Genomic DNA, 72,089 nt, shown 5'->3' with positions numbered 1-72,089 from the left:
GATTAACTCTCTTTAACCCTCATACTGTTATTTCTCTTTCCTCAACTTTTACCAATATTCATAAGCCGGTCAACATGCAAGTCCGAAGCAAATAAATGCACAAGTAGTAAGTAGGATGCATCAGGATAGTCTTTTTGTTTCGGGTGCACCTGTCCTAGACAGACCAAACCCCTGTGTTGAGTCTCCAAAGCCAAAATGCACAAGATGCAAACAAATGTTCCTACTAGGGATCCAGCGTGAGGTCTTGTTATACTAGGTTCAAATCCTGGGTTTATTGTTCTAGACCTGACTTACCCGAGAGGACAGCTCGAGCCGGGGGGGGGGGGGAGGCAGCGTACCAGGAATACATAAGCTTCACCGGCTTTGCAACTTGTTCGAAACTCGTTCTAAATTTGGAATATGACTCTAACAGAAAAGAAGTCACACGAAGTGCACACTTCTTCATGATTTAGAAGACTCAGAGAAAAGAGGGATTTCGCAACTGTTTATATATAGTTCACGAAATATCAAAGCGGTAAAAGCAATCAATTAGCACATTAGGCCCAAGTCATGTAATAAAATCAGATGATGGATAAATCCAATTATAATAATTATTCTAAGCTCGAATTCTTGAACCCTGAACCAGAGATTCTGGGTTCTAAGTCCCCAGCAGAGTCGCCAGAGCTGTCACACCTCCTTTTTTCTACACCCTGTAAAGGGCATAAAATATAAGGGAGTTTTTCCAATTAAAGGACAATCGAAATAGGATTTATTTATTAAAGATTCAGAGTCACCACTTGGGAGATTTATGGTGTCCTAAGTCACCGGTTGAATCCCGAATCGAGAAATATATGACTCTGTTTAACTGTCCGCGAACCAGAAATCCGATAAGGAATTCTGTTAACCCGGGAGAAGGTATTAGGCATTCCCGAGTTCTGTGGTTCTAGCACGGTCGCTCAACTGTTATAATCGGCTTAATTATCTGATTTTAAACACTTTTAAACCTATGTGAATTTTTAACTTTAAAACCACTTTTATTTAATTTTTAAAGAGGATTGAACGTCATTTAAAACACGTCTTTTGGTCACGCCACATGAAATGCACCCACAATCCTAAACATATTTTACTCAACGTTTTAAGATTTTGTTTGGGTCACATGAAATGCACACCCGAGTTTTAGGAAGGTAGATTATTAAAATAGCGCGCCTAAAGCAACTACGCGCTTTAACTTTGCGAGGGCCATGGAAAATTCGCTAAATGGCACTCCTCGAACTCTAAGGATCAAAATAAAATTAATTACACGAGGTCCATGCAATTGGCATTTTTTTTGGCACGACGCACCTTGATTTATTCTAATCAAGAGGTCTCTAAATTAAACACAAGGGCCACACACTATCTTCTATTTAATAGCACCCCTTGAAACTACTTAAGAATACGACTAATTGAACAATAAGAGATGGTGGATTTGTTCAACTTAGATGAATGGGCCTTAGTTAATATGGACTAGTAATCAGAAAACGGGGCTGGAAAGGCGACAAAAGGATCCAGATCCTATTTCCACGCATTTGGGCCCAAGGTGAGCCCAATTTCAAATCACCTGAAGCTACAACGAACTGGACTCACTATTAAGCCCTTACAGCGTGCAAGCAGGGATCGAAATAACGGAAATTAATGCTGAACTAACATAGACGCAACAATTTGAAATCACCTTTTGACGGACCAATGGATAATTACAAGAAGCTTTAGCAACACCATGATTTGAAAACAATTGGAACCCAATTCTTGAGAGACTACGCGGCATATAACTCTTAATTTTCAAAACCCCGAATCAGCTTACAGTGCTAACATGGGAATTTAACCTTATTTAGACCTCACATTAACAAAACTTAAAGGATCAAATAACCAAGACTTTGAAACAATCAAATATGCTCAGTTAAATTCTTTCAATATTGATAGTACCCAGACCAGCAATTTAAAGTTTTGGTGCTACATCAGCTAATCAATCTCATTTCCAAACAACACTATTATGTTTCAACAACCCACAGAATCCTCTAACAGCATACCAAACATTAAGCATTTTCCTTTTAGTCTCGTTAGCACCAATTCAAGTATGAGAATACTACCGAAGGCTCAAACACATTTGACATATAATAACTTGATTGAGTCCTTTACGTAACATTCCAAAAGTCTCAAACCAAATACAGCTATAGGAACATTGCCTTTCAAACAGAAACCATCTAGAATACACAATGATTCATGTGATCTAAAGCATAAACAATAAAAAAAAGTAAACAAAACTCAGGTAGGTTTGCTGCCCTCCCTTAACCTCTCATTTCCATCTTCAAACTGAAACTTACATCAAGTAAAGTTCAGAAAAATGTACCTGGAATTCAAATCAAAACAGAAAAATGAGGGATTCAGCAAAAAACAGTAACAACCAGCCCAGCTTCAGCAATTGAAACAGTGATAATCCACTCAGAAGAATCAATTGAAACAGTGATATTAAACTGGCTCTTTCAATACCCAAGTTCAATCCATTTTTATCCCATATGAGTCAAAAAAAATTATTTCATAAATTGACGACTTCAAGAATCACAAAGGAAAACTGAATGAAACAGTGATTTTTTATGAGATTTTTCAACCGCTGTTGTTTTTCTTCTGATTTTTCTCTTAAATCTCTTGGGTCTGCCTTGAAAGGCAAGAAAAGCTGCCTTTATAGGCAAGTTATTATGACAGCTTTCAGATATTAGTTTTTGCACATTTTCCCCTTTTTTAATTTTTATTATAGCTCAGATACCCTTATTAAAAGAATAGAAAATCAGAACCAACCCCTTCCCGAGCTTCCTAGAAGCTTCCTAGTCTGTTATAGCAAGATTCCCTTAAGAGACTTACCCAATTTACCCCTATTACCCCTGTATTTTACCTTGAAGCCCAGCCAGACTTGAACATGGGCTTTGAATCCCCGAACGGGCTCAATGCTTAACTAGACATTGGCTCAGACTCATACCAAACAGAATGCCTTTAACATGAGATCTTAGACTGACCTCAGAGCCTAAAGACGAAACCCAAACAAATTCAGAAAACTTAAAAACCAAACAAATCAACTAATTAACAATCACAAACAGGCAGGGAACTAATTAAGCTCAGTGACAAAAACAAAGACAAAAATGAGAAATTTAAGCATGGCACTAATGAAAGCTAACCAGACCATAAGCTTAAAAAAAAGAAGGCTGAAAAGCCAATGAAATAGATACGAACGCAAAATCAATCGTAGAGGGAAACTAGGTTCAGAACCTTGTTCGAATTTCAATCAAAGTAAAAAACTTAAATAAAGGGAGAAGAAAACAAGATGAACAGAAGGTAAAACTCGGATAGAAAAGAAAAAGGGAAAGAAACTTACCCCAGTAAACCCGAAATGGCATCGGACATCTTGATTTAAACGGAACTGATGCTAATCACTTCTTCTTTGTCAAGAACAAATGAGCAGCATCAATTCACGTTGAATCAAACTTCAAACTCGAACAAATCGGAGGCTTAAGGTCATGCATGCTCACAGCTTCGACGGAATTTTTATGGTTCGAACTCAGATTTGAAATTCGGAGAGTTCTGGGGTGATTTGAGGGAATCTAAGTGGGGATTTAGAGTGAGGGAGAGACGGGGGTTCAGGGGTGTGATTTTGGGGTCGAACCGAGGCAGCGCCGCCACCCGAGAGCATAGGGGAGGCACTAGGATTTTTCTTTTAAACCAAGATTCGAGACATTCTGGGATTGTTTGATGGAAGGTGCTTGTAGATTTCAACTGAGGGAGTTGAGGAGGGTATTTGGTGTTACTTTGAGGTCGGTTCGTGGTGGCGCCGCCTACGGGGGGGGGGGGGGGGAAGGATTTAGAGGCGGAGTAGTTAGGGTTTGCAGGGGAGGGTTTTGAGGGAGATGAATGAGGGGTAGAGGGGCAGGTTTGGACATTAAATACTAAGTGACCCGGGCTTCAGGACCGTCCGATCAAGAAACCTCGACGGTCCTGATCTGTTGCCCATGAAACGACGTCGTTTGGTTTGGGGGGGAAACCAGACCGGGTTAAGGTGGTTTGGGCCGGGTATTGGGGCAATTTGGATGGGTTTCAGGGGTGTAGGGGTTTGGGCTTGGATATAAATCAATTAATTTTGGCCAAAATTCCCTTTCCTTTATTTTAATTCTTTCCAATTTTCTAATTTCTTCTAACTTAAAATTAAAATTAAAATAAACCTAAATTGATTTCTAATCAATTATCCTACCAAATTAAATTAACACACTCTAAATAATAATTAGCACAACTAATTAAATACCAAGTTAAAGAAAAACCATCAAAATTCGAAATTAAAATTAAAAAGTGCAAAATAAACTATTTTTGTGATTTTCCTATTTTTTATAAAACTGGGGAGCTGCACCTGCCTGTCTATTAGGGCATGCAGCACGACATGCAGCGTCCACAAACAAAAGGACGTCAGTACGAATAAAGTACTGACTATGTAAGGCAGTGAACCATAAATACGAACAGTAATGTAAGCAGGGATAGAGAATATACAACCTGGAACATCTGAGTACCTCTAAGGGCTACTGACATGAAATGCATGATACATATGTATGTATACATAAACTTTTAAAACATACGCCTTTGTGGGCATCATCATCATCATATCGTACCCAGCCATAATAGGCTCGGTAAAAATGTACCCGGTCGTCATAAGGCTCGGTAGAATCATACCCGGCCATGTGGAGCTCGGTAAAACCCTACTGATCAGTGGTTGCACAATATGTGACGTACCCGACCGACTATAGCATGGCTCGGTAGAGTAAAATAGATACATATATATAATGCATGCTCGACTCATGGAATCACATTCTAAACCTTTCGGAGTGACGTAAGGTCGATATCCTCTGTACACGTTATTAGGACCAACTCTTCATTATGAACCTTATAAGAATCAGGAAGTACCAACAACATTGATAACATAAGAACAAGAGAAGCAACATTAACATCAATCGTTCCATAAGAGGGAAAGCAATGTAAGTACTGCTAGCTTCTAAAAGTATAGTATCTTTGGAAGATCGTTCATTACATTATGTACAATCAGAGTTGTGCAAAAGAAGAAAAGGGATAGCCTCACATACCTTGTATATACTTTCCTAATCACAAGCTATGCAATTGTAACAACTCCTTAGTCTACAATAAGAGAAACGATACTATCGTTATCATTTAAGCGTCATAACTATTATGTATCGACCACAACCTATTTTACGTTAAAACGGACAGCACCTCCCCTATATATGACTTCACGCCATTTAAAACAATCACCAAACAGCCCAAACAACATCAATAATAAACATATTGAGCCTCCCAAAACAGTCCACGTACAACCTAACTACATCATACATACGACGACCACCGTAGTCGTGTCAAACGACCCGGAAATGTTACGAATAACTAACAGCCCACAACCCTACATATATATGGTGTTTCTCCACACCCTTCCACCTCCAAAACTCCACAATATAGTAGTAAAACACGCAGCCCAATAGCAACACAAAACAATCTGCTACAAGTGAATAACTCAAACTTACAGCTTCCGATCACCGTCCCGTGAGTTCTTACATGTATAGAACGAATTACCATGAATTCACAGAAAAAAATGTATGAAAGATGGCAGTAAATTACCTTACTTGTTGGATAACTCATCCCTTCCCTTGGTTCTTCAAACTCTAGGTTTTACCTTCAAATAGAACTTCAAAGAGAGGGAAAATCGATTAGGGTTTGTGCGGGATTTTTGGGGAGGAGCTGCAGGGGTTAACTTTGGTTTTGAGAGTCTGAAATATGGATCAAATAACTGAGATCATAACCCCTTAAAATTCCTCTCTTGGCCGACTTAGGTCTTTTAATTTTGTCCTATCATTTTGGCAAGTAGGTGATGCATCTACTTGTCATCTACCAATCTGCGCGGGCTTGCGAAAATAGGAATATTTCTATACTCAAAGATGATATTTACAAACGGTTTAATGATTTGGAAACTAGACTCATAGATCTTTAATATTGTGGGTATATCACCCCGTAATTCCTTGTAAATTAGGAGAAAAGCTTAGAAACATTTAACCTAATGTTTAAGTAAAATTATGAACCTAACTTGCGACAACGTTTGTCGACTTTTGTTTCATAACTCATTTGACTTCAAGACTTATGATACTGATATTATATGATTCAAATACCTTAATACATGGTCTCTTGAGTGTATTAAGAACCTCTAGGTTTACCTAAAAATACGAGTTACAACATCCTTGATTCGTTTAACTTCTAATACTTGTTAATCACCCTTATACACCCTTGTATCACTTAAGACCAATAGGATTAACTTCTTATCATATCAAAGGTAATTCCTTATTGGATTTATGTTAACTAATATATGGCATGAACTAACGCGTGTGGATATGGGTTGTAACACAAATGAAAACAATTGTCAGAAAATGCCACAAAATCCACAAAAATTGCAAATAATGAAAAGAAGTTATCTTGTTTTGAATTTTATGGGAGTAATTCATATAGGGCAAAAATCACGTGCTCACAGTACTTACGCCAAACAATGCTGGGAGGGGTTAAAGCTAGGGTCCTCTATTAATTCATTAACTACTCCTAACACTTCTAACACAGCTTGGCTAAACAAAACTTGTCCTCCAAAAGGGCATCCTCTCCAATTCCCACATTCCTCTAAAATTAATAATTCCTTTCGCATTGTGGCACCTTTGAAACGTTAGAAATAAATTCTATTTTGAGAATCCAAACCACTAACCTTCTATATCCACAATTCTACAACTCACTCAGGAATATCAACACCTTGCTAACCACTCTACCAAGGCATATACCCAAATACCTATGTACGTTAAATGGAATCCACCCCCAGAAATAGTTTTTCGTCTTAATACGGATGGAGCAGTTAAGCACGACAAATCATGAGTATGTTTTTTTTAGGGGGGGAGGGGGTATTCAGGGACAATAAGGGTATTTGTATTATGGGCTATGCGGGACATTATCCCTACACCAGTGTTATTAATATTGAACTTATGACATTATTACGTGGCTTGCAAATGGCAGTTACGCACAACTTAACCCCACTCCAAATCCAGTTGGATGCACAAGAGGTAATAACAATACTCCAAAGTAATACTTCAATACACTCACCGATTATACTTGACTGCAGGTTCCTGATCCAATAACTAAGTAGTCCACAACTCAGTCATACTTACAGGGAGCAAAATATAGTTGCAGACAAACTAGCTCATTTGGAATGGAACTGGAGGGCACTCTCATCATTTTTTTTGTAGATCCTCCTCACTTCATCTGGAAGGACCTTTTGAATGATAAGCGAGGTTGCGGAAAGATTAGAAGGGTCACAACAAGAAATACTTTTTGCACGGAATCCCCACAATCCTTTGGTACCCACTCTGAAACCCATGAGAGTTTTCACCAATAAGACTATCATTTTAAATTTTCTCCAGCTCTCCATCGCCTTACGGTGCTCATGAGGGTTTTCACAAATAAGAATCACTCCTTTTATTCATCTTTCCTTGTGACCATGAACAAAGTGTTACCCATGATGTGAATCATACCTCTATCTCACTAGACTTGGCATTCCTCAAAAATTAATCGAAAGATCTTTCTTTGGACTGTAGTGTAGGCTTTTAGACATGGTTAGAAAGAAAGGGTAGCATGCGGACTAAAAATATCTTAAAATGAAAGGGTTCAAAATTACAACTTTTGGAATCAGATATTTTGCAAAACCAAAACTTCTGCCCCAGGTTCTTTGGGTCTGGGGAGTTTTAGATTTTTATTTTGATGGGACTGAACCATGTAAGGGTGCCTACGTATCCTTAAAAGGAATCAGGTCGGACGTAGTTCAAGCTAGTAAAAGTTGTTTTATTTTTGTTACTTCTTCCTTTGATTTCTCTTTCTTCTTCTTCTTTCTTTCGCTTTTCTCTTTTTCTTCTTTTTTTTCTTCTTTTTTTATTCTCTTTTCTCTTTTTTTCTTCTCTTTTCTCTTTTTTTGTCTTTTCATTGCTTTTTTATGTCTAACTTTACTTCTGATTCCTAAAGAGGGGTATGAAAGAAAATAAATAAGGCTCAAAAGGGATAACAAAGGATAAAAGTGTTTGAGTAGCAGAATAAAATGCCTTCGTCATTCCAATCTTTGAAACATGCCAAATACAAATAACGTGATTGAGGACAAACAAGAAATCATACATAATATCTCTTGACTGCATCAGAATTGATGGCTATATATACACATTTGCCTTCTATATCAGTTAAATACAAAGCATCATTGGGAAACACTCTTATCACAATGAACGGTCCCTGCCAGTTTGGGGCAAACTTGCCTTTAGCTTCAGTCTGATGTGGAAGGATACGTTTTAATACCTGTTGGCCCACTTCAAATTTCCGGGAACGCACCTTCTTGTTGTATGCTCTTGCCATTCTCTTCTGATACAATTGACCATGACATACTGGTGCCAATCTTTTCTCATCAATTAAACTCAACTACTCTAGTCGGGTTTTGACTTATTCATCATCATCAATTTCAGCTTTAGCAATGATCCGAAGAGATGAAATCTCAACTTCCACAGGTATAACTACCTCAGTTCCATATACCAACAAATAAGGAGTTTCACCTACTAAAGTGCGGACAGTAGTGTAGTAACCCAGTAAAGCAAAAGGCAAATTTTCATGCCATTGCCTAGAACCTTGCACCATCTTACGAAGTATCTTCTTTATGTTCTTGTTAGCAGCCTCAAAAGTTCCGTTGAGCTTGGGAAGATACGGAGTGGAATTTCGATGCATAATCTTAAACTGTTGGCATACCTCTTTCATCAAATGACTGTTCAGAATAGCAGCATTGTCTGTGATGATTACCTTGGGAATTCCAAACCGACAAATGATATTTGACTGAACAAAATCTACCACTGCCTTCTTGGTCACGAACTTGAAAGTTACAGCTTCGACCCACTTGGTGAAGTAATCAATGGCCACAAGAATAAACTTATGCCCGTTCGATGTTGCCAGCTCAATTGGTCCAATGACATCCATACTCCAAGCAATAAAAAGCCAAGGTACAGACATTGTGTGCAACTCAGATGGCCGAGCATGAATCAAATCACCGTGCACCTAAAATTGATGACACTTGCGAATAAAGCTGATACAATCTCGTTCCATGGTGAGCCAATAATAACCTGCTTGAAGAATCTTCTTTTCCAAGACATAACCACTCATATGTGGTTCGTAAACTCCAGAATGCACTTTGGCCATGATAGTCGAAGCTTGTTTAACATCTATTCACCTCAGTAGTCCAAGATCTGGAGTCCTTTTGTACAAGATTCCCCCGCTCAAGAAAAATCCACTAGCCATACGTCGAATGGTTCTCTTTTGATCACCTGTGGCATGTACCGGATATACCCCCGACGTGATGTATTCCTTGATATCATGGAACCAAGGTTCACCATCCATTTCCTCTTCAACCACATTACAATAGGCATGCTGATCACGAATTTAAATATGTAGAGGGTCGACATAAGTCTTATCCGGATGGTGTAACATTAATGCCAGAGTAGCCAAAGCATCGGCAACCTCATTATGGATCCTGGGAATATGCCTGAATTCTATTGATCTGAATCGTTGACAAAGATCATGTAGACATTGTCGATATTGTATGAGCTTCAAATCTCGGGTCTCCCATTCTCCCTGAATCTGGTGAATCAACAAATCTGAATCTCCCAAAACTAATATTTCTTGAACTCCCATGTCTACAACTAGCCTTAAATTCAGAATGCATGCCTCGTACTCAGACATGTTGTTGGTGCAATAAAATCGAAGTTGAGTTGTTACAGGGTAGTGATGCCCTGTTTAAGAAATGAGTACAATCCCTATTCCTACACTTTTCATGTTAGCAGTTCCATCAAAGAAGAGTTTCCAACCTGGATTTTCATCATGATTAGCCTCGTCAATATGCATCACTTCTTCATTAGGAAAATAAGTCTTCAATGACTCATACTCTTTATCCACCGGATTCTCGGCCAAGTGATCGTCTAAGGTTGGGCTTTCATCGTAGTCTGAGTCACATAGATGATGTCAAACTTTGTGAGTAAAATCTACCACTTTGCAAGTCTTTCTGTGGGCATAGGTTTCTGAAAGATATATTTTAGAGGATCCATGCGAGAAATAAGGTAAGTAGTGTAGGACGACAGATAATGCTTCAATTTTTGTGCTACCCAAGTTAGGGAACAACATGTCCTTTCAAGAAAAGTATACTTAACCTCATACGGCGCGAACTTCTTGGTGAGGTAATAGATTGCTTTCTCTTTTTTTCCCGTAATGTCGTGTTGACCTAACATACAACCAAAAGAATTATCCAGGACTTTCAAATAGAGAATTAATGGTCTCCCAGGTTCCGGCTAGACCAGCACAGGTAGGTTTGATAGGTACCTCTTGATCTTATCAAATGCTTCCTGACACTGATCAGTCTACATAACCGTAGCATTCTTCTTCAACAACTTAAAGATGAGTTCACAAGTTATCGTGAGTTGAGCAATAAACCTACTGATGTAGTTTAAGCGTCCGAGCAGGCTCATCACCTCAGTTTTATTCTTTGGCGGAGGTAATTCTTGGATGGATTTGATCTTTGACGAATCCAGCTCAATACCTCGTCGACTTACTATGAATCCCAATCTCCTTGTGTATCATGTCGTGAAATATGGTAGTCATTTCTCTCATGTAAGTTGCCCTAGCATTCTTCAAACCAAATGGCATTACCTGGTAGCAATAGGTCCCCCATGGTGTAATGAACGCTGTCTTTTCTACATCTTCTTCATCCATCTAGATCTAGTGATAGCCCGCGTAACAATCCATAAAAGAACCAATCTCATGCTTGGCACAATTATCAATCAGAATGTGAATGTTTGGCAATGAAAAATTATCCTTTGGGCTTGCCTTGTTGAGATAACGATAATCAATACATACCCTGGTCTTACCATCCTTCTTTGGTACTGGCACAATATTAGCTAACCAAGTGGGATATTGAGTGACCCGAATGACTTTTTCCCCAAGTTGCTTTGTGATTTCCTATTTAATCTTTACACTCATGTCAGTCTTGAACTTTCTTAACTTTTTCTTGACAAAAGGGAATGCAGGATCACTTGGCAATTTATGAACTACTAAATCAGTGCCCAAACCTAGCATATCATCATACGACCATGCAAAGACATCTTTGTATTCAAACAGTGCTTTGATTATTTCTTCTTTGATTTGCGGTACCAAATGCACACTTATCTTGGTTTCCCTGACATTATCCTGATCTTCTAAATTGATGGCTTCAATTTCATTCAAATTAGCTTTGGGTTTTTCTTTAAAGTGTTTTAGTTCTTTACTGATTTCCTCAAATGTTGCTTCTTCATCGTATTCTGTTTCATCATCACTCTCTACTTCTTAGATTATTATTTCATAATTAGATTGACTTTTAATACTTGGCCAAAAATTCCTCATGCATGTCATGTCATTGAAACCAGCATAAAAAGAATTGTATAAAAGAAAAACAAAAATGAAACACTATCAGGAATGATGGAAAAAGGGAAATTGTATTTCATTGAAAATAAAGGATAGATGGGGTTGTCATCAAAATAAGCGAAAAATAAAAATTTGGATTACAACCCTGGAATAACCGAGATAACAGAAAGGAAAACAAAGCAAACTACCAAAATTCTTCTAGGTGGGGAGAGGAGTAGCTTTCCAATTGCTAAGCTTCACTTTTGGCCTAGCAAACTGCACATATGCTTTACTGGAACCTTCCCCAATTTCCACCATATTAACCTCATCAAACAGACTATAGAACCTCTTGATCAGATCTTCATCAAAGTTGACCATAGGTTTTGGGACTAATGACATTGGATGTTTGGAGGCCCTTGGCTTGACAAAAGATTTGGAGATGTGTGGAACAGGCTTAGGGAGTGACCATACATTCCATTTCAAATTTCTATCCCTTTTCACGTATTTTTCTATAGGCGTGAATCCCAAACCAAATGTACCAAAACTTTCACATAGACACACTGGATGCACAATACCTTACAAAGATGAACCTAGACCTTTGCCCGGCACGAAACCATTCTTCAATATTTCATTTGCTACTATGACGGACGCGGATGGTAGCTTCAGACCTGGAATGCATTCTCCCTTAGGAACCTTATCAACAAATACCATTTCAAAAGTTTGGTAGATCCAAGTCCCTTTATCGTCTTCAGCTTCAATGAATGGAACTGTTATGTCATTGTAAGCAGATAAGTTCTTATCACCGTGCACAACTATTCCTTGCTTGTCCCATTCAAACTTTATCATTTGATTCAGAGAAGACGGGACTGCCTTAGCAGTAAGTATCCATGGCCTGCCCAATAGCAAATTGTAAGAGACAGCCACATCTAATACTTGGAACTCCATGGTGAACTCAATTGACCCTATCAACAATTCGAGCATTATATCACCAACAAAATCTTTCCCTCCTCCATCAAAACCTCAAACACATACACTGTTCATATGTATTCTTTCAGTGCCAATCTTCAACTTTTGCAAAGTGGACAGGGGACATATATTTGCACTAGAGCGGTTATCAACCAAAACCCTTGAAACAATAGAATCCTCGCATTTCACCATGAGATAAAGTGCTCTGTTATGTTTTGTACCCTCCATAGGAAGTTCATCATTTGAGAAAGTGATCCTGTTTACTTCAAAGATCTTGTTGGCAATCTTTTCTAGGTGGTTCACTGTGATCTTATCAGGAACATGGGCGTCATTCAAAATATTCATTAAGGCTCTGTGATGTTCATCTGAATGTATCAGCAAAGACAAAATAGAAATATGAGCTGGTATTTTCCTTAACTACTCTACAATAGAATAGTCTTGCACTTTCATTCTTTTCAGGAACTCCTCAGCCTCTTGTTCGGTGACCGGCTTCTTAACTGGGATTTGGCTATCCTTGAATAGCTTGGCTTTCCTCAATTCCTCTGGGGTAAAGCACCGTCCAGAACGAGTCAATCCTCTGATTTCATTTACTTCTTCCTCCAATTCTTTTCCTTTATACGTCATTATCACCCGTTTGTAATTCCACAGGACAACCTTTGTGTAAACCATTGGCAATTGGGTCACTAGTTTAATAACAATAGGGGTAATACGATCCCCTTCCATGATTATGACAGGCTTGTTTAGGATCCCTGGCATGACCACTTTCGGCTTTTCCTAACTTGCTCCAACATCATTTGGAAGCCCTTTCACTACCAACACAGGTGGTTTCATGTTGAGCGTGCTTAGCTTCTCTATTACCCCTTCAACTGTTAAGGGCATTGCTTTTATAGAATCTGGAGCCTTAACTGGATTACTTTCATTGGCACGAATCATCATGATAGTCTTAGAAGAATTCTTGGGCTCCCCATCTTTACGAACTATTTCGATCATATGCATCTATACATGGGCTGGCAAAGGATTTTGGTTGATATTCGGCGCCTTTGGGCTATGGACCACAATTTTATTGGTGTCAATAAGCTCTTGGATTGCTCTCTTCAAATTCCAACACTTCTCTGTGTCGTGCCCTGGGGCATCAGAACAATATGCACATCTGAGGAAATAATCAAGGTTCTTTGGAGGGGGATTTGGTAACTTTGACTTAATCGGCCTCAGGACGTCCAATTGCCTCAGCCTTTGAAATAGACTAGCATAGAACTCTCCAAGCGGAGTGAAAGTTTGTTTCCTCTGCTGCCTTTCTCTTCTATAATCCGGCCTTGGTCGAAAACTTGGACCAGTGGGGTTTCAGTATGGCTATGGGGGTGGATAAGGGTTCTGTAGGGTTTGAGCATGCCATTGCGGGTAAGGGGGGTTGAGCATATGACTATGTGTGGTGAACATGATATTGGGGGGGGGGTCTGACTGAGTATTGATGGTCTTGTGGTGGGAAGTAATGTTGGGGTGGATTATATAAAGCTTGGGTGTAAGCTTGAAGTTGGGGTCGAGGTTGGGTGTATTGATGAGGTGAACCCCTTGGGCCATGCCATGATCCCGAGACAACCATAGTGACATCATCTTTCTTCTTTTTGCCTAATACGCCTCCGGCGCCACCTTGGATCGCCTGTGTGGTTTCTTTTATGATGGAGTAGCTCATGATCTTGCTTGACTTGAGTCCTTATTCCACTATTCCTCCCATCATTACCACCTCATTGAAGGACTTACCTATGGCCAAGATCAAATGGACAAAGTAAGTAGGCTCCAGGGCTTGAAGAAAGTATTCCACCATTTCATCTTCTTCCATTGGAGGGTTGACCTGTGCAGCCTGCTCTCTCTATCTGAAACCATATTTCCTAAAACTATCACTAGACTTTTTCTCTATCTTGGTCAAGGATAGGCGATCTGGCACAATGTCTACGTTGTACTAAAAATGCCGAGCAAAGGCCTAAGCTAAGTCAAACATGTACCACCTGCTAGTGTTCGGGCGGGTGTACCATTCCAGAGATGCCCCACTCAGATTCTGTCCGAAATATGCCATTAATAGTTCATCCTTCCCACTGGCACCTCTCATATTACTACAGAAGCCTCTCAAGTGGGCCAAGGGATCTCCATGCCCATCATACAAATCAAACTTGGGCATTTTGAACCCATCGGGCAACTGGATGCCAGGGAACAAACACAAGTCCTTGTAAACCAGACTTACTTGGCTTCCTATCCCTTGCATGTTTCTCAAAGATTGCTCTAAGCTTTTCACTTTTCTGAATATCTCATCCTGCTCCACATTCTTGGATGATTTCTCAGTTTCAACAGGAAGTTCAAAGTGAGGGGTGTAGGAATAAGGTACGTGACTTTGAAAGTTGGTTTTGTAGCAAAATATTGGGTATCTAGATCTTGGAACACCAGTTCACTAGAAGATCGATGGAGGGTAGCTTGCAGAGGTCTGGAGGTGCTACATAAGAGCAAATGTCGGAGCAGGGTATGTAGTTGTTTTGGCTGGTGGAGCATGAAAAGTTTGGGACGAGGTACCGGGGTAGTGGTGGTAAGGGGTAAAGCCTGGTGCGTACTGAGGGGAAAAATCAATGGTAGTGGGTTCTTGGGCTTGTTATAGTGGTGGGATGAAAACGAGATTTTCTGTGTAGTTGGCGGGGAATGAAGGTGAAAGATGCCCCCTGATCCAGGATTGATACATTTCTGCCATTTGATGCTTCAACCTGTGGACCACCTCTTTCAATTCGGACTCAGATTCAACCATCTCTCTCGGTGGGTCAACCACACCTGTGTCGAATTCTTTGCTACCCATGAGTGCCTTACGTTTTGACCTGGTGTTATATGGATGACTGGCAATAATGCCAAACAAACTAACCACCTTCCTGAACTTGACAACAACAAACTTGTTAGTTTCAAGAGTCTAACAGATACAAAATCGCATGTTTGGGATGCAATGCACTTAAACAATTAAATGCTTCTATCATGTGTTTGAACAGTTGCATGTTTCATCCCGGCCTTAACTAACCCTTTTCTCTCTGCACCCATTTTTCTTTCGTTTCTGCCTCTATTTAATCACTCTTGATTTTCTCACTTTATTCATGTCGTTCTTTTATTTTTTGCACTCTCTTTTATTCGTTTGTTTTGCAACTCTTTTTCTTTTCATTCAATTCTCTTTTCTTTTTTCTCTAATTTTATGGCTATGATAGAATCTTATAGGGATTGCCTACGTATCATGATTCCGCATGAATCAGATCATTACGTAGTTGAGGGAATAAATGCGAAATAAAAAAAAAATGGATTTTCAATATTTCATTAAAAAAATCTTTTTGGGTTTTTCTATTACAAGGACTCAGAAATACTGCCGATAAAAAGGAAGATACCGACTCAAAATAGAAAAACAAACAGACTTGGAAAAGACTAACAAACTCGAAAAGGTGAAATTCAGACTCAAAGCCAAAAGAAAATCAAGAATACATAAGAGCCTCCAATGTTACTCCGGTGGCCCGCGGGACATAAGTCAGTCTTGACATGGGCCTGCGTGCAATCTCTTCTTAAAGGTACTCTAAATCAGCCATCACCCAACGGACAAAGGTCATCACAGCAGCAAAGAAAATAGACCCGGTCATATCTTAGCATTCATGGCACTTCATTGCGACGTAATCACCAATTTCTTTAATCCTCATTATAATGACACCCTTTTATTGGAGTAGGAATCCAATTTGCTGAGACCGGGCCTCTAACACCTGTGTGGCCGTATGGTTTTGGTCTTGCAATTGCTGTATGTCTTCTTTCAATTGGGAAATCAATGTATAGCAATGTTGTCTCTCTGTTTTGAAATCCATTGATTGCTGGAACATTTCATTCTCAAGATTAGTCAGTTTTTTCCTTAAGATTGTGACCTTTTCATCATACCTTTGCTTTAACTGCTGAGCAAACCTTGCCCATTCTTTTGCATTTTTTGCCAGTTTTGCCCGAGCTTTTGCCAATTCTTCCTCAGCTTTGTCAGATCAGCCCCGTAATCACACACTTTTAGCTTGAGACTACTTATGAGTCTTTCATCTTTTTCGCTTCTTCCCGGGTTTTCAGCGGCTATTTTCTTCTTCTGGATCCGAGCTCGGAGGGCTTCATTTTTTCGGGCCAACCTTTTCTTTTCCCCTTCATCCTCAGCATCCTGCAAACTACTATCAAATTTGAGTTTTTTGATTTGATCCTCTTTCTTGCTTATGGTAGTCCGATATCCCTTCTCTTTAGCCAACCAAACCCTCTATTCTCATGCTCCATCAGTGAATTGTTGGACATGGGTTATTCTGGCGGGTTGTTATGACTCTTGATCGACTCGAACCCTTTTACAATACCAGGCCATGTAGTTAGATTCTACTTCATCGATGGACAAATCCCGTACTTGAGTTTGTGGCTCCAGAAATCTACATTGGTGCCAAATCTGACGAATCTTTTCTTCTGGGAATGCGGCTTTTGGGCATAGTTCAATAACCTCTGGACTCAAATCTTCATCATGAGGGGTGTCTAATTAGCGTAGGACCCGATGCAAAGTATACGACTGAATACTCCGAAGACCCATCAATAGAAGAAAGCACATTCCGTTATATATGTAAATAACCTCGTTGACCGGGAGCCAACCGAAAGTCCACTCAATTTGGTTTGCGGTCAAAGAACCCAAATATGCAAACCATGCCTCAGTACCTTCCGGAAACTCATGATCGTTTACCTGGTTTTCATATTCTTCAATGCAATTGAGTCCAGTCAAACCGTAATTCATGTACCCCGGGCGATGGCAAATATGCTCTACTAGCCACATTTGCAAAAGCAAGTTGCAACCCTAAAAAAACTTTGTCCCAGCGTGGCAAGCGGTTAAAGCTCGATAAATTTCTGCGAGAATCATCGGTATGATAGTACCATTGGCCTTTTTGACCATAAAGTCGGCCATTCCTGCAAGCCCCAATTCTATATGTATGTCACTCCTTGGGCATATCAAAGTGCCTAAAATGCCACTAAGAAGGACAAACCTCTGCGTGCTTCCCATTTGTTTTTATTTCCCTAATGACTCAAACCAGTGTCCGGAGCCTCAAATCCGTGGGGTACCCATAATGGCGGTATAAGAAGTGGAATGTGCAGAATCCTCCGGCCAAATTTTCATCTTTAACCTGCCGTCTAATACTCAGAAGGTCCAAAAACTTATGAGGGGTTACAGTTCTTGGTGCTACTGGATATCAGTGCTTGAGATACCCATCAAGACCAGCATAACCTACTATCTCCTCTAGTGTAGGGGTCAGCTCAAAATCGGAGAAGTGGAAAATGTTGTGTGCCGGGTCCCAAAACAGTATCAAAGCTTCAATTATATCAACTCTTGGTTTAATTTTCAGAAGAACGGTGAGTCCACCTAAAGCTATTGTCACAACACTCTTGCCAAACTCCCCCAAGTGGTTCCACCACATGTGGAGTCATATTGGAATCTCATCTACGACTCGAAAAGGTAGATTCTCAATGGTGCTCATTCTGCACATTTAAATTAGGGTGACTAGTTAAAACATGTGAGTTTCGTTTGAAAACTGACCACACAAAAGATTATTTTGCAAAAATTTAATTTAAAACAAATCGAGGCTACTTTTGCAAATACGGCCCTTCAGCAATTTGGAAGGGAAGATTTTAGGATTGCATTTGCTATATGGCCAAAAACTAGGAAAAAGGACCACATGCAGCTATTCTTGCAGAAATGGCCTTCCGGTGTCTGGTCGGGACATTTTTGGCTATTTGGACAAGAACGACATCAGCTAACTTTATTCACGACAAAATGACGATATTTTCATATTTTTGGTTATTTTTGCAAAAGCGAGGCTGGATCCGATGAGGGTTGCCTATGTATCCCACACCCTATGAGAATCAAACTCGTGTATTCGGTAAGTTTTGACGCAACAGGAAAATTTTGATTTATTTTGAAATGACTTTTCTTCTTTTTTTTCTCTTTTTTTTCCCCAACATTTTGGCAGAGTTTCGGGATATTTTGGATACCGGAATTTTCAGAAATGGGTGATTTTCTCTCTTTTACCTCAATCTCGATTTTCTAGATTTTTCTTCCCTATTCTAGAAGCCGGTCAACATGCAAGACGAAACAAATAAATGTACAAGTAGCACGTAAAAATGGATCAGGATGGTCTTTTAATTTTGGGGTAAACCTGTCCTAGGCGGATCCAACCCCTGTGTTGAGTCCCCAAAGTCAAATACACGTGACGCAAACAAATGTGCCTACTAAGAATCCGACATGAGGCTATGTTATTCTATGTTTAAAACCTAGGTGTATTGTTCTAGACCTAGCTTACCCGAGCGAACAACTTGAGCCGAAGGGGGACAGTATACCGGGAATACAGAAGCTTCACCGACTTTGCAACTTGTCCGAACCTCGTTCTAAAATTGGGATATGACTCTAACAGAAAAGAAGTCACGCGAAGCGTACGCTCCCTAGAAGATTTAGAAGACTCAGATAGAAGAGGGTTTCGTAACAGTTTTATATACAGTTCAAATAATATCAAAGCGATAAAAAGCGACATTTAGCATATTAGAGTCAAACACATAAAAATTAGATAATAAATGAAAGACAAGTATAATAGTTACTCTAAGCTCGAATTCTGAAACCTAAACCAGAGATTCTGGGATCTATCCCCAGCAGAGTCGCCAGAGCTGTCATACCTCCTTTTTTCTGAGGGGTAAAGAGTTTTCCCAATTAAAGTGACATTATCAAAATGGGATTATTTAATTTATCAGAGCCGCCACTTGGGATATTTTTGTGATTTCCCAAGTCACTGGTTTATTTTAGAATCCCAAATTGAGAAAAATTTAACTCCGTTATAAAGTCCGCGAAATCAAGAATCCGGGTAAAGAATTCTGTTAACCCGGGAGAAGGTGTGAGGCATTCCCGAGTTTCGTGATTTAACACGGTCGCTCAACTATTAATAATTGGTCTAATTATCTGATTAATATATATATTTAAATCCTACTGTGTATTTTTATTTTTTAACTGCTTTTAATTATTTATTGAATTATTTCTGGAACAAGTCATGATGTCGTACACTTGTCGTTTTGGCACACGTTGCAAACCGCGCCACATGAAATGCATCTGCGATTTACGACATGCTTATTTTATTATTATTAGAAATTATGATCTGGTCACATGAAATGCACAACCGGATGGGATTTACGTATCGTGACCATGTCACGGGAATCGTACCTATGGCCACGATGATTTACTAATCGCGCCTAAAGAAAAACTACGATGTTCATGGATTATATTTTCTAAACTACTCTGAGATTGTTGTGAGACCATGAATTATGATTATGACATTATTGGGAAAAGTGTAGTTTTAAGTATTGGGAATTATTTGTTGGTAGAGCTTTTGCGTTTGAAGAAAACGAATGCCTCCTAAGCGAGGATTAATCGACACAAACCTAGACTTTACAAAACGAAGTAATAATTAAACTCAAATGCAAACGGAGCATATATAAGGGATTTTACATTTCTATGTCATATGGTAAACTATATTACCCTAAATGTTCATGTTTAGTAAATTACCCTACCTACATAAGTTTTGTTTACAAAATATATACATTCCGCCTTAAAAGGTTCCCAACCCATTATTAGTGCCTTCAATTAAGGAATTTAGTTACACCCTTTTTCTTTTTTTCTTTCTCCTCTCTCCCCTTTCTCTCTAGATCTTCCCTTATCTTTTTTATACAAAATTACTCGGAGGTTGTTCCTTTTTTGTCTGGAGCTAACTCCTAGAAACAACTGCAGCTTTGTTCCTTCTTTTTTTATTTCTGAATTTTGAGAACATTCTTTTCCTTTTTCACACAGGAATTTCTGAAGCTGCTAAAAATGAAAAAAACTCTTCTTTATTGACACTGATTTTTGTTAACAGAAACTATGGTTACTTATGTGTAATGTTAGTATAGTTTTGAGTTAGGCATACGTCTCCATAAGTTCGTGAGGACAAATTGAGTGGATTTTAGTTTTCATTAATGAATAACGGTCCCTCTCTTGGTTCGTATTGTACCATATCTTCTACTACTATTTACTTAGCAAATACAAATATAATATCTAACTCCACTTTCAAAGTTCCAACAGCTATTACGACGTGTTTATTTTTATACATTATTTCTACATAATTAAATATAACTACAATATTATACAACTTAAATACAATTTTTATACAAAATCTATACAATATGTCTTGTGTATATTTTGTATCTGATTTATACATAAAAATAAATAAATTTCACACAACTAATTATATATTATATAATTTATCTACAACTTATCTAAAACTTTCATACATTATTTCTACCTAGTTAAATACAACTACAATAACATACAACTTAAATATAAATTTTATACAAAATTTATACAATATATCTTTTATATATTTTGTATTTTTTTTATACATAGTAAAAACAAATTTCATACAACTAATTATATATTATACAACTTATCTACAATTTTCATACATTATTTCTACTCAATTATATACAACTACAATATCATACAATTTAAATATAATTTTTAAACAATATTGTTCAACTTTCATACAATAGTTAAATAAAAAGTATATATATAAATAACAGAATACAATTTTCTACTTTTATAATGTATGTCATGTCTTCTTCTTCTTCTTCTTCGAGTTGCAATCTGAAATTCAGCCAAAACCAAGTCTAATCTTCACCAAAACCTCAAAATTGAGATATAAACTCCAAACCATATTCTCAATTATTTATAACAACACCCAATCCAAACAAATAATGATTTTTGAAAACCCAAATTCGAATTTAAAGCTTCAAAGTTTTTTAATGGCTGTCAATGGTGGAATTACTGCTCTCTTTTTGTTTTCTTTGTATTACTGAAATTTGGGATTGAGAGATAGAGAGAGACGTAGAGAAAATTTTCAATTCTTTGCAACAACATCCAATCCAAATAAACAATGTCTTTTGAAAACCCAAATTCGAATTCAAAGCTTCAAAGCTTTTTAATGGTTGTGTAATGACCCGATCGGTCGTTTTGAGCTTTTGCACCTAGCTCGCAAGTTCTCGGGCATGACTTGACCCATGTAATGGATTATGACTTATGTAAATCGTTGGTTTTGGTTTTCAGGGTAATCGGAATGAATTTGGAAGAACAGTTCTCAGTTTGAAACTTGAAATTTGAAATGATTGACCAAGATTTAACTTGTTGGTATCGGATCGGAATTTTTATGATTTGGTTAGCTCTGTTAGGTGATTTGGGACTTAGGAGCGTGATCGGAATGCATTTTGGAAGTCCGTGGAAGGTTTAGGCTTGAATTAGCGAAATAGAGATTTTGGCATTTTCCGGTTGATAGGTGAGATTTTGATATATGGGTCGGAATGGAATTCCGGAAGTTGCAGAAGCTCCGTTGTGTCATTTGTTACGTGTGTGCAAATTTCAGGTCATTCGGACATGGATTGATTGGGTTTTTTATCAAAAGCGTAATTCGGAAGATTTTGGAATTCTTAGGCTTGAATTCGATGCACATTTGGTGTTTTAATGTTATTTTGAGTGTTCCTAAGGTTGGAACATGTTTGAATGATGTTATGGGATATGTTGGCATGTTTGGTTGAGGTCCCGAGGGCCTCGGGTGAATTTTGGGTGGTCCATCGGGCCATTTCATGTTTTAAAAAGTTGCAGAAATTGCTGATTAGTGTCGCAGATAAAATGGCCTTCGCGTTCGCGAGTAGGCCCTCGCGTTCGCAAAGGGTTAGTTGGTGAAGGCTGGAATTTAGCTTTCATGTTCGCGAGGCAGGCTCCGCCTTCGCGAAAGGCTGTGTGATTGGTCATCGCATTCGCGAAAGAGGTTACGCGATCGCGAAGGTTTAGTCTGTGGAAGCATCGCGTTAGCGAGTGGCAAGACACGATCGCGAAGAAGGATTTTTGGTCAAAGTTGGATTGTTATTCGCAAACGCGAGGCTTTGACCGCGTTTGCAAAGAAGGTTTTTGATGCCTGGGCAGAATGTTTAAATAGCCATTGTCCGCGATTTTGAAGATATCTTTCACTATTTTTAGGCGATTTTTGAGCTCTTTGAGAGGATTTGAAGAGGGATTCAAGATATAACACCTGGAGGTAAGATTTGTGAACTCAATACTCGATCCTATGTTGATTCTTACTTGTTTAATCATGAAATATGTAGAAATTAAAGCCTAAAATTGGGAAATTAGGGCTTGACTTTGGAGAGTGTAAATTGAGAATTTGAAGGGGCAATTAAGGTTCGATTTTGATGTTCTTGGTATGTATAGACTCGTGAGTGAATGAGGATTTTATTGATGTGATTTTTATCGGATTCAAAGATGTGGGACCGGGGGCCGGGTTTGAGCAATTTTGAATTTTTTGATGTAAAATGGATATTTTCGTGTGGGCTTTGTTCCCTTAGCATATTTTAATGGTTATGTAGTGATTGTGGCTAGATTTGGAGCATCCTGAGGTCGATTCATACAGGCAAAGGCATCGCGGGATAAGGTTTGGACCGGATCGAGGTGAGTAATGATTGTAAATGATGTTCTGAGGGTATGAAACCTCAGATTGCACATCGTTGTGCTATATTGAGGGGACGCAAACTCTAGATGACGAGCGTAGGGTTGTGCACTGTTGGGGATTGTGACGTTGTCCATCCCGAATGATTGTTTTACTGCGTATTTGATTGAAAACTATTTGCTATCATCATGTTTTGGGATGAATGTCATATTTGGGCCTCGTGCCAACTATGTAAAACCTTCGGGGATTTTTATTGATATTTCCTCACTATTTTAACTTTAAACTTGTACTCAGTCATGCTATATTCTACTATTTTCAAAACTCAGCCATGTTTACTCTGCTTTAACACTTGAAATGATATTTCAAATAATATTTTGAGCTGAGCATCATGTTTTACTGTTGCCCGAGTGGCTTATGTGATTTTTGACTGAGTAAGGCCGAGGACCTATGTTGTGAGGATACTTTTGGGTCGGGCTGCATGCCGCAGCGATGATACATTGATTTTGATTATAAGGCGGAGAGCGTAGAGATGATGCCATGAAATGACTTGATATTGCGCTTGGGCCGTAAGGGGCCCCTCCAGGAGTCTACTCACCCCCAGTGATCGCGGGTACCCATTATGATGTGAGATATAACTCGAGGGGCTGGTATTATTCTATGTGATTGCCCGAGGGGCTGGTATTGTTCTGAGATATTGTCCGAGGGGCGAATTTGTTGACATTGTGCCTGAAAGGCGAACCTTATGTGCTTATCTTTCTTATTTGCCTGTCATCTACCTATTTAATTGTGTAGTTGTGCCCGAGGGGCGGATTTTCTGGGCTTATCTATTCTAATTGCTTTGCATTCAATTGCTTAACTATTAAAAAGACATTTTCAAAGAAGTTTAAACTGAGCTAAGGTGCTTTAAGAGATTTCACAGCTTTATTGTTTTCTTACTGGTCTGTACTACTCCATACAACATGTTGATGTAATTTTCGTGATTTCCTATCACTCAGTCTTTAGTTATGATTATTACTCACTAAGTTGGAGAACTCACTTTACTCCCTGCACTTTGTGTGCAGATTCAGGTATTTCTGCACCCGGTAGCGGGTATTGGTTGATCATAGACAGAGCCTTTGGAGTTTAGCAAGGTAGCTGCCCGATGTCCGTAACACTACTTTTCTCTCTTTAATGTTATTAGACTGTATTTAGTATATTTACCGAAATTTCCGTTGTATTTTATACCTTAGTAGATGCTCGTGACTTGTGACACCCTGATATCGGACTGTATTCTTTTCTGCACTTGTTTTATTTCACTAAATCTATACTTGTGGGAGATTTATCCTTAGAAATGACTTAAATTGACTTATTAAATTATTAAAACTGAATTTGGGAATTGTGTCGGTTGGCCTTATTTTCATAGGGTCGTGACAAGTTGGTATTAGAGCCTAGGTTACATCGGTCTCACGAGTTATGAGCAGGTTTAGTAGAGTCTCACAGATCAGTATGGAGACGTCTATACTTATCCTCGAAAGGCTGCAGAACCTTTAGGAAAAACTTCACATTCTTGAATTCTTATCGTGCGTCCTTGATTCAGCTTGAAAAGTAACTCTTTGAATTCTTTTCATGCATTCATATGCGCGCATGAGCACTCAGTATCAGATATGCATCGATGACTTGTGATTCCCCGATCAAGGGGCAAGATGTGATCTCTGTGTGTTGATATTGGGCCAGTATGGAAGACTTGAGGCCAGATCTTTTGCCTATAGCTCGAGCCCTGAGCTGTTGATTTTGTGAGTGCGTGCTTCTGGATCTATATGTTTTGTTATGTCCCTATTAAGAGAAGTAATGACTGGATAGGTATGTGATGAGTATGTTATGATTGCGAGATGTATTCATATGATTTGGAAATGACGAGAAGGGTCTGCTGGAGGATAGAAAAACTAATAGGTACTTGATTTTCATCTCGATTTGAAGTATAGCCCCAAGTTGTGGGTGTGTGAAGAATCTTTTAATGTCTTCTAGTTGGGAGTGAAGTAAATTTCATGTTGCGGTATGAGTTCAGACTCAGAAAGATTAAGTGACTGCGTAACGTTTATAGTTTGAGGCAAATCAGGTGGGTTATCTCCTGCAGAATGTTCTGAGGTTGTGTGATCCTTATGTTGTCTATTAGAAGATCTCATTTATAAGTGAAATATATGTGTTGCAATTAAAATTTGGGTCGCTTAAGAGAGTGGGTTTAACTGTTACGAGAGTGAATACGAGATTTGCATAAGATTAAAGTACCAGATGTGTGTGTTTCACAAGCTTATGAAGGATTGGGTTTAATTTCACTATGTGTTATGAGTTATTGAGTGTGTTTTGATCTACGGCTTCGAGCCAAGTGGGGGAGTCTGCTATTGATTAGTTGATTGCACGGTTATGTGCTATGTTGGTTCTAGTTTGAGGCGTACGGGAGAATCAATTATGGCCTACAGAGAATGAGACCGAACATGGCTCGAGTAAAGGAAAATTCTTGACAATGCATATAATATGATTCATGGGTATGTGAGAATCACAGAATGTCATGAGTTGTTATTGGTAAAGGATGCTCGGTGTATTGAGCAGGAAATTGCTTAGTTGCATTAAGGTGAGGTTACCCTCTGCAGTGTCGGAGTGCTAATGAGGCGCGGGTTGTTCGGTTCATTTGATTAGGCTAAATATAGTTTGAGTAGGGTGGACAGTTCTAGAGAATGGTTCTAACGCGTTCAAGGTTTTACATGTAATAATTGGAGATTTCAAGTGTATAATTTGGCTAGAAACTGAGGTTGGCATTTAAGGGTGTCGATACTGTGTCATTTCTTTATCAATTATGGAATTCTATATATCAGTATCAGGAAGGTAATGGTTCCTACAAAATCTTCGGGGTAGGTATTTTGAACATGGTGCTTTTGGAACATTTAAGAGAGTACTCAGCGACTTATGAGCCTTAGATAGTGTGGTGTTATTCTTGGGTCTCGTGTGGTGAGTCAAGGTTGAGGAATTGTGGTGTTATAACAAGAGGGAGTATCTAGTTGAAGGTAAATCGGAAGGAAACCTGGATAGATGGGATAGCTTGGTAGTAGACCGGATCGGTATGGTAAGGATATGAGTAGTTCCTTTGCTGCGAACAGAGTAATGAGTTTCTACAGGTGTTTTGTGGCAATTCTCTTGGGTTTTTAGTGGCCTGCATAGCTTGGTTGAGTTAAAAGGATTCAATCCTGACGGTTTAGTTTTGTGAAAATGGAATTCAGAAAGTTCTTGATGATTTCTACCACGGTTAGAGGTGTATATTTTCCACGGGCATGAGGAGCATGAGATGTATAGTGATTTTCTCCTAGATGGGGTCTAATGGAAAAGTTCTTGGCTAGTTGAGTACGTAGTTGCGTGTGGCTCAGAATGGATATTAAGTTCTCATGTTTACCTTAGGACGATATGGTATATGCGGTATGTTGTGCAAGACTTAGATTTGCATGTGCAAGGTCACAAATCAGTTCTGAAAGGAAGGTCACAATTCGTAGGCAGCATGGGCAATTTCAGATAATTAGAGAAATGATCTTCAGATGATTAAGGAAATGGTAATGCTAATTGGGGTGATTTGACTAGGGTATATGTTTCAGAAAAAGGCAATGTGATTAAGTTGATGGTACTTCGGTAGTATTGCAGCACTTTCTTGTTAGATCGACTGCTGATATTCGAGTTTGCTTGGTGGCACAGAAGAATTTTAGAGTATCTCACATGGAATGATTGGGTATTAGAGGTGTGGTATGTATTCGGACGGCGGACTTGGGATCGGATATGGTGATTCATGTGCCATATGAATTTGGAGACGGGAAGTTCTCACAAACAGGTTATATTGTGGTTGTGGTCGTGTGTATCGGCACTTTATAATGACTATCGGGGTTTGGAGACCCGAGTGGATCTTTTGCTGCTTGGTATGTTAGATTATGATGTAATATTAGGGGCAGACTGGTTGTCTCTGTGTCATGTTATTCTGGACTATTGTGCTAAGGCGACAATGTTGACTATATCGGGAATGCCACGGACTGAGTGGCGAGGTTCGACGGATTATGTTCTAGTGGAGTGGTTTATATTTCAAAGATCCAGTAGATGGATAGGAAGGATCGTCTTTCTTACTTGGGTTTCGTGATGAATATCAGTGGAGAGACTCTTACCTATTATTCAGTTTCGGTGGTGAGGGACTTTTCGGAGGTGTTTCTTGTGGTCGGGCATGTCGCCGAGCAAAGTTGTTGATTTTGGTATTGATTTGGTGCTGGACAACTATCGTATGGCACCGACAGAGTGAGAGGAGTTGAAGGAGTAGCTTCCCGAACTCCTTGATAAGGGATTCATTGTTAAACCTATATGGATGTGTGTTCTTCATCGAGACGACTTTGTTGACTTCGAGTCACTATTGGTGAGGGATGTGTTAATTCGGTTGTTATTGAGCTATTAGTGTTCTGAGGTGATCTATGGATTACTTTTCTGTGTTGCGAGACATTATGATTTGTTGGTTATAGGCATAGATGGTGTGGTTCCATTGGGGTTTCATAGTGGAAGTCGAGCGAGAAGAGTACTGGGTATTGCTCAGTGGATGGCGTATCGGTTATGTCCTTTTGGGTTGTGTGGTGTTATGTATTTGCTTCACCATGGGTATGATGATTTGCTTTGGTTCTAGACATCAATTGTGCGTGGTCGTCAATTTCGAGCAGAGTGACTTGAGGTGTTTCATGTGGACCAGTGTCTGGATAGGGTCGCGCATTGCAGCAAAGTTATGTAGAGGGTAGAGGTATGACCTTACGGGTTAGATTCGTGTATTCTGTTTCTATGATGTAACACAGGTTCTCAGTCTTGTGTTGTGGTGGTACTGGTGAGCTTGTGGTACAACTCTCTCATTTGAGTCATTTTCATGATTTAAGTATGTTTGAATTGTTGCTTATTGGTGCGCGGATTTCACAAGTTGGGGCTTTAGCCTGTATTGATTTGTCATATCACCAGAGTAGTGTGTTGGATTAGATGAGATCATTGGGATCATTAATGAATACGAACGGATTCGATTTCAGCATGTTGGAAGGATAATATCGAGTTTCGACTTGGAAATTTGCCATGGTCTTTGCCAAAAAGAGAAGTGGCTTGATGAATGGTTGGTCTGAGAAATGTCTATGGCTTACAGCTTATTTCATTTATCATTGGCAGTATATGAAATTATTGGAATGAAACTTTAGTTGATAAGAGGTTTTCTATCGGTATTCGATTGTTGTGTGCAGCTACTGTGATTAGAAGTTATCGCTACAAGTGTTTGAATTATGTGGTGTATCATGTAATTGCACCAGAGGTTGCAGGTTTGGGTTACTACCGCTTGTTCGAGCTTATTCAAAGTATAGATGTGAGATTAAGATCTTATGGATGATTTCAGAAGTAAAAATGTGGTTCTAAGGTTTATGGGCTAGGTTGGATTGTGAAAATTTCAGTTACATTGTGTTATCAGACCTATGTGAGATAGGGTGACGTGGGATCACCCCCGGATATATCCATGTTAAGGTTATTCAGAGATTGGTTGGGTTTCAGAACAACTTTGGACACGTTCGCGGACGAACGTATGTTTAAGTGGGGGAGGATGTAACGACCCGATCGGTCATTTTGAGATTTTGCACCTTGCTCGCTAGTTCTCGGGCATGACTTGCCCCGTGTGATGGATTATGACTTATGTAAATCGTTGGTTATGATTTTCAGAGTAATCAGAATGAATTTGGAAGAACAGTTCTCAGTTTGAAGCTTGAAATTTGAAAAGTTTGACCAGGTTTTGACTTATTGGTAAATGATATCTGATTGGAATTTTTATGATTTGGGACTTAGGAGCGTCATCAGAATGCATTTTGGAAGTCCGTGGAAGATTTAAGCTTGAATTAACGAAATTGAGATTTTGGCATTTTCCGGTTGATAGGTGAGATTTTGATATAGGGGTCGGAATGGAATTCTGAAAGTTGCAGCAGCTCTGTTGTGTCATTTGTGATGTGTGTGCAAAATTGCAGGTCATTCGGACGTGGGTTGGTTGGGTTTTTGATCAAAAGCGTAATTTGGAAGATTTTGGAATTCTTAGGCTTGAATTCTATGCAAAATTGGTGTTTTAATGTTGTTTTGAGCGTTCCGAAAGTTGGAACAAGTTTGAATGATGTTGTGGGATATGTTAGCATATTTGGTTGAGGTCCCGAGGGCCTCGGGTGAGTTTCGGGTGGTCCATCGGGCCATTTCATGTTTTGAAAAGTTGCAGAAATTGTTGATCAGTGTTGCAGAGAAAATGGCCTTTGCGTTCGCGAGTAGGCCCTTCGCGTTCGCAAAGAGTTAGCTGGTGAAGGCTGAAATTTAACCTTCGCATTCGCGAGGCAGGCTCTGCATTCGCGAAGGGCTGTGTGATTGGTCATCGCGTTTGCGAGAGAGGTTACACGATCGCGAAGGTTTAGTCTGTGGAAGCATCGCGTTCGTGAGTGGCAAGATGCGATCTCGAAGAAGGAATTTTGGTCAAAGCTGGATTGTTCTTCGCGAACGCGAGGCTTTGACTGCGTTCGCGAAAAAGGTTTTTGATGCCTGGGCAGAATGTTTAAATTTGCCATTGTCCGCGATTTTGAAGCTATCTTTCACCATTTTTGGGCGATTTTGAAGCTTTTTGAGAGGATTTGAAGAGGGATTCAAGATATAACACTTGGAGGTAAGATTTGTGAACTCAATACTCGATACTATATTGATTTTTACTTGTTTAATCATGAAATATGTGGAAATTAAAGCCTAAAATTGGGAAATTAGGGCTTGACTTTGGTGAGTGTAAATTGGGAATTTGAAGGGGCAATTGAGGTCCAATTTTGATGTTCTTGGTATGTATAGACTCATGAGTTAATGAGGATTTTATTGATGTGATTTTTATCAGATTCGGAGAAATGGGCCCGAGGGTCGGGTTTGAGCAATTTCGGGATTTTTGATGTAAATTGGATATTTTCGAGTGGGCTTTGTTCCCTTAGCATATTTTAATGGTTATTTACTGATTGTGGCTAGATTTGGAGCATCCAAAGGTCAATTCGTGCAGGCAAAGGCATCGCGAGCTAGAGTTTGGACCGGATCGAGGTGAGTAATGATTGTAAATGATGTTCTGAGGGTATTAAACCTCGGATTGCACATCGTTGTGCTATATTGAGGTGACACACACGCTAGATGACGAGCGTAGGGTCGTGCACTGTTGGGGATTGTGACGTAGTCCATCCCGAATGATTGTTTTACTACGTATTTGATTGAAAACTATTTGCTATCATCATGTTTTGGGCTGAATGCCATATTTGGGCCTCGTGCCAACTATGTGAACCCTTCGGGGATTTTTATTGATATTTCCTCACTGTTTTGACTTTAAACTTGTACTCAGTCATGCTATATTCTACTGTTTTCAAAACTCAGCCATGTTTACTCTACTTTAACAATTGAAATGATATTTCAAATAATATTTTGGGCTGAGCATCATGTTTTATTGTTGCCCGAGTGGCTTATGTGATTTTTGATTGAGTAAGGTCAAGGGCCTAGGTTGTGAGGATACTTTTGGGTCGGGCTGCACGCCGCAACGGTGATACACTGATTTTGATTATAAGGTCGAGGGCCTGAGATATGTACGCCACGAGGTGGCTTGTTGATATTAGACCGAGAGCCTAGAGATGATGCCACGAGATGACTTGATATTGCGCTTGGGCCGTAAGGGGCCCCTCCAGGAGTCTGTACACCCCCAATGAGCGCGGGTACCCATTGTAATGTGAGATATAGCCCGATGGGCTGATATTGTTCTATGTGATTGCCCGAGTGGCTGACATTGTTCTATGTTATTGCCCGAGGGGCTGGTATTGTTCTATGTGATTGCCCGCGGGGATGGTATTGTTCTGAGATATTGCCCGAGGGGCGGATTTGTTGACATTGTTCCCGAGGAGCGAACCTTATGTGTTTGTCTTTCTTATTTGCCTGTCATCTACCTATTTAATTGTGTAGTTGTGCCCGAGGGGCGGATTTTCTGGGCTTATCTATTCTAATTGTTTTGCATTCAATTGCTTAACTATTAAAAAGTTATTTTCAAAGAAGTTTAAACTGAGCTAAGGTGCTTTAAGAGATTTCACAGCTTTATTGCTTTCTTACTGGTCTTTACTACTCTATACAGCATGTTGATGTATTTTTCGTGATTTCCTATCACTCAGTCTTTAGTTATGATTATTACTCACTGAGTTGGAATACTCACTTTACTCCCTGCACCTTGTGTGCAGATTCAGGTATTTCTGTACCCGGTAGCGGGTATTGGTTGATTAGAGGCAGAGTCTTTGGAGTTTAGCAAGGTAGTTGTCCGACGTTCGCAACACTGATTTTCTCCCTTTGATGTTATTAGACTGTATTTAGTACATTTACCGAAAGTTTTATTGTATTTTAGACCTTAGTAGATGCTCGTGACTTGTGGCACTCCGATGTCGGGCTGTATTCATTTTCGCACTTGTTTTATTTCGCTAAATCTGTACTTGTTGGAGATTTATCCTTATAAATGACTTAAATTGACTCATTAAATTGTTAAAATTGAATTTGGGAATTGTGTTGACTGGCCTTGTCTTCACGAGCCATCACGATCGAGTCCGGTTTGGGGTTGTGACATGTTGTCAATGGTGGAGGGGTTACAAATTTTCGCTGGTTTTAGAATAGGAAATATTGGGTGATTGAAGAGGAAATCGTGGGATGTGGTTTGCTATGTGGGTGAGGGGGTGGGATTTGGAGAGAGAAACTTGGGGGGAGTGAGAATATACGATAGAGTTAAATTAGGAGACTAATTAATACCATTAAACCCCTAAAATGTACATAAAAGGTAATTAGGTATATAAAAAGTAATTATATTAAAAGTTAAGCATGAAGGGTAATATAGTTTACTATATGACATATGAATGTAAAAATCCATATATGTAATTACTAAAGAATGTGGATTTAATAAACATCAATCGCAGCCCAGTTTTGACAAAGAGAAGTTTGGAGCCCAGATCACAGTGATTCAAAACTAAAAATCATGGCGCAATTTAAACCAACTATACCCATTCCAAGCACAACTTTTAACATTATAATCTGCCTAGAATCCCCACAGCTTTTAACTTGAGATTTTTTCTTTCTTATACCATATATGAAACCTTATTACCAAAAATGTGCATAGTTTCTAATTTATCCGCCCTGTCCACTTTTTTTCTAAAGTTATTATACCAATCATTAAATACTAATTAATAGTAGCTGAATATTCCTAATTTGTCGAGCTAAAATTGAGGAACAGAATATTCTAAAAAGATTTCGTGTAAATCAGATCAAATCATATTCTTCCAGATATTCCTATTTAGGCGCGCTAAAATTATGGAAGTAAATATTCTTCCAGATATTTTCCACCATTAGCCATTAAAAAGCTTGAAAGCTTTGAATTCAAAATTGGGTTTTCAAAAATCATTATTTTTATTGGATTGGGTGTTGATGAAAATAATCGGGAATATGGTTTGGAGTTTATATCTCAATTTTGAGAGGTTTTGGTGAAGATTAGACTTGGTTTTGACTAAATTTCAGATTGAAACTCGAAGAAGAAGAAGAAGAAGAAGAAGAAGAAGAAGAAGAAGACGACGACATATTGCAGAAATTGTAGATAAATTGTAGATTATTTGTATTGTGATTGTAGATGCTTTATTTTCTGTTTTCACAAATAAAAAACGGCTAAAACTCCTACAAATCTTCTGAAAAAACGCAATTATATCAAAAATCACACTTATGCTACAATTGGATGAGAATTGGGATATAAAAATTCAATGTATCTGTCACACCTCCTTTTTCCGCACCCGTGAGGGTACGAGGGAGTTTTTTCCAAATAAAGGACAATCGAAACGGGACTGGTTTATTTATTTCAGAGTCGCCACTTGGGAGATTTAGGGTGTCCCAAGTCACCAATTTTAATCCCGAATCGATAAAAATAATGACTCTATATTACAGTCTGCGTACCAGAAATCCGGATAAGGAATTCTGTTAACCCGGGAGAAGGTGTTAGGCATTCCCGAGTTCCGTGGTTCTAGCATGGTCGCTCAGTTGTTATATTCGGCTTATTTATCTGAGTTTAAATACAATATGAACTTATGTGCAAAGTTTATCCTTCAACCGCTTTTATCATTTACTGTTATTTTTATCAAGAATTGCAACGTTATAAAAATGTATCTCGAACCGCGTTACAATCAATGTACCCGTGGTCGTTGACACACTTTGACTCCGTTGAGATTTGGATTTGGGTCACATCAATGTGTACCCGAGTTTAAGGAAATTAAATTATTAAAGGCGCGCCTAAAGCGACTAGCGTATTTATTTTGGGTAGGACCGTGGAATTTTACTAAACGGTCCATCCTGAAATCTAAACAATTTTTAAAGCAAATATTTACTGAGGGCCCCGCAATTTGTATTTTTATTTGGTGAGGCTCATCTCATTCTTATTTTAAAATGAATTTGCAACGTCATGGACACGCATCTCGAACCACGTCATAATCAATGTACCCGTGATTAGAAACACATTTCGACTCTGTTGAGAATTGGATTTGGGTCACATAAATGTGCACCCGGGTTTAAGAAGGTAAGATTTATTAAGGCGCGTCCTAAAGAGTCTAACGTATTGTTATTTTAAGAGGGTTGTGAGATTTGCTAAACGACCCATCCTGGAAACTAAATGCTTCGATAATATACGTTTAACGAGGGCCCCGCATCTTGTGCGTTTTTGTTTGTCGAAGCTCATCTCGTCTTTATTTTAACAGGATATCCTATAGCAACTACGTTTCTTGTCGCATTTGTCTCTACTAGTTGAGGATAAAAATGACCCTATTCAATTACATGCTTGCAGGTTATTATAACGGAATTCCGAGTGCCTTTGCAGAATAAGAAAACATGGTCATGCCCATGGGCAGCTAATCGAGTCTCGTGGGCCCAAACCCAGCCCACACGGTATCGGCTGGACCTGGGCCAATGCCTTTCTGATGAAAGGCTGCTGGGTTCGTTTGATTCGGGCTCGACCTTCGTGAGGTTGAGAAGTGCAGACTTGCGCCGTTTATTTTAAGGCAATGGTTTGCCAATTGTAAGGAGACAGTTTATCAAAAGGACATGAAATTAACTAACATGGATAGTTCTATGTTTTTAAGGACATGCTAACCATAAAAAACCTAAGATACAACCTACTGCATTGGAGACCTTTTTATCTATCAACCTACATATACAAACTAGCATTCAATCACCATATATTGACATCTACTGGGCACACAGGCTACCTTCAGTATCTAAACAAGAATGCAAACTATTACATATTACATGAATATTTAATGTAACAATCTATGTATAAAGACATTCTTCAGGACTTTCATTTATATTCATGCTCAAATTCCCCAATTACATTTTGACAGTGCATTGGTTGTGTACCTGGTATAGAAGACAAAGAAGAAAGGAATGATCAGCTGGGCAGTATGCAGTAAACACAACAACAGCAGATACACAGCAACAACACAACAACAAATCAACAAACCAAGTGTTTTCCACAGCCCACAGACAACCAACAATATTTCCCAGAACAAAGAGAACCAGCAAATAGTCGAGCACCAAATGAGCAATCCCAGGAAAAAATAATGAAACAACATCAATAACTGAGTGTTCAATGCAGCAAAACCACCAGTTCAACAACCACAAACAGCTCAGTCAATGCAAACAATAGAACTTGGCCAAGACAGCTTGACCAATATGCACTCTTATACAACTTTCAGGCAGTGTTTGGTTACAATGTTTATTGGAAACTACCTTATGCTTTTCAGTTTTCTTTAAACTCACTAGACCTCTCTTCAGACTAAAAGTTCCAGCCTCAAGACTAAAAATTCCAGCCCCTTTTGTATGTCCTGAAACAGCTTATTTATAAGCTAATAACCCAGTGCAGTCAAGCTGCCTGCATCTTGCAACTTGCAGTCTACCCATACCTATTAAACCCATCCTTAAGCATCTTTTGATGCCAGCCATTTGCTCCCCACGCCTGGTTTTCTTTAATCAAGAGTTATGGGCTCATTTTAGTATTCATTTTAAACTCCCATGCTCTTATGTCTTGTTCCCCATTGGCATTAGTTTAATCTTAATTAGTACCCTACTTGTCAGTTCATTCAAACTAATCTTTTCTGTCCTTTTCAAACCCCAGAATACCCTTGTTAGCCCTTGATTATTACTGCCCTGCCCATTGCAGTATCAGGGCATTTTTGAACTTCTGAAAGTTCAATTTCAGAATTGCCCTAGCCTGATCCTTTTAATTGGTTTTTTTTACAATGTAGTTACAAACTAGCATTCACAGAAAATGTCCAATATTCATTTCACAATACAGGTCCATTCAATCAAGTGAGGTTGTACATATCAGAACATTTGAGCATTCAGTCGTAGGAAGTTAATCGACGATATTTATAAGGTCGACTATACTAATTATAACAAGTAATAATCAGTCGCTCATATAAACAATACGTTCAGGGACCTAAAGGGCTTCGGACAACTTTGGTCAATCACTGGGAACCTATATAAGTTAACTTATTTGACGATTAATCTAATCGACGAACATGTATATCACAGAGTACATTCAGAACACACACATAGAAAATCAATCGACCAAATAAAAGGTCTTTGCTAGAGATGGAAGAAAACAGAAAAAGTAACAGACAATAACAAATACTCACAACAAAGCATGTTAACAACTCAATCAAAACTAAAACAAAGAGCAGGAAAACTTACGGAAAAAGTTTAAACCAAACTGTCCTAAATCCGACTTGGCTTTGATCATTTGAGGCCGAACAAATTTTAACCAGGGTGTTCTCACATGAGAACACCTTGGTTAAGATCCATTAAACCTCAAACCCCTTTCAAGACCGGCCGGATTCCCCATGTGCATGTGTTCTAGGTTTTGGATCTTCAGATCTGATTTTTTGGGAGTTGTGGGTAGATTCAGACCAAACCAAGCTTGGTTTTTTCACGAGGAGGGTCAGGGAGTGTCTGGTATGAAGATGGGGTAATTTGGTATAGGTCCGGGTTCGACTCAAATCTTCAAATGAAGATTCGAGACGAAGGAAAGTGATTCGAGGCAAATGGATAGCAGATCCATGTTCAGGAGAGTGAGGGGGTCTGAGGGTGTTCAGGAGGTGATCACCGGTGTTCGTGCCGCCGGTTTTAATGGCGAGGGAGACTAGGGCGGCGTTAGGGTTTGGGGGTTTCCGAGCTTGGGGAAGGAGATGCCTGAAGGGGGGGGGGGGTTCGGATAGGGGGCGTGGGGTGAAGGGTTGAGTTTATATACGGGGAGGCTGATTCAATCCTGGCCGTTGGATTGATTAAAATTGATGGCCAGGATTGGGGAGTCTTGACCATACAGTGCCATTTGGTTAAGCAAGGGGTCGGTCAAAAATGGGACTGGGTCGGGTCATGAGGGCCAATAAAGTCCATCGGATCAATGGAAATGAACGGCTCAGATTAGCCGTCCCTGAAACGACGTCGTTTCGGGAGTTGCCTGGGCAGGCCTGGTCTGGACCGGACTTGTGCTGGTTTGGGCCCATCTTTTTGTTTTATTTCCTGGGCCTAACCCGATTTTCAATCCCTCTTTTTGTTTTCTATTTTATTTTTTCTTTTAAAACAAAAATGAAATAACAAATAATAAAATAATGAAATTAAAACCAACAACAATGCAACATTTTAACACAATTATCACAAAAAATATTTCGGTAAGTTAACTAAAAGCCTAGAACGAACGATGCACATATATTTTTTGAATTTTCTTTTACTGACCGAATTATGGTTTAATCACCCTGACATGCATATTTTGTATTTTGTTTGTTAATGATTAAATGCAAAATGGACAGATCCACAAATGACTAACAACACATGTCACGAAAAACTCGAACAATTGTACAGCGAAATCATTTGTCACTATTTTTATTTTCTTTTGGAGCGATTGCTCGTAAAGCAAAAATCACGTGCTTACAGCTGCCCCTCTTTGCACGAAGACACGAAGGGTTTTCGCGCAAAGATAAGCGAGCGATTTTTGCCCGTCCGAATACTCCGTGTGAAGCATTTTTTGAAAAAGATTTGACCGAACCTTTGCTTCAGAGGTTTCCTACATATCCTGGGCTGAAACAGGAATCAGGTCAATGTAGTTCGGGAAATTTTGGTAGCTGGGACTACCGTGTGACTGTAGTGTTTGCTGTTGTTGTGCGCTGTTGTATGCTGCTGTAGGATGCTACTGCTCAACCGATCTCCCTATTACATTGCTCTAAAAGGAAAACAAGAAGCTAAGCTAAACTGAGGATCCTGAAATCTCATCCATCTTCAACTTGTTCTTGTTGCCTTGCTTTCTTGTCGGCTAACGCTTTCCTCTGACGCCTTTATTTTGTGAACTTGGCAGATTATGCTGGTCCTTCGCCTTTTCTGAATGCCAGTTTTCATCACTTTGCTTGATTTGCTGGGAACATGGCTTTCTTCTTTAAATCTTTCAATGGTTTCTTCAGTGGTATGTTTCTTCATCAACATTGTTATACTGGGCATGCTACAACGTTTCCAAACTGCTTCTTCTGAGACGCGTTCCTTCTTCCTTTTGAATGTGCGCTTGCTTTGGCAGCCTTCTGCTTCTTGGCGCTGGGGATTTTATTGTTTTCTGCTTGGGGATCTCTGTTGTAACCTTCTGTCTTTAGGCGGGGTTACTGATTCCAAAATCTAGAACTTAAATGTATTCCCGCATTATACTGGTGGGCGACCTAGAACTTAAATGTATTCCCGCATTATACTGGTGGGCGACCTAGAACTTAAATGTATTCCCGCATTATACTGGTGGGTGACCTAGAACTTAAAAGTATTCCCGCATTATACTGGTGGGCGACCTAGAACTTAAATGTATTCCCGCATTATACTGGTGGGCGACCTAGAACTTAAATGTATTCCCGCATTATACTGGTGGGCGACCTAGAACTTAAATGTATTCCCGCATTATATTGGTGGGCGGCCTAGAACTTAAAATCCCGCATTATACTGGTGGGCGACCTAGAACTTAAATGTATTCCCGCGTTATACTGGTGGGCGACCTAGAACTTAAATGTATTCCCGCGTTATACTGGTGGGCGACCTAGAACTTAAAAGTATTCCCGCATTATACTGGTGGGCGACCTAGAACTTAAAAGTATTCCCGCATTATACTGGTGGGCGACCTAGAACTTAAAAGTATTTCCGCATTATACTGGTGGGCGACCTAGAACTTAAAAGTATTCCCGCATTATACTGGTGGGTGACCTAGAACTTAAATGTATTCCCGCATTATACTGGTGGGCGACCTAGAACTTAAAAGTATTCCCGCATTATACTGGTGGGCGACCTAGAACTTAAATGTATTCCCGCATTATACTGGTGGGCGACCTAGAACTTAAATGTATTCCCGCGTTATACTGGTGGGCGACCTAGAACTTAAATGTATTCCCGCGTTATACTGGTGGGCGACCTAGAACTTAAATGTATTCCCACATTATACTGGTGGGCGACCTAGAACTTAAAAGTATTCCCGCATTATACTGGTGGGCGACCTAGAACTTAAAAGTATTCCCGCATTATACTGGTGGGCGACCTAGAACTTAAAAGTATTCCCGCATTATACTGGTGGGTGACCTAGAACTTAAAAGTATTCCCGCATTATACTGGTGGGCGACCTAGAACTTAAATGTATTTCCCGCATTATACTGGTGGGCGACCTAGAACTTAAAAGTATTCCCGCATTATACTGGTGGGCGACCTAGAACTTAAATGTATTCCCGCATTATACTGGTGGGCGACCTAGAACTTAAAAGTATTCCCGCATTATACTGGTGGGCGACCTAGAACTTAAATGTATTCCCGCATTATACTGGTGGGCGACCTAGAACTTAAAAGTATTCCCGCATTATACTAGTGGGCGACCTAGAACTTAAATGTATTCCCGCATTATACTGGTGGACGACCTAGAACTTAAAAGTATTTGAAATTGTTCCCCCGTTCTTCTGAGAAAATTTTCGACAATTGGCAGAAAATTTTCTGCCCCGGTTTTTGGTGACTTCCCTGGCGTTGCATCTTACTGCCATCATCAATCCTTTGTTTTCCTGTAGCAGACAAAAGGATTTAATTATTTTTCATCGTGGTGGTAGAGGATGCCTTTCTGGCGGATGATTTTTCCTTTCTTCTCTTTTCTTGCTCTATGTCCCATAATTGATTAGTGGGCAGAGTTTCCTGCTGGGGGTCTCTAGCCTGCTGGGGATTGGCTTTCAATTAATCCCCTCTTCTGCTTTCTCTTTAAGCACATGCTAGGATCTTTACCTCTTTAAACTCCCGAAACCACTCCCTTTAGGAGCTCACTTCCTCCATAATTGCCGGGCACGATCACTGCATTGCCTGGGATCGGCTTCTAAGACTGTTTGTATTATCCTGCATTGGATGAATTCCCCTCCGGTTTCTGGTAGTAAGCTTTGAAAAATTCTTTTTAAGACAAATTTTAGGAAGAGAAAATAAAAGCTAGAAGGAGAAAATCTTTCTGAACCCATATTTGGTGGGGAGAAGAAACTCAGAAGAACTTATCTGGAGGACATGACTGGTCCCCGTGATGATGACGTGCACCATAGATTCCCGACCCAGTCTATTTGTATCAATTGATTTGCCCGATGGTCTGACTTGCTGGGGATGATAAATGAGTGTCCATTTCGTTGCGAATGTGGTCGCTTTTTGTTGATCTGTCTTGTCGCCTCATAGTGCCCTTCGAGGGGTTTTCACTAATGAGACTCTCTCTTTTCTCTCATCTCCCGGCGCCTTATGGTGCCTGTGAAGGTTTTCACCAATAAGACTCTCTCATTTCATATCCCTCATCTTACATCGCCTCTCGGTGCCTGTGAAGGTTTTCACCGATAAGACTCTCTCATTTTATTTCTTTCGAGGAATCGGGGTGTTGTAGATACGACCCTCCTTTCTGGAGATTCCTTTGACCATCAACTCATTCCTAGTCTTACGATCCTCTTCTTTGCTGGGTATCGGTGTATTAGTCTCGGCTTTATTTGCCTGACTTGGCATCTCTTGGACATTGATCGGGAGGTCTTTTGGATGTTGATGTTGGTTTTGTGGTGGGATTAAAGAAAGGCTACAAAAATGAAGATAATTTGATGGGTGATGTGTTACAACTTTTGGAATCAAACCTTTGTTGGAACTTAAAACATACCCTCTGCCCCAGTTTTCTTGCTTGGGGAATTATTATTTTTTACACTTATGTTGCGCTATGTGTGTTACGCATACTGTGCCTATTATGCACACTATGTACATTATGCATCCTATATTCACTATGATGCATACTATGACCGAGCCGTGAGACGCCTACGTATCCTCTTTGAGGAATCAGGTCAAACGTAGTTCCCACGGTTTTGTATTTCTTATGATTTTATCTTCTTCTTTTTTTCTTTTCTTTCTCCTTCTTTTCATTTTCCTTTAAAGATTTTTTTTTCTTTCTTTTTTTTTCTTTTTTTTTCATGTCTTTTCCATTAGTGATTCCAAAAGAGGGGTATGAAAGAATAACTTAAGGCTCAAAGGGGAATCAAGGGTTAAAAGTGTTTGGATAGAAGAAAGAATTGCCTCCGTCATCTCATTATCCAATAAATGCCAAATACAAACAAATAAACCAAAAATTGCCATAATTAAAGAAATTACGCATAATATCTCTTGACTGCATCTGAATTGATAGCCATGTCGACACATCTACCTTCGACATCTGTCAAACACAAAGCACCGTTGGACAATACTCTGGTCACGATATAAGGCCCTTGCCAATTTGGGGCGAATTTGCCTTTTGCCTCGACCTGATGTGGGAGGATCTTCTTCAATACCTGCTGCCCTACTTCAAACTTCCTGGGGCGCACCTTCTTATTATATGTTCTTGCCATTCTCTTCTGGTACAGCTGACCATGACACACTGCTGCCAATCTTTTCTCATCTATCAGGCTCAACTGTTCCAATCGAGCTTTGACCCATTCATCATCATTAATCCCGGCTTCAGCGACAATTCGGAGGGACGGAATTTCGACCTCCGCTGGTATTACGGCCTCAGTTCCATACACCAACAAATAAGGAGTTGTGCCTATGGAAGTTCGGACGGTAGTGCGGTAACCCAACAAAGCAAAGGGTAATCTCTCGTGCCATTGTCTGGACCCTTCCACCATTTTTCGCAGTATCTTCTTGATATTCTTATTGGCTGCTTCGACTGCTCCATTCGCCTTGGGACGATATGGGGTGGAATTGCGGTGTGTAATCTTGAATTGTTGGCATACCTCTCTCATCAAGCTGCTATTAAGATTCGCACCGTTATCCGTGATGATCACTTTTGGGATCCCAAATCTGCAGATGATATGGGAGTGAACAAAGTCCACCACTGCCTTCTTGGTTACTGATTTGAAGGTTTTAGCCTCAACCCATTTGGTGAAGTAATCAATGGTCACTAGAATGAACCTATGACCGTTGGATGCTGCCGGCTCGATGGGCCCAATGACATCCATGCCCCATGCCACAAACGGCCAGGGTGCTGACATCGTATGTAACTCTGTTGGCGGAGAATGAATCAAATCTCCATGTATCTGGCACTGATGGCATTTCCTCACGAAAGTGATACAGTCGTGTTCCATGGTGAGCCAATTCTTCTTCTATGGCATTGCAGTAGGCGTGCTGATCACGGACCTGGATGTGTAGAGGATCAACATACATTTTGTCAGGGTGGTGCAGCATTGATGCTAAGGTGGCCAAGGCATCCGCAACCTCATTGTGAACTCTCGGGATGTGTTTGAACTTCACCGATCGAAATTGCTTGCTCAGATCATGCAAGCATTGTCGGTATGGTATGAGCTTTAGATCTCGTGTTTCCCATTCACCCTGAATTTGATGTACCAAGAGGTCCGAGTCTCCCAAGACCAAGACGTCTTGGACATCCATGTCAGCAGCCAAGCGCAGACCCAGAATGCAAGCCTCATATTCGGCCATATTGTTAGTGCAATAGAAGCGCAGTTGGGCCGTAACAGGATAATGCCGTCCTGTTTCAGAGATGAGTACTGCCCCTATTCCCACCCCTTTTGCATTTGCCGCTCCATCAAAGAAAAGCTTCCAACCCGGTTCCTCGGGTAATTCCAACTCATTTGTATGCATCACCTCTTCGTCAGGAAAATACATTCTTAAGGGCTCGTATTTTTCATCAACGGGATTCTCTGTCAAATGGTCTGCCAGCGCCTGGGCTTTCATGGCTGTCCTCGTCACATAGACGATATCAAACTCTGTGAGTAGAATTTGCCATTTTGCCAACCTTCCCGTGGGCATAGGTTTCTGAAAGATATATTTCAAGGGGTCCAAACGGGATATGAGATAAGTAGTATATGAAGACAAGTAGTGCTTCAACTTCTGAGCTACCCAAGTTAGGGCGCAGCATGTTTTCTCGAGTTGAGTGTACTTGACCTCATGCACTGTGAATTTCTTGCTAAGATAGTAGATGGCCTGCTCCTTCCTTCCTGTGTCATCATGTTGCCCCAGTACACAACCAAATGAATTTTCCAAGACCGTCAGGTAAAGGATTAGGGGCTTCCCGGGCTTAGGCGGGACCAATACGGGTGGATTAGACAGATACCCTTTGATTTGGTCGAAAGCCTCCTGACACTCTGTCGTCCAACCTACTGCAGCATCCTTTCTCAGTAGCCGAAATATGGGCTCACAAGTTGCTGTGAGTTGAGCGATGAACCTGCTGATGTAATTGAGTCTACCCAGCAAACTCATTACCTCTGTTTTGTTCCTTGGCGGTGGCAAATCTCGGATGGATTCAATTTTGGATGGGTCTAACTCAATCCCCCGTCGACTGACGATGAATCCTAGCAACTTTCCTGATGGAACCCCGAATGCGCATTTGGCCGGGTTAAGCTTGATATCATACCTCCGGAGTCTTTGGAAAAATCTCCTTAGGTCTGCCACATGGTCCTCCTGACGCCAAGATTTGATGATCACATCATCGACGTACACCTCTATTTCTTTGTGTATCATGTCATGAAACACAGCAGTCATTGCTCGCATGTACGTTGCCCCGGCGTTCTTTAATCCGAACGGCATTACCCGATAGCAGTAGGTTCCCCATGGCGTAATAAACGCTGTCTTCTCAGCATCCTCCTCGTCCATTAGGATCTGATGATAACCCGCATAGCAATCCACAAAGGATCTGATCTCGCGCCCAGCGCAATTATCGATCAGGATATGAATGTTGGGTAACGGAAAATTGTCCTTGGGACTTGCTTTGTTGAGGTTGCGGTAGTCAACGCACACCCTGATTTTTCCATCCTTCTTTGGGACTGGTACCACATTGGCCAACCACTCGGGATATCGAGTGACCCGAATGACCTTCGATTGCAACTGCTTAATCACTTCTTCTTTGATCTTTACACTCATTTCTGTTTTAAATTTCCTTAGTTTTTGCTTGACCGGAGGGTATGCCGGGTCAGTGGGCAATTTGTGAACCACTAAATTGGTGCTTAATCCAGGCATATCATCATATGACCATGCAAAAACATCTTTGAATTCCATGAGAGTTTTGATCAATTCTGCTCTGACATTCGGCTCAATGTGGATGCTAATTTTGGTCTCTTGGACGTTATCAGCGTCTCCTAGATTCACAGCCTCGGTGTCATTTAGGTTAGGCTTGGGTTTCTCTTCAAATTGGCACAGTTCTCGGTTTATCTCTTCGAAGGCTTCCCCTTCGTCACATTCAGATTCATCGTCACAAACGACCTCTTGCATCATTGAGTCGGTTTCAGATTGATTTATTAGACTAGGTCGAAGATCCGCTGTGCATGCCATGTCATTAGAACCAGTAAAAAGAGAACTGTTCAGAAAGAAAAAGAACAAAACAAAATTAAAATGGGACAAAAGAAAAGAACTTTATTAAACTTGCGGGATAAAAGGGTTCACACTTTTACAAAAACGAAAGTAAAATTTGGATTACACCCTTGAATAATCCGAACAAACAAACAAACAAAACATAAATCAAAGCCTACTACCAAGACTCCCCTCGGACAGGAAGAGGAGTAACCGTCCAATTGTTGGTCTTGGCCTCAGGCCCCACAAATTGTATCTCTGCTCTGCTGGAACCCTCTCCAGCTTCCACCATACTGACATCCGCGAATAGTCTCTCAAAACTCTGATTCAGGTCTTCACTTATGCCGATCAAAGGTCCTCGAATCTTTGGGATCGCTGACCCCTTGGCACTAGCTTTAACAAAAGACCTTGAGAGGCGTGGCACTGGTTTAGGCAGAAACCAGACCCTCTTCTTCATTTTTCGCGCTTGCTTCCTGTCTGCTGCGGTTGGTTTGAACCCCAACCCGAAAGTTTCCAGATTCTTAGGAAGGGAGACAGGTTGGACTATCCCTTGAAGTTCAACTCCCAGGCCTTTTCCCGGCACAAACCCATTACCCAGCATTTCTGATACCATCATGACTGTTGCGGCAGCCACCCTAGGGTGCGGGATGATTTCTCCTTCAGATATTTTGTTGGTCGACCCTATATCGAAGATCTGGTAGACCCAAGCCCTTTGTCATCAGCGGTCTCTATGAAAGGTACAATGGTTCCGCCCATGGTGCACGTTGTATCCTCGCCGTGTAACACGACCTCTTGTCTTTCCCACTCGAACTTCACCGTCTGATGTAGGGTGGAAGGCACCGCTTTGGCTGCATGAATCCAGGGTCGTCCTAACAGCAGGTTATAAGAAACTGTGGCATCTAACACCTGGAATTCCATGGTGAACAGGACTGGACCAATGGTCAGTTCAAGTACAACATCCCCTACAGTGGCTGTTCCGTTTCCGTCAAACCCCCGGACACAGATGCTATTCTTCCGGATTCTTCCGCGGTCGATCTTTAACTGGTCCAGAGTGGATAATGGACAAATATTGGCGCTTGAGCCGTTATCCACCAATACTCGAGTTACCACCGAGTCTTCACATTTGACGGCTAGGTATAGAGCTTTATTGTGCTCTGTACCTTCCACCGGCAGGTCATCATCTGAGAATGTTACCCTGTTCACCTCGAAAATCTTGCTGGCAATGGTTTCCAGGTGGTTTACAGAAATCTCACTGGGCACATGAGCTTCGTTCAATATCTTCAGCAGGGCCCGACGATGCTCCTCAGAGTGGATCAGTAACGACAACAGTGAGATCTGGGCCGGTGTTTTCCTCAGCTGTTCGACCACAGAATAGTCTTGTACTTTCATCTTCCTCAGGAACTCTTCAGCCTCTTCTTCGGACACAGGTTTCTTGGTTGCAACTGGGTTGGCTCTTCTTAGCTCCGCCGGAGCAAAACATCGACCTGATCGAGTCAACCCTTGCGCTTCACAACTGACTTCTTCCACCTGTTTTCCTTGGTACATCACCACCGCCTTTTCATATTTCCAAGGTACAACCCTTCCGTCAATCATCGGCAGTTGGACCACAGGTTTTATGGTGACCAGTTCTTTATGTGCCCCCTTTACCACAACGGCAGGTGCGGGTGGAACCCCTGATATTACCAACTTGTTTGGCTCGGGTTTGCTTGTTATGGCGGACGGGCTCTTTCCCAATATCACTACCGGCTTGACGCCTTCTCCCTGCGACTGTACACTCGTTCCTCCACTGGTTGAGACTTCTTTCGGGGCGGCTTGGATCATCATCACTGTTTGTGAGGGTTTTCTCAATTCTCCTCCCTCACACACCAACTCAATCATGTGAGTTTCGTGGTGCGCTGGCAGTGGGTTTTGGTTGATGTTAGGAGCCTCCGGTGTCTGGACCTCGATCTTATTGGTGTCAATAAGATCCTGTATGGCATGCCTTAATTTCCAGCACTTCTCGGTATCATGCCCGAGCATCCCTGAACAGTATTCACAACTGATTGATCGATCCAAGTTCTGAGGTGGGGGATTTGGTTCTCGAGTCTGGACAGGACTAACCAAACCCAATTGCCTCAGCTTGTGGAACAAAGCGGTGTAGGTTTCTCCCAACTCCGTGAAAGTTCTCTGCTTCCGCAACCTGTCATTCCTAGCATCTGGATTTCCCCGGAAGCCTGCCCCTGAAGGGTTTCTATACGCCCTCGGTGGAGGATAGGTGTTTTGTGGTGGTGCATATATGTTCTGGGGAGCCGGCGCGCGCCATTGTGGGCGAACCGGAGGCTGAGTGTATGCTTGGGCCTGGTGTACGGAACAATGTGGTTCTCGAGGCGGATAGAAATTTTGTGGTGGGTTGTATGGGTAGTTTGACCTGTGAGGTCTGGGTTGGTTGTAGTGTGGCCGGCCAGCCCTGGACCAACTGCCTGCCTCGATCGTGGCAACCTCTTCTTTCTTTCTTCTCAGCGCACCTCCCGTGCCGCTTTGAATAGCCTGGGTTGTGGCCTTGAGTGCCGAATAGTTCAAGATCTTGTCAGACCTCAGACCCTCTTCTATCATGACCCCTATCTTGACCACCTCGTTGAAAGATTTTCCAACCGTTGTCACCAAGTGACCAAAGTAGGTTGGATCCAATGTCTGTAAAAAATAGTCCACCATCTCTCCCTCTCTCATGGGAGGATCGACTCTAGCTGCTTGTTCTCTCCAGCGGAACCCGAACTCGCGAAAACTTTCCCCTGGTTTCTTCCCAGTTCTTAATAACGTGAGGCGGTCAGGGACTATCTCTAGATTGTACTGGAAATGACATGCGAAAGCCTGCGCCAGATCATCCCATGTGTACCACCTGCTGAAATCCTGCCTGGTATACCATTCCAGTGCAGATCCGCTCAGACTTTGGCCGAAATAAGCTATCAACAGCTCATCCTTGCCGCCTGCCCCTCTCATTTTGCTACAGAATCCCCGCAAATGTGCCATGGGATCACCGTGCCCTTCATATAAATCAAACTTAGGCATCTTAAAACCGGCCGGGAGTTGGACGTCTGGGAAAGGACACAGATCTTTGTATGCTACGCTGATTTGATTGCCCAATCCGTGCAAGTTCCTGAAGGACTGCTCCAGGCTTTTGAACTTTCTCAACACTTCATCCTGTTCAGGAGCCTTAACTGGCTTCTCAACCTCTGCCGGCACTTCTAAATGTGGATTGTAAGCTTGAGGCTCGGGTGCATGGAATGTAGGCTCAGGGGGATAGTATTGTGTATCGTGAGCCTGAAACAATGGCTCACTGGTCGTTCTCTGCAAAGGGGCTGATGTAGGTCCCACAAAAATGGGAATATTGGGTGTTGGGAGAGGTTGGTGGGGTGGTGGAGCTTGGGAATCATGAGGGCTTCTTTCTTGATGATAAAGGGGATTTGGGCGGCTTGTGGAAGGGCCAGAGTGAGGGTATTTCGGCATGTGTCCCAGTGTTTCAGGGCTCTTTTGTGTTTTGGCTAGGGCTAGTTGCATTGCATTCATCTCTAGTCCCATCCTTTCAATCTTTTCCATCGCTTCTTTCAACAACTGGCTCATCGGCCTTTCTTCCTCATTGCTATTCTCCGAAGTAGTCATGCTTGTTGCTACCGGTCCTTTGGATCTGGTTTGGTATGAGTGTGTTGCCAGAATTCTTTAACAACTAACTGTCTGGTATCAGACACAACAAACTTTGTTAGCGTTAGAGCTTAACAGATTTGATCATAGCACATAGAGGATGTAATGCACCTAGGTAGTTAACCGTTTCTACATGCCTTGCTTCAAACAACATGCGTCATCCCGGTTTGCTCATTCGTCCCTTTAAAGTATTTTGGAAAACCCTGCGTTTTATTTTATTTGTATTTTCTTTTCTTTATTTATTAAAAGCGATCGAATATTATGGGGATTGCCTACGTATCACGTCCCCGCGTGAATCAGACCAGGCGTAGTTCTGCCTCGAAGTAAAGACACATAGAAATTCTTCCGGAGTTGCTTAATTTCATTATCAAAATTTGCTATTACACATTGCTTTAAACAAAATAGCAACAGTACAGACTCCACGGTTTTAAACTTGGTTTGAGGAAAAGAAAACAACATATGGGGAAACAACAAACAAAATGACCAGGACTCGATCAACAACTAATTTTCCAACTTAGGGACCCACGAGGCATCTTTCGGCCCTTTCGCGACCCTAGGTGTAAGGTCTCTTTGCAAGCTCTTCAACTCGTTCATAATCCGGTGGACGCAGCCCATGATAGAAGCAATGAGGGTCTCCCGAGGTGTTCGCTCGCATGCCAAGCATTTTAGGTAGATGTAATGCCCGATTTCGTCAATTCTTGCTCGAATGTTGTCCCTTTCTGCGAACAGCCGCCTTATCTGTCGGCTCTTTAATCCTAGCGCTTGTGCATTGGTGGCGAGCTGATCCTGGAACATATCCATTTGCCTTTCCATCCTTGTCATTGCATTGTAATAGCGTCTCCGGTCGGCTTGGGCATCTTGTGTTTGCTTGAAGATCCGTTCTTGCAGAGCGGAATTTGTTTCCTTTGCTGCTTTGACGCTCAGTTCACAATTCCTCATGACTTGCTGTAGGCGCTTCCTCCGGGCCATTGTACCTTCTGCCCATTTGACCCTCATCCTTGCTATGCAAGCCTCTGATTGGTCTAATTCTACTTGGCTCTGGATGACCTGATTTCTCAAGCTGGCTATCAATCTTTCGTCGGAGCAACGCTTCTGTCGGTCGATGTTATTCTTACTAGCTTGGCGAAGGCGGGCCTTCAGGGTTTGGTTCTCTTGGGCTAGCTTGTCTTTTTTAGCCTGCTCTTGGGTGACTTGCACGTTGTTTTCGAATACAATCCTTTCAACTTGCCGCTTCAGCTTCCTGATTTCAACCAGGTAACCTTCCTCTTTTGCGAGCCAGTCCCATTGTTCTTGCGATGACTCAACAAAATCTTGGAGGTGAGGCCATTTGGTTGGCCGTTTCACAATGTTCTTCTTGTTATGCCAAGCGAGATAGGCCGGCGAGACTTCACCCCTAGACACATCACCTACCCGAGTATTTGCCGTCAGGTACTGGCATTCACTCCATATGCAACGAACTGTCTTTTCAGGAAATTGGCCGTCACTGCTGACCTCGACTGCATAAGTGCTGAGATCTTCGTCCGGGTGTAGTACTTGACATCTTCCCAACTGTCTCATTACCCTGTAAGGGGCATAAGGTTGAATACCCCTGAGTCCCATCAAGAGGAAGTGAGGACCAGTGGCGGGCATGTATATGATTTCTTCCACAGAAAGCCAACCCAAAGTCCAGTTTATTTGGTCTGCGGTGATGATCCGGAGATAGGATATCCATTCTTCAAACCCTCCCGGTGATCGGAAACCTGAAACCCTTAGGCTATAACCCTCGATGCAGCCCCCATTTGTAGACATGTAGCGCATATACTGAGGGTGGTGACACAAGTGTTCGATCATCCACATCTGTAACAACAAGTTGCACCCTTCGAAGAAGTCTGCTCCAGCCTTACAAGCCGTGAGGGCTCGGTATATTTCTGACATTATCATGGGAGCAAGGATGCTTTTATCGTTGGTAATCAGGATTTTGACGATTCCAGCCACCTTTAGGTCGATATTTCTATCTTTTCGGGGAAACACCACAAGGCCCAAAAATGCCACCATGAAAGCGAACCGCCTATGCTCATTCCATTTTACCAGATTTCCCCTGCTACAAATACCACTTTCTGGATCATTAAATCCTCCTTTGCTCCCGTACCTCTGGTATATGAGATGTAGGGTGGAAAAACCTCTATCCAGTTCAGCGTATGGGACTCCTTTGCTTATCTTCAACAGATCCATGAATTTGTGTGAATTCACAGCTCTTGGAGCGATCAGGTATTTGTGTCTCAAACCTTCAGTGACGTCCATGTAACCCGCCATTTCTTCTAAGGTTGGGGTGAGTTCAAAATCTGAGAAACGGAACACGTTGTGGGCCGGATCCCAAAATGTAACCAAAGCCTTTATGATGTCGCACCGAGGCCTGACGTTCAACAAATCAACCAAACCTCCCAGGTGCAGTTTGACCTTGTCTTGCTCTGACTTTTCCAAATCCTCCCACCATAATCGCACTTCCAGGGGGATTTTGCTTCTAACTGTTACCGGCAAACTTGGACTTATACTCATTCTGCATGTTTATTGGGGTGGTTAAGCAAAGATCCAGACTCATTGGACTCAAATACCAAATTGACAAGCCTTTTTTTCTAGAAAACGAAATTTTGGTTGTTTCCGAAAAGTACGATGTCACCTTAAAAACTTTCGTTATTTGGATTGTACCTATATTTTGAAAAACAAGTTGAGCCCGATGGGGGTTGCCTACGTATCTTGCATCCTGCGAGAATCAAACTGACGTAGTTCAGGCATAAGCCGAATTTTGGAGACACACTATTTTTCTCTTAGAAATGAATCAAAGACCCTTACTAAAACAAATTAATAAGACACACATTTTTCTTTTTTTTCAAAATTCTGGCAGAGTTTTAACCATTTTTTGACTTTTCAAGAATAAATAATTAACCCCTTAACCGTTGTTCCTCTTCCCTTTTTTTTCAAACATTCCCGATATTCAGAAACCGGTCAGCATGCAAGCCTTGAAACAAGTAAATAAAGCAAACAGGATGTAGCAGGATGGTCTTTATTCTCAGGTTGCTTGTCCTAGACGGACCCAACCCCTGTGTTGAGTCCCCTAAGTCAAATGCACATGATGCAAATAAACGTTCCTACTAGGGATCCGGCATGTGGCTTTGTTATACTAAGTTCATAACCTGGGTATTTGTTCTAGACCTGGCTTACCCGAGCGGACAACTCGAGCCAAGGATGGGAGCTGTGTACCGGTAACCAAAAGGCCATCCGATTTTGCAACTCCTCCGAATCCTCGTTCTATTTTGGCATATGACACTAACAGAAAGAAGCCACGACCAGCGTGCGCTCCTCAAGAGAGAAGAGAAGGGTTTCGGCACAGTTTATATGTACAGTTCAAACAATATCAAAGCAGTAAAAGCAGCATTTAGCACATTAGGCTCAAAACATGTAATAAAATCAGCTAATAAATAAAGCCAAATAATAACAATTACACTAAGCTCGAATTCTTAACCTTGAACCAGTGGTTCTGGGTTATGGTCCCCAGCAGAGTCGCCAGAGCTGTCACACCTCCTTTTTCCGCACCCGTGAGGGTACGAGGGAGTTTTTTCCAAATAAAGGACAATCGAAACGGGACTGGTTTATTTATTTCAGAGTCGCCACTTGGGAGATTTAGGGTGTCCCAAGTCACCAATTTTAATCCCGAATCGAGGAAAATAATGACTCTATATTACAGTCTGCGTACCAGAAATCCGGATAAGGAATTCTGTTAACCCGGGAGAAGGTGTTAGGCATTCCCGAGTTCCGTGGTTCTAGCACGGTCGCTCAACTGTTATATTCGGCTTATTTATCTGATTTTAAATACAATATGAACTTATGTGCAAAGTTTATCCTTCAACCGCTTTTATCATTTACTGTTATTTTTATCAAGAATTGCAACGTTATAAAAATGTATCTCGAACCGCGTTACAATCAATGTACCCGTGGTCGTCGACACACTTTGACTCCGTTGAGATTTGGATTTGGGTCACATCAATGTGTACCCGAGTTTAAGGAAATTAAATTATTAAAGGCGCGCCTAAAGCGACTAGCGTATTTATTTTGGGTAGGACCGTGGAATTTTACTAAACGGTCCATCCTGAAATCTAAATAATTTTTAAAGCAAATATTTACTGAGGGCCCCGCAATTTGTATTTTTATTTGGTGAGGCTCATCTCATTCTTATTTTAAAATGAATTTGCAACGTCATGGACACGCATCTCGAACCACGTCACAATCAATGTACCCGTGATTAGAAACACATTTCGACTCTGTTGAGAATTGGATTTGGGTCACATAAATGTGCACCCGGGTTTAAGAAGGTAAGATTTATTAAGGCGCGTCCTAAAGAGTCTAACGTATTGTTATTTTAAGAGGGTTGTGAGATTTGCTAAACGACCCGTCCTGGAAACTAAATGCTTCGATATTATACGTTTAACGAGGGCCCCGCATCTTGTGCATTTTTGTTTGTCGAAGCTCATCTCGTCTTTATTTTAACAGGATATCCTATAGCAACTACGTTTCTTGTCGCATTTGTCTCTACTAGTTGAGGATAAAAATGACCCTATTCAATTACATGCTTGCAGGTTATTATAACGGAATTCCGAGTGCCTTTGCAGAATAAGAAAACATGGCCATGCCCATGGGCAGCTAATCGAGTCTCGTGGGCCCAAACCCAGCCCACACGGTATCGGCTGGACCTGGGCCAATGCCTTTCTGATGAAAGGCTGCTGGGTTCGTTTGATTCGGGCTCGACCTTCGTGAGGTTGAGAAGTGCAGACTTGCGCCGTTTATTTTAAGGCAATGGTTTGCCAATTGTAAGGAGACAGTTTATCAAAAGGACATGAAATTAACTAACATGGATAGTTCTATGTTTTTAAGGACATGCTAACCATAAAAAACCTAAGATACAACCTACTGCATTGGAGACCCTTTTATCTATCAACCTACATATACAAACTAGCATTCAATCACCACATATTGACATCTACTGGGCACACAGGCTACCTTCAGTATCTAAACAAGAATGCAAACTATTACATATTACATGAATATTTAATGTAACAATCTATGTATAAAGACATTCTTCAGGACTTTCATTTATATTCATGCTCAAATTTCCCAATTACATTTTGACAGTGCATTGGTTGTGTACCTGGTATAGAAGACAAAGAAGAAAGGAATGATCAGCTGGGCAGTATGCAGTAAACACAGCAACAGCAGATACACAGCAACAACACAGCAACAAAATCAACCAACAAAGATGAAGCTCCCGAGTAGTCGAGCAACAAACAACAATCCCCAGAACAAAGAGAACCAGCAAATAGTCGAGCACCAAATGAGCAATCCCAAGAAAGAATAATGAAACAACAGCAATAACTGAGTGTTCAATGCAGCAAAACCACCAGTTCAACAACCACAAACAGCTCAGTCAATGCAAACAATAGAACTTGGCCAAGACAGCTTGACCAATATGCACTCTTATACAACTTTCAGGCAGTGTTTGGTTACAATGTTTATTGGAAACTACCTTATGCTTTTCAGTTTTCTTTAAACTCACTAGACCTCTCTTCAGACTAAAAGTTCCAGCCTCAAGACTAAAAATTCCAGCCCCTTTTGTATGTCCTGAAACAGCTTATTTATAAGCTAATAACCCAGTGCAGTCAAGCTGCCTGCATCCTGCAACTTGCAATCTGCCCATACCTATTAAACCCATCCTTAAGCATCTTTTGATGCCAGCCATTTGCTCCCCACTCCTAGTTTTCTTTAATCAAGAGTTATGGGCTCATTTTAGTATTCATTTTAAACTCCCATGCTCTTATGTCTTGTTCCCCATTGGCATTAGTTTAATCTTAATTAGTACCCTACTTGTCAGTTCATTCAAACTAATCTTTTCTGTCCTTTTCAAACCCCAGAATACCCTTGTTAGCCCTTGATTATTATTGCCCTGCCCATTGCAGTATCAGGGCATTTTTGAACTTCTGAAAGTTCAATTTCAGAATTGTCCTAGCCTGATCCTTTTAATTGTTTTTTTTACAATGTAGTTACAAACTAGCATTCACAGATAATGTCCAATATTCATTTCACAATACAGGTCCATTCAGTCAAGTGAGGTTGTACATATCAGAACATTTGAACATTCAGTCGTAGGAAGTTAATCGACGACATTTATCAGGTCGACTATACTAATTATAACAAGTAATAATCAGTCGCTCATATAAACAATACGTTCAGGGACCTAAAGGGCTTCGGACAACTTTGGTCAATCACTGGGAACCTATATAAGTTAACTTATTTGACGATTAATCTAATCGACGAACATGTATATCACAGAGTACATTCAGAACACACACATAGAAAATCAATCGACCAAATAAAAGGTCTTTGCTAGAGATGGAAGAAAACAGAAAAAGTAACAGACAATAACAAATACTCACAACAAAGCATGTTAACAACTCAATCAAAACTAAAACAAAGAGCAGGAAAACTTACGGAAAAAGTTTAAACCAAACTGTCCCAAATCCGACTTAGCTTTGATCATTTGAGGCCGAACAAATTTTAACCAGGGTGTTCTCACATGAGAACACCTTGGTTAAGATCCATTAAACCTCAAACCCCTTTCAAGACCGGCCGGATTCCCCAGGTGCATGTGTTCTAGGTTTTGGATCTTCAGATCTGATTTTTTGGGAGTTGTGGGTAGATTCGGACCAAACCAAGCTTGGTTTGGTCACGAGGAGGGTCAGGGGAGTGTCTGGTATGAAGATGGGGTAATTTGGTATAGGTCCGGGTTCGACTCAAATCTTCAAATGAAGATTCGAGACGAAGGAAAGTGATTCGAGGCAAATGGATAGCAGATCCATGTTCAGGAGAGTGAGGGGGTCTGAGGGTGTTCAGGAGGTGATCACCGGCGTTCGTGCCGCCAGTTTTAATGGCAAGGGAGACTAGGGCGGCGTTAGGGTTTGGGGGTTTCCGAGCTTGGGGAAGGAGATGCCTGAAGGGGGGTTCGGATAGGGGGCGTGGGGTGAAGGGTTGAGTTTATATACGGGGAGGCTGATTCAATCCTGGCCGTTGGATTGATTAAAATTGATGGCCAGGATTGGGGAGGCTTGACCATACGGTGCCGTTTGGTTAAGCAAGGGGTCGGTCAAAAATGGGACTGGGTCGGGTCATGAGGGCCAATAAAGGCCATCGGATCAATGGAAATGAACGGCTCAGATTAGCCGTCCCTGAAACGACGTCGTTTCGGGAGTTGCCTGGGCAGGCCTGGTCTGGACCGGACTTGTGCTGGTTTGGGCCCATCTTTTTGTTTTATTTCCTAGGCCTAACCCGATTTTCAATCCCTCTTTTTGTTTTCTATTTTATTTTTTTCTTTTAAAACAAAAATGAAATAACAAATAATAAAATAATGAAATTAAAACCAACAACAATGCAACATTTTAACACAATTATCACAAAAAATATTTCGGTAAGTTAACTAAAAGCCTAGAACGAACGATGCACATATATTTTTTGAATTTTCTTTTACTGACCGAATTATGGTTTAATCACCCTGACATGCATATTTTGTATTTTGTTTGTTAATGATTAAATGCAAAATGGACAGATCCACAAATGACTAACAACACATGTCACGAAAAACTCGAACAATTGTACAGCGAAATCATTTGTCACTATTTTTATTTTCTTTTGGAGCGATTGCTCGTAAAGAAAAAATCACGTGCTTACAGTATCCAGTTTGTAGATATTTTGTATATAAATTGTAGATTATTTGTATTGTAGATGCTTTGTTTTCTGTTTTCACAAATCAAAAATGACTAAAACTTCTACAAATCTTCTACAAAAAACGCAATTACGTCGAAAATGCCAATTATGCTACAATCGAATGAGAATTGGGATATTAAAATTCAATGTACCCAATTTGTAAATAAACTCCTACAAAATCTTCTGCAAAAAATGCAATTATGTCGAAAATACCAATTAAGCTACAATTGAATGGGAATTGAGATATTAAAATTCAATGTACCCAGTTTGTAGATAAATTGTAGATTATTTGTATTCTAATTGTAGATGTTTTGTTTTCTGTTTTCACAAATCAAAAACGACTATAACTTCTACAAATCTTCTACAAAAAATAGTCTATAATTTTTCTACAATTTTTCCACAATTTCTGCAATATGTCTTTTTCTTCTTCTTCTTCTTCTTCTTCTTCTTCTTCTTCTTCTTCTTCTTCTTCTTCTTCTTCTTTTTCTTCTTCTTCTTCTTGTTTCAATCTAAAATTCAGTCAAAATCAAGTCTAAATCATCACCAAAACCCCTCAAAATTGAGATATAAACTCCAAAACATATTCCCAATTATTTACAACAACACCCAATCAAAACAAATAATGATTTTTGAAAATCCAAATTTGAATTCAAAGCTTCAAAGTTTTTTAATGGCTGTCAATGGTGGAATTGCTGCTCTCTTGTCTCTTTGAAGGTTTGTTCTTCTTCATTGAGAAAATTTGAAGCTGAAGGTAAATGTGTGTATGAATTTTGAAGATTTGACTTCAATTTTGATGAGCTTAGTTGTTCTTCATTGATGAACTTTAACTGGAGTAAAATGGGGAACCAACTTTGTTGAAGGGTTTCTTTAATTTTCTGTGAATTTAGAAGGAGAATTTGGTTTCAGAATATGGAAAATGGTAAAAAGAACGTGGGTAAGGGTAAAACGTGGGTGAGACTGATGGGTTAGGAGAGAGAAACGTGTAGATTCCTTTAATTAAGGAGTAAAAATGTACAATTAATTATACTCATAATTAATTATGGTATAGAATTGGTAATTTGATATACTAAGTGTAATTAAGTCAAACCTTAAACATTAACGGTAATAAGGTTTCCTATGTGGCAAAAGAATGTAAAAATTCCTTTTAACTTCTACAAAGTCACATATGGCCCATTATTTCAATTATATCGTGAGAGACAATTACTTATACCTCTAAACCTCAATATTTGATCAACAGTACATTCTGGTATTAAAATGAACTATTCACATGATGGACAATACAGATTGCAACTAAATGATAAAGAAAAATAAAATTTCGATCATCACAAATCATGCTTGCAAAGAATGACTACTCTCTAGCTTGAACTGAGAAAAATCAACGATCAAAAGCACAATTAACTTTATACAATCCAGCTTGAAATGAACTACACATATATTACTATAGCTATCATCTCAAAGTTAGTAAGAATCCCAATTTTTAGGATATTGAGAAACCCCTTAACTGTTATGACTTTAAGCTAGCTTATGAGCTCACAATCAGAACACAACATTATGACCAACTCACACAATACTTCAAATTGACTCCAGAGGCTCATGAACTCCAATGGTTTCCAAGGGTCGGGCTACGAACCAGATTACCCATCAACAGTAAGAAAGAGATGTCATATGAAACAGACTGAAAAACTCAAATTTATTGCAATTTGGAACTTAATACAGAAACAGTAATGAATGAACTCAAATCAAAATTACTAACTTGATAATGTAGATACAAACAGCTGGACCAATTAGTATAGATAAATCTCTTATAAAATAACATGGATTCACAAGCTAATATGTAATTCAGATCTTTGATTAACATCTTAACAGAAAAATACAAAGGTACAGCCACATACCTAGTAATCATCAATAGAAGATCCAAGACCAAATAAAGGTCAAAGAAAAACCAAATATGTAGATCAACTACTAATCAGCCAGTATCCAGCAGCAGCAAAACAGAAGGAATAGAGATAGACCCAAACTCCAAAAAAAAAAAAAATAGAACGAGTGAAGACCAAAGAGCAGAGAAATGAAGCCAGCTGAGAAATATACTTTTTTGTTCTTTTCTGAAGTTTTTAAGACTTGAATTTCAGAAGTTTTCTCTAATGAAAGTGAGAGTAAAAAATAAAAGAACTCTGGTGCCTTTTGTGAGTGAATATGCAGATATTAACGTGTGAAATGAGGGAGTGTGAGTATTGTTTTATAGAATATGAGGTGTGAGAGAGTGTAAGAGGATCTGCCAGCCTCCCTTAAAATTAGGGAATTAGCATCTTTAAAACAGAAAAATGGAAAGTTGTCCAGTTTTTTAGCATCTTTTGTTAACAAATTTTGGACAGCTGTCCCTTTTAGAAGCTTCTTCCATTTTTCAGATATTTTTCTTTTCTAAAAAAACTTCTAAGATCCTCCTAGATTCCTTTAATTCAGTTAACTCCAATAAGTCCCTAATAATTTACAAACTAGGACAAACAAAACCGAGCTGCAGACCAGGTTAGCAGCACTCTTTCCAGTAATTGCATTATGGAAAAAAGGAGAAACAAACTTAAGTGCTCAAATATATATATACACACACAAAAGTAAAACAGTAACCTGAATAACTAAAATTAAAAGGTAGCCCGATGTACAAAGTATGTATCCTGCGTTCATGCAGTTTCCAGAAAGGACCACATCCCAAGGGGTGTGATATCGGCAGTCTATACTAATGCAACCTGAACAACTAAAATACTTCAAAATAAATTGGACCTCAAAATATATTGTACGCATTTTTTTTCTATCAGAAATCGCAATAACATGCAAACTTACTGCCAATTTGTGTACTTTCAACAACCAGAGCAATGAGAAGAAAAGAAAGAAACAAGGCCAAATTCTTGGCTGCTAATTGTGTTAAATCTCACTATTGAAGCGTGAGAATGGAGCTTCTGAATGTATCGAAGATGAAGAGAAAGACGGTTCTAGAAAGAACCCCAATTGTATTGAATCAAAATGGAACAAATCATTTACAAGACTAAGCAATATGTGTTGTACACGTGAATGCTAATTAACTTAACCTCTTAGCTAAATAACATAACTAACTTATCTAAGAGTGAACAACTGTCACCTAATTTCTTTCTACCCTCTAAGCTGTTAGACTCACAACTATCACCAGCTATTACTTTATTCATCTCAACACCCCCCTTCAAGCTAGGTGTTATAAAGATGTTCAAAACACCTAGCTTGGACAGTAAATGATGATGATGCACGCTGCCAAGTCCTTTGGCCAATATATCTGCCTCTTGATCTTCTATTGGAACATATACATGATGGATTAGTTCTTCTTGCACCTTTTTCCTTACAAAATGACAGTCTATCTCTATATGTTTGGTACGCTCATAGAATATAGGATTGCGGACTATTTGCATTGTTGCTTTGCTATCTATGAACAATTGAATGGGAGTAGAAACTGCAGTTCCCAGCTCATTGAACACTCCCAATAACCAGATCAATTCAGTAAATGTCAATGACATGCTTCTATACTCTGACTCTACTGAACTACTTGCAACTGTATTCTAATTCTTTGATTTTCATGATATCAATGAGTCACCAAACTTTACCAAATACCCTATCACAGATTTTCTTAAATTTGGGCAGCTGGCCCAATCTGCATCACTGTATGCTCTCAAGGTCATGTCACCATTTGCACTCATTAGAATGCCTAGCCATGGCTCATTTTTAATGTATCTTACCAGTCTGTCCTACCTCTAGATGAGATCTCTTAGGTGCTTGCATAAACTGGCTCAAGGACTGCACTGCATAGGCAATATCAGGCCTTGTCAATATTAAGTAAAGAAGTTTCCCTATGAGCCTTTGATACCCTTTTACATCTGTAAGTTGTGAATCATCATTCAGATCACAATGTGTATCATATTCCACAGTTGTTAGCTTCCTGTTCTGCTCCATTGGTGTTACAGCTGGCTTTGATCCTACCAATCCAACTCAACTATGAGCTCAACACCATATTTCCTCTGACACAACAATATACCTTTCTGAGACCTACTTACTTCTATCCCGAAGAAGTACTTCAGTGACTCTAAATCTTTAATTCTAAAAGCCTTTTGAAGTATAGTTTTAGCTTATTTTATTATAGTTTCATCATCTCTTGTGATAAAAAGATCATCAACATAGACAAGGATGATGACAATTTTGATGTGCTTTCTCAGATTGAAAAGAATATGATCATGTTTGCTTTGTAAAAATCCTGCTTGTAAGAGAGCTTTTGTAAGCTTCAAGTTCCATTGCTTTGATGCTTGTTTAAGCTCATATAGTGATTTGAGTAGTCTACAAGCCTTATTCCCCATTGAAACCAGGTGGGAGCTGCATGTAAACCTCTTCTTCTAGGTCATCCTGAAGAAAGGCATTATAGACATCCATTTAGTAAAGATTCCACTGGTTAATAGCAGCTAAAACAATGTCTCCCCTAACTGTAACCATTTTCACCACTGGAGAAACGGTCTCCTAATAATCTAGACCCTCGTGCTGGCTGTAACCCTTTGTAACCAGCCTAGCTTTGAACCTTTCAACCTCTCCATTTAATGTGTATTTGATCTTGTATACCCACCTACATCAAATGGGAACCTTTCCCTTAGGTATGTCAACTACCTCCCAGGTGTCACGCCCCGTTTTCTTGCGAAAATGTATTTCGACATGTGACAACTCTTTTAAAGTAAGGGTGTTAAAAGAGGAGAGTCGCCACCTAATAATTTTTAAAGGTACGTTAGGGCACCTATTTACAAATGACTCTGTTTGACTAGTCAACACCACCAAAGATCGGGTAAGGGCTCGAATTACTTCAAAGAGAAGGTGTTAGGCACTCTTCGAGGTCCACAACTGTGGGTCTGTTCGAACTTAAGACTATATGGATTATGTAATTTGGCTAGGTGATCAGATAAACAAAGAAATATAAAAGTCGAAGAGTTTCATTATAACATAATGAGAATTGGTACAAATCTTTAAGGATGACAAGGACACAACTACAATGGTCTATGTTAAATGAATAGGTGTAAATAGCAAGTATATAAAGGAAGGGGAAGGGTCCTAAGTTTTTTAGCCTAAAGGATTACGCCGTTTAATACAAATAATACTTTGCAACTCCTTTTAGAGAGGAGTTGCTCATATTATTCAGCGGGCACAAACTATCATCTCCTGCTACCCGATTACTATATTGAAGTTGTTTACCTAAATTGTCTAATCCAATTCTAAGTCGTGTCCTACGTGCACTACTCGTCCCATGCCTATGGTCCAGGAGGCTCTGGACCTCTATTTTGGTGGTTCTAGACTTACTTAGGTTGCTAAAAAATGATAAAACTAATCGCGCATTCAAAAACAAATAGGACGACACATAATAGTAAAAAGTGGCTCATGTTAGCCTCCACACATAAGCAAAGAAGCACGCAGAATGACTATCAAATTAAGCAGTAGAACATTTAGAACTTAAGACTTAGAGTCCTTTGGTCCTATAGGCATGATCTCTATATGATTCCAGTATCAAACAGGTAACTCTATGTTTTATGCTAACGTACGGACATATTAAATCATTATAAGTCCTATAAACATGATTTCTAAGTGATTATAATTTTTAACAATGTACATGCAATGGATTTGCGGATTACAAACCTATAGGCATGATTTCTAGATTGTTTGCACAAAGGCAATGAAACGACCCCAGAATCGTGAATTACCAATGCTGATTTTATAGACGAGTTTCTTAGGCAGGTGACAATGTCCTAGAAGCATGATATCTAATAGTTGGCAATTGAAATCAATTTTATATAGTTATCCCATTTATCCCAATAGGCATGCTATCTAGATGAGCAGTACAATGATAATTGAGGCAACTGATAGATTAATCATTCAAAGTCCTATAGGCATGACATCTAGGTAAGTAGAATATTGCATTGTTGCGCCCTATAGACATGCTATCTAAGGAAACACAGTAGTGGAAACAGGTACGACAAATACTTAAAAGAGCATATGTTTAAGTGATGTGTGTGTGTGACTCCTATAGGCATGCTTTCTACTCATGAAATTAAAAAACATGTAAAGCAAATAGTGAATAGACCACATAGATCCTATAGGCATGCTTTCTACCAATTCGTTTGAGAATTAGAGTACCCTACCCCACCTTTTTACTAATTTTCCCATCTGTTTTTGTTTATAAATTATTACAGTCCCAAGATAATGAATACAACTGTGAATATTATATATTGAAAAACTACATGCCCAATAAACAAAGAAGGCCCAAAGAGAAATATTCCAATAACACCTGGGCCTTCAGCAAGTTTCACCTTTCACACAAACAGTAGATACAGAACCTAGCATATCTCAAGTGTGAGAGTGTATCAACTATACACTCAATACCATACACGAACTCGTACCAGAATTAGAAGGGAGAAACCATATATGGTAACCAATTGACAATCCTAAAGTCTATTAGCATAGATCATCATTCCTAGAGGCTAAGGGAACAAGATTGGTCAAACAAGAGGGCTTGAACATACAACTAGGTAGACAACTTTGACATAGCAAGCTTGACATAGGAGAACTAACACCATATTGAGCAATTATTCAACAAAGAAAATGGTATAGGGATTGAAATGGTTTAAGGAAGTTGAATTTGCTGTTGTTGATCTGTTGATTTGCACTATTCTGTTGTTGCTGATAACTCCCCGTTCCTCTGTGTTTCTCTATTACTTTCCAGGTACTTCTCGATTCATGGCTAACTTTTGAAGTGTAATGTGCAAACGTGAACATGGATTCATGATGAAAATTATTCGAGTTACTGACTTCTTGTTCTTCCTTGTTTCTCCATCTACTCACGTCTTGTAATATTTTAATTTTAGGTGAATTCTATTAGTTTTCTTTGTTGTGGATGTAGTCTAAAATGTTTGAGTTTGGTCTTTGTCATTTCTGCTGAAAGCTGTAGATTTCTGGATTTAAAATAGTTGGCCTGCTGATCTTACAAGATTTTGCTCATTGCTTATATGAAAGAAGTTTGGATTAAAGCTCATTGTAATTGTTGTTGAGTTAGTTCGGGAATTGTATGAAGTAAAATGCTGCACAATTATGCTTTCATGTCATCAGCATTTGGATTCAAATACAGAATGTACTTTAGATATGTGATTTAGTTTTGTAGCATTTAGAGCCTATTGTTCACACTATAATGATCATGTGTCGTTGTTAATCAGTAAGGTCGAAAGGTTTATTAAATTTTAAGTGTTGCCATTAATCAATATTTATTACTGTCATGACCCCAACCCCGGTCGTGATGGCACCCAACACACTGCTAGGTAAGCCTGACCAACTAACAACCTCGACCCATTTCTTATACAATTCATTATTAGCTAACACAGTTAAATTGCCAATTTATCATAATAAAAGTTTAGGACAACGAGTCAAATATGCGGAAATTCAGATGATAATACAACTACATAACCTATACAGATCTGGTGTCACAAGTCTTGAGCCTCTAGCACAAGTTTAATAGCCTAATACATAATCAGTATAGGAAATGCGGATAAAACGAAAGGATAGAAGGGAGTGATCCGGGATGCGGACGCCGTGCAGCTACCTCGATTCTCCCGGATATGAACTAATCGACTGAATATCCTCACTCAGCCTCTGGAACACCTGGATCTGCACGCAAGGTGCAGGGAGTAATGTGAGTACTCCGACCTAGTGAGTAATAAGCATAAATAATGACTAAGAATAAGAAATCACGGAAATCACAGAGTAATCTATAATGCAGCAGTTTAAACAAGTAATATGAAAGCAATAAACCAATGGAAACGAAATATGGAGATGCTATAACAAATAAGCAGTTAAGTGACAGACATATAACGAAAATCAACACATAGAACGGTACCATATAGTACCCGCTGTGGGGTGCAGCCCGATCCATATATTTATCGTTGACGGCACTCACTGGGGGGTGTGCAGACTCTGGGAGGGCCCCTTACGGCCCAAGAGCAATATCAAGCCATCTCGTGGCATCAACTAGGCCCTTGGCCTCATATCAATATCAACATAATACTGTTGCGGTGTGCAGCCCGATCCCATAGTATCCTCACATCTGACCCTTGGCCATACCCAGTCCAAAAATCATATAAGCCTCTCGGGCATTTAGTAAAACAGTAGTTCTCAGTCCAAAACATCATTTAATATATCTTTTTAGTTTCAAAAATCGAGTAAAAGTGGTTGAGTTGTAAAATAGTGGAAAACGGTACGACTGAGTTTAAGTAGTAAGTCTAAACAGTGAGGAAATAGTGATAAAACTTCTTGGAGGGTTCAAATAGTTGGCACGAAGCCCAAATATGGCAATCAATCCAAATAATGAGAATAACAAATAAGCTTTAATCAAATACGTGGTAAAAGCGTCACTCAGGACGTACCAAGTTACAATCCCCAATAGTAAACGACCCAACGCTCATCATCAAGCACGTGTCTCACCTCAATATAGCACTACGATGTGCAAATTCGGGGTTTCAAACCCTCAGGACATCATTTACATTCATTACTCACCTCGAACCGGCTAAAGCTCTAGCTCACTATGCCCTTGCCTCTCAAATCAGCCTCCTCGCGTGTCGAATCTGACTAAAACCAGAACGAATACGTCACAATATGCTAAGGGAACAAAGCCCAAGCGAAAACAATCAAAAAATGTCAAAACACTCAAAATTGGCAAAACCCGAGCCCCGGGCCCACTTCTCGAAACTCAGAAATTTTCACATCATTAGATTCCTTATCATCCCATGAGTTCATACATACCAAAAGTTCTCAAATCCGACCTCGAATGGTCCTTCAAATCCCAATTTAAAATCTTAAAATCCCAAGCCCTAGTTCTGCTATTTTTAGCCAAATTTCCATGAATTTCTAGGTTAATCTCACAAAACAATCATGTTTTAGGTTCATAAAACTTACCTCCAATCAATTCTCCTTGAATCCCTCTTCAATTCCCCTTAAAGAGCTCCCAAAATACTCAGCTATGGTGGAAAAATGGCTCAAAATCGCGGATGAAACAACTTAAAACATTCTGGCCAGGGGTTCTTTTCGCATCTGCGGATAAAAATCCCGCTCCTGCAGCACCACGTCTGCGGGCACTCCTCCGCATCTGCGGAACTTCACCTAAGGTTTGAAATCCGCATCTGCGGTCAAATGGTCTCATCTGCGACTCCGCAGATGCAGTTCCTATACCGCACCTGCGGTTCCTGCCTTGCCCCCTCGAAACCCCATCTGCATCTTTCCTTCCGCATCTGCGACACCGCATCTGCGACACCGCATCTGCGGTCCCAATTCCGCAGGTGCGGAAATACTAGAAGCAGCAGACATCAACTATCTTCTAAGTTCCAAAACTTCCCGTTAGCCATCCGAAATCACCCCGAGGCCCCCGTGACCTCAACCAAAAGCACCAATACATCCTAAAAGCTCATTCAAACTTGTTCCAATCATCAAAACACCTCGAACAACACCAAAACCATCAATTCACATCGAATTCAAGCCTAAGTTTCTAAAAACTTCTGAAATACGCATTTGATTAAAAACCCAACCAAACCACATCCAAATGACCTGAAATTGTGCACACACATCCCAAATCACATAACGAAGCTACTGCAACTCTAGAAATTCCATTTCATCCCTCGGATCAAAATCTCACTTACCATCCAGAAATCGCCAAAATACTAACTTCGCCAATTCAAGCCTAATTCTACACCTGGCCTCCAAAATCAATTACGATCACACTACTAAGTCATAAATCACCTCCCGAAGCTAACCGAACCATCGGAACTCACATCCGAGCCCTCTAACTCATAAGTCAACATCCGGTTAATTTTTCCAACTTCAGCCTTCTTAAAAGAGACTAAGTGTCTCATTTCTTATTAAAATCACACCAAATGCAAACCAATCAAATCGACCACATAAAACACGGATAACGAAGCACAAAAAGTAGAAATAGGGAAAACAGAGCGGTAACTCATGAGACGACTGGTCGGGTCATCATAATTACTTTGTCATGGGTATAAAATTTACTTTGAACCTTAGATTAAGGTCATTTGAGAAATCAGAATTGTTTGAGCATTGGACTTAATGGAAATTGTGAGTAGGAATTGTTTATCATATGTTGCTTGGGTTTTGTTCTCAAGCCTAACAGCTCATTCAATTGTTGTTGTTAAGTGTTGCCCACGGCAGGCCTAGTTCAAGCCTGAAGGCCTTTATGAATTGGAGAATTGTATACTTTATCATGTGTGGGCCTTTTTCTTTTTGATATGGTCATCTCAGTCGAGGATTGTTGTTGGCCCAAGTTATCTTCGAAATGATTTGAGTAGTTTTATAATTGCAATCCGCTGATTATCAATTAAGCTTAGACATCTACTTTAAATAAACTAGAAATCCCCTTAGTCTTTTAGTTAATTAACTAGGCTCTTTAATTAGTTTGAGTGTGCCATATTAGTCAAATATACAATTTATGGCCTTCAAAAATTAAATTTAGAAACCCTTTTGCTAGAATGATTTGAGGCGTGCCATGCCAAATAAAATCTCAAAACTCATGGGCCTCAATTAATTTTGACCCTTTAGAAATCGAGGCGTGCCATTTAGTTGAATTTTCCATGGCCCTCGCAAACTTGAAAGTGCGTAGTTGCTTTAGGCGCGATAATTAAATTAATCTCCTTAAACTCAGGTGTGCATTTCATGTGACCCAACTCCAACTCTCAACAACGTTAAATAAAATGTGTCGTGGACCACGAGTGCATTTCATGTGGCGTGGTTCAAGATGTGTTTTAGATAACGTTGAAAATTCCTTAAATAAATAAAAGCGATTTTAAAGTTTAAAAAATGCACATAGGTTTAAAAGTGTTTTAAAATCATATAATTGAGCCAATAATAATAGTTGAGCGACCGTGCTAGATCCACGGAACCCGGAAATGCTTAACACCTTCTCCCGGATTAACAGAATTTCTTACACGAATTTCTATGTTCGCGTACTGTAAAATAGAATCAATCTTTTCCTCGATTCGGGATTTGAACAAGTGACTTAGGACACCATAAAATTATCCCAAGTGGCGACTCTGATTTTAAATAAATAAATCCCGTTTCGATTGTCACTTAAATTGGAAAAACTCTCTTATACCCTTTTCGGGGTAGTGAAAAAGGAGGTGTGACAGCTCTACCACATGATCTAGAGTAGGAAGAAAGAGTGACAGTCCGAAATGTCTCGTAGCCTCCTACTTATAAGTGTGGTGCATGACACACCCATAAACAAGACTCTACTAGACACGGCTTGTAGACTCCCTAGTACAGAACTGCTTTGATACCACTTTTGTCACAACCCAAACCGATGGGCCGCGACGGGCACCCTGTACGTTACCCAATCGAGTACCAACATAACGTATCTTTTCATGTCATACTATCATAGGTAACTGAGTTGGAAGGTTGCCATGAGATATGTAGAATACAACATATGATACCAACTTATACATAAGATATACGAGCCTATAAGACCAAAATGACCACTCGTACATAGAACATAGGCCGACAAAGCCATACAATCTTTTACGTACATGGCATCTGTCTACAAGCATCTAAGAATACATAATTTTCATGAAGGTTTGGATAGAGTCCTGCCATAAAACACAATACACATCTAAATCATACTAACCAAACAAGCAACTCCAAAGCAAATGGACCGCACCAACATCTTCTGCTGAGCTGATAGCCTACTTGGAGGGCTCTCGACCTATCTATTAGGACCTGCGGACATGAAACGCAGCGTCCCCAGGCAAAAGGGATGTCATTACAAATAATGTACCGAGTATGTAAGGAATGAAAATCAACAAATAATAGACATGCGAGAAACATAGAGTAAAAGACTCGACATGTACGTTTGCATATCAAATCAGTCAGTAATTCAAGATAGAAACTTATATCAAATCAAATGGCATCAAAATGAAGACTAAGGATTCAGGGCAGCACATACTGAACTAACTATATTTGGGAACCAATCACATTTAGCTCAGAAACAAATGAACTGAAATCAACTAGACGAGCATACGCTTAATTAGATTGGAATACAAAAGAAGAAACAACCAGAAGAGCTTTAAGGGGACTGACAGATTCAGGATAACAAATGACCAATAAATTCAGTTCAATGTGATGAACTGAATATACCAATAGGCTCAGTTCTAAGTTCAAATATACCAACAGGCTCATTTCAACACAAAATTTAGAACATAAACGAAGCAGGAGGGGAAACAGATTGGAATGAACTATGAAATCAAAACCAAAATTAAACTACTATCGTGTTAAACTAACACGCATACTTACTGGACTAATCGACGAAACTTATTCAATTGATTAAACAATTTATAACATATAATCAACAACAGAAAATTTGGACCAAGAAAAAGGTCCGAAGAGAGGAGGAGGAAAAGCATTGACAAAACCGGACTACAATGAAAATTTAAACAGATAAACAACAAACAACAACAAAAAAAATGAAAAAGAAATGGAAAGGAAATACCTCAAAATCTATAGACCGAACTCCAATCAGTTTGACCTTCGACTTGAACCTTTTGAGCTAAAAACGAACTTTAATCGAGTGTTCTCGACTGAGAACACTCGACTAAAGTCGATTAAAACCCCAATTTCATTTTCCCCTCGGACCGACTCCAGGTTTGCTCCTTCTAGGGTTCTTCAATCGATTTAAAATTCGACTAGTTCTAGCAAGATTCGAGCCAAAGTAGGGGTAGTTTGGGAACGAGGGAGGTCAGGTGGAGTTGGGGTGTGAACTTGGGACTGGTCAGGTGGAGTTGAGGTGGAGTTTAGCAAGATTCGAAACAAACCGGGATGATTTGAGGTTAAAAAGGTAGGGATTTGTGTTGAGGGTGGTTAGAAGGTTTAGGGGTGTGAATTTGAGGGTTATCGGAATCGTTGTCGCTGGCTTTCAGGCGAAGGGGTACGGGGGCGGCTAGGGTTTGGTGGAGGGTCGTTTGGTTTCTGAGGGATCTGAGAGAGACGATGGGGTGAAGGGGGGTTTGGTTTGGGGGGCGGGGTATGGTTTGAAGTATATATATGAAGGGGCGGAATGAATCCAGGACGTTCGATCTGATGAGATCAACGGCTTGGATCCATTCATTAATGGAAATGACGTCGCTTCATTTACTTTGAGACCGAATTGGTCTTTGTATGGGAATGGGTTGGGGTATGGGGGCGATTTGCCGCCGTTGGATCAAATGAGATGAACGACCTAGATCGACAGGCTTGAGACGGCGTCGTTTCTTCGACGTTGGGGGTGGACTGGACCGTTCGATCTTAGGAGATCGACGGTTCAGATCGAACGTGACCATACGATGTCGTTTGGTTGGATTGGTCGATTGGGCCAGATGGGGGTGATTTGGGCTGGTTCTTTTTGGTGGGTTGGGGTTTTGGGCTTGGGAATTGGCCCAGATTTATTTCCTTCCTCTTTTCTTTTCCCTTTCCTTTTATTTTCTTCCTAAATTATTTTCTAAAATTATAAACCAAGTCAACTTGTTAAAAATACTAATTATCTTCTAATAACATCTATCACATACAATTAAATTCCAATTAACAATAAAATCACATAATTCAACATTAAATGCTAAAAAATGCAAAGTACACTATTTTTTATGATTTTTCATTTTCGTAAACACAAGTTACTTAATTAATCCTAAATTGTAAATGCAAATGCAACACATATATTTTTCGTATTTTTCTTAATTAAAGTAAAAAATGAACATGCACAGACAAGTACAAATAAATCACAAGCAACGCAAAACTATTTTATTTTGATTTTTTTGGGGGTAGTTCTTGTAGGGCAAAAATCACGTGCTCACAGCTGCCTCTCTTTGTCCGGAAACACGGAGAGTTTTCGTGCAAAGATAAATTGAGCGGATACGAGCGATGTTTTCCCATTAGGCTACTCCGTGTGAAGCATTTTTGAAAGATTTGACCGAACCTCTGCTTCAAAGGTTTCCTACATATCCCTGGCAAAAAGGGAATCAGGTCAATGTAGTTCGGGAAGTTTCGGTAGCTGGGACTACCATGAAGCTGTGGTTTTGTTGTCACTGCTATTGCTGCTGCTGTTACCTGCTTACTGACCTCCTTGTTACACCATGCTAAAAGAAAACAAGAAGCTAGACTAAACTAGGAATTACAAAAATCTTATCTAGATCTTCAAACTTGCTCTTGCTGCCTTGCTTTCTTGTTGGCTTGTGTTTCCTCTAATGTTTCTTTCTTTCTTGTGAAATTCGAATTGTTTCTTCTTCGACATGCGAATTATCTTTTTTTGACCATTGTTTCCTCTCTTTTGACTTCTGCACTTGAGTTTATGCTGGGGATTTTCGTTGCAACCCTCCGCTCTCCGCACGGGCTCCTGACTTCTACTATGACTTAACAAGACAATACCTCCATTCTCCAGGCGGGCTCCTGACTCTGTCAACGACTTAATAATATACTACCTCCATTCTCCAGGCGGGCTCTTGACTTCAACTATAAAAATATAACACCTCCATTCTCCAGGCGGGCTCCTGACTTCTACTATGACTTAACAAGACAACACCTCCATTCTCCAGGCAGGCTCCTGACTTCAACTAACTCTTAAAGTATAACACCTCCATTCTCCAGGCGCGCTCCTGACTTCGACTATAAAAGCATAACACCTCCATTCTCCAAGCGGGCTCCTGACTTCGACTACAACTTGAAAAATATAACAACCTCCATTCTCCAGGTGGGCTCCTCACTTCAACTACTTCTTAAAATATAACACCTTCATTCTCCAGGCGGGCTCCTGACTTCAACTATAAAAGCATAACACCTCCATTCTCTAGGCGGGCTCCTGACTTCAGCTACTTCTTAAAATATAACACCTCCATTCTCCAGGCGGGCTCCTGACTTCAACTACTTTTTAAAATTAACACCTCTATTCTCCAGGCGGGCTCCTGACTTCAACAACTTCTTAAAGATATAACACCTCCATTCTCCAGGCGGGCTCCTAACTTCAACTACTTCTTAAAATGCGTTCTATTGTCGTTGTTCCTTCCTGCCTCCTGATCCATTTTCCTTCTAACTTGAATCATCTTCTTTCAGAACTGCTTCCCTCAAAACTGGTGTTTCATTCCTCTGAAAACTGCTGGGGATAACACCAGTGTTTCATTCAAAAATATGTTATTCTCCTCCTTCAAAGCTACTTCCCTTAAAGCTGGTGTTTTCCTTCCTCTGAAACTACTTCCCTTAAGACTTGTGTTATCTTCCTCCTAAAATTGCTTTCTTTAAAACTTGTTTTTCCTTCTCCCGAAAACTGTTGGGGATACCGCTTTTCACCAAACTTGTGTTAGACATCCAGAAAATTTTCTAAATGAAAGAAAATTTTCTGCCCCAGTTTGACAATCTTTCTTGTGGCACATCTTTCTGTCATCAATAACATTTCCTATCCCTCCTTCAAATCAAAGAAATTTTGTTAGTTTAAAACGTGGGGGACGTTCCTGCTGGGGATGATTTTCCCTTTTTTTCTTCCCATGCTCTGCATTGTTCGATCGTCTTGAAACCTGGATGATAACTTTCGATTTTCTTGATGCTTCTGTATTCACCCACTTCTCAACCGTTGTTTTCCACTTTTACTCCATACTTTCCACGACATCTTAGAGCGATCCATCATTTGGTCTTATAATGACGTCTTTCTTGTCCCGTCACATTATCTTCGGACTGTCTTATCCCCATTTACCTTGCACCATGTTGGCGACTGGTAGTTAGCTTTAAAAATCCTTCTTAAAAACAAACTACTATAAAAAATCTTTAACCAAAAGAAATGAAAGATGATGACTTCAAAAGATAGAAAAATCTTCCTAAAGAATTGTTTGAAGAGAGGAAAAGGAAAAGGACTTATCTGAATGGTATAACCGATCTCTATGATCCTGTCGTGCAGTTCGGATTAATCAACCCAGTCTATTATATCACTCAATATTTCTGATGGCCTTACTTTGCATTTCAAAAGGTCCCGCAACCCAACTCTTTTGCCGAATCAACATCTTTGTTCTGCTTGATGCCTCGACAGATCATTTCTGTCAACCTTACCTCGTTTGTCCACTTTCAATTCCTTGTCACCTTATAGTGACCTTCGAGGGGTTTTCACTAATAAGACTCTCTCATTTCCCTCAACTCTCGTCGCCTTATGGTGCCTGTGAAGGTTTTCACCGATAAGACTCTCTCATTTTATTTCTCCCAACTTCCGTCGCCTTATGGTGCCTGTGAAGGTTTTCACCAATAAGAAACTCTCATTTTCATTATTTTCCCTGCTTGGACCGGAGTATTACCCCGATATGAATCACTTCTGTTTGTTCGACTTGTCATCTCTCGAAAAACTGATCAGAAGGTCTTTCTCTGGACCGTAATGTGGGCTTTTGGATGGGATTAGAAAGAAAGGGTATCAAAGGCTCAAAATAATTTGACATGAGTTTAAAATTACAACTTTTGGAATCACATTTCTTATTACAAATACAAACTCTGCCCCAGTTTCTTGTTTGGGGATCTTTGGATATTTTA

The 72,089-nt window shown here is 40.1% G+C and overlaps 1 long non-coding RNA gene across 1 annotated transcript; it reads right to left on the bottom strand.

Moving 5' to 3' along the window:
- Window positions 1–55,670: 55,670 nt before the first annotated feature.
- Window positions 55,671–57,741, bottom strand: LOC138872058 (uncharacterized). The gene is made up of 2 exons (XR_011400469.1): window positions 57,365–57,741; window positions 55,671–55,981 (listed from the first exon to the last, which is right to left on the bottom strand). It is a non-coding gene; the product is annotated as an uncharacterized lncRNA (long non-coding RNA).
- Window positions 57,742–72,089: the final 14,348 nt, after the last annotated feature.

This window comes from Nicotiana sylvestris, chromosome 6 (genome assembly GCF_000393655.2).
Source record: "Nicotiana sylvestris chromosome 6, ASM39365v2, whole genome shotgun sequence".
NCBI lineage: Eukaryota > Viridiplantae > Streptophyta > Magnoliopsida > Solanales > Solanaceae > Nicotiana > Nicotiana sylvestris.
The sequence above is the reverse complement of the archived record's forward strand: the minus strand, read 5'-3'. Positions and strand labels throughout refer to the sequence as shown.